Source organism: Camelus bactrianus, chromosome 13, assembly GCF_048773025.1.
Source record: "Camelus bactrianus isolate YW-2024 breed Bactrian camel chromosome 13, ASM4877302v1, whole genome shotgun sequence".
Classification (NCBI taxonomy): Eukaryota; Metazoa; Chordata; class Mammalia; order Artiodactyla; family Camelidae; genus Camelus; species Camelus bactrianus.
In genome coordinates this window covers 25,238,139-25,310,227 of record NC_133551.1, presented here as the reverse complement: position 1 = coordinate 25,310,227, position 72,089 = coordinate 25,238,139, and positions in this window count along the sequence as shown.

Here is a 72,089-nt window from a genome sequence, read left to right as displayed (position 1 = left end):
TAACATGGATGCAGTGTTAAATGAGATAGCAAGACACTTGAGCCTGTGTGTGTTAAAATGCCATCTCTACGTGTGTGTGTGCATGTGAGTTTGTAGGCACTGACTGCCTCAGAGGAGAGAAGGAAGTGGATGGAAAACAGGGATAGGAGAGAGAGAATTTTTACCCTTTTAAATATGGTAGTATGTGGATATACGTATTCAAAATGAACCCAAGGAAAGTAAGTTATAACTATAAGTTATGGTCAAAACTTTTTACAGTTACTTGAGCTACACGTGAAAATACACTGAAGTTAATCCCATGACAGCAAAATTGTTGTCTCACTCTTTACTCATACCCAGCAGCTTGGTCAGTGAACAAGTGACATTTACCTCAAATGACCACACTTACGGGAGGCCTGGCTGTTTATATTATGTTACCCAAACCGAGGCACTGTCTTTTTATTGTATAGTCAATTTTTATTCTGCTTCTAATGCCCGTGATAATACTTACCACCCTATGAGTTACAGATCACTTCTAAATATAAGCATGCAGACCTGGAAATTTGGAACCATTCCATAAACCTGAAAATGGAAATATCTCTGTTTCTTTTCACCATTTTCTTTCTTAAATTATGCCTCTTCACTTTTGTCTGAAGGATTAGCTCCTTCATAAACTCCTTCCTCTCCAATGCAAAAGCATGGTTTAGCCACTTACATTCCAAAAATGACCCGTCTGTCTAGCCACTCTCTCTTAAAGTTAAATTTAACTACATGTGCTACTTAAACATTTCCCCTTCCTTTAGCTGTAAAATCAATTCCAGTCTCACTTCAACCAACCCTAACATTGTTGGAGAAACTGCAACCAGTGCTGGTTCTAAAGGCAGACTTGTTCTGTCCTCACTCTCCTGCACCCTGTAAAGTCATTGGCTTCTCTCCAATCTCCTTTCTTTTGTTGGTTCTGCATACCACTCCTGATTCTCTTTCTGATTCTGCTTATACTATCTCAGGACTTTGCTAGTTCCTTCTTCCTTCTTGCCTCTTAAATATTCATGTTCCCAATTTCCATATTTCCCCTTCTCTTTCCTACTCTATGTATCTTCTGGGTGAACTTCCCTGCTCCCAGTGTTTTTACTACTATATGCATGATCATCAGCCTCGTCGCCTGTAGACCTGTACTTTATATGAAGCACTAGAACTTTCTACCTCAGATTCTCTTAATATAAAGCTGTTCTTGTCTCCATACTTGTTCTTCTTTATTCCATTGCCATTCAACTTGATTGATAAAATTCTGATTTTTCTACCTTCTTAATGTTTCTTAAATCTATCTTTTCTTCTCAAAACCCTGCAGCCATTGTGCAAGGTCAGAATCTTTTCGTCATTTACCTGAACAGTGACCACATACACATTGGTGTCTTTTGCCTTCAAAGAACTGTAAATTGACTTCTCATTTTGCCATTTCTAGTGTTTCCATTCTGTCTTTGTTTTGTCAGCAAATACAACTTACATACATGTGTTTACTCTATTACCTCCTTTCATTAAAAATTTCCTTATCTCTTTATGTTTGTAAGCCTAGGGTCAAAACCCTTACACGTACCTATAAAACCTTTCATAATCTGACTTCAGATTGTCCTACTTGCATTATTCCTGCCTATTTCTTTTTGAGTCCTTGTTTCACTGAAGTTTTAGGTTTTTTTGTTTCTAAATTTATGACTTTGTACAAAAAACTTTTTCCCCCAGCAATGTACTTCTATTTCTTTTCTGACCACTGGAAAATCACCTAAACTTTCAAACTGAGCTCAACTATCAAACCCTTTATGACGCTCTCTTGCTCCAAGCACTCTTAATTATTGTACACAATTTATTAGAATATATATGTATTGTATCAAAATTAGATGATCTGTTACATTATATAGTGTATTTTGAGTGCTGTGTTTGCTTCCCTCACTTTAATGCATGCTCTTCTAACAGCACGTGCTGGATTTTAGCCATCATGTAGTCCCGATGCCAGGCACATAGCTTGCTGCCAGGCACATTAAAGACCCTTTGTAAAGGTTTTTTAAATTGATAACTACATTGTGTTTTATTAGTATTTGAAAAGTACTTCATATTTTGCAATGTAGTTTTACATGTATAATCTTGATTCAATTAATTACTTTATAAAACTTTAAGTTTTATCTCCATTTCACAGAGGGAAAAATTAGGGCTTGAAAAAGATTGTTTCGTATTTTCTTAACAGCAGGCTAGGTTATGCAAATTAACACTACTCATGCTGGAAAGAAATCTAAAAACAATGAATAAAACATTTTTGAAAGCCTTGCACTTTTAAATGAATGAAAGAAATGACTGAACAAGAAGGATTTACCTACCAGAAGCCAAGAGAAAGGAAAAATAAAATATAGAGAGGTAAGAAGCTTGGAAGTGGTTTGCCCTTAAGGGAAATTAGCACCTTCATTTTGACAGACTTACGGAGCCTGAAGAAAGAAAAAATCAAATTCAGACTGAAACAAGGGGGAAGGTCTCACAGTAGACCGTGCTTATGAAAACAGAGTACTAAACTGCTGCTTTCTCAGGGTCACAGTTAATCAGAGTAGAAAAAGTCCTTGTGGAATTACCGTCTGGCACTAATTTCCTGAGTATATTGCCTGCTGCTAATCCCGTGGAGCCTCCAGGGCATTTCAGTCCCTGCACTGGTTTTAAGGTAATCTTGACTTGATAATGATCCCTGTGCCCAGACAGGGCAAACAATCCTCTCTTAAAAAACATGTCTTCAAGGTAGTTCTAAAGTAAGTTTTTGTATTTGTATTTATAGTTGTATTTCTACAGACAGATTTCAAAGAAAATATCCAGCACATGGTCAAAGATATGTAGAGGTACAGGAATCCTAGACTCCAGGATTAAGACTCAATAAAACAAATGAACTATAGAAATAGACCTGCAGGTATTTCAGATATTACAGACGTTGAATGGAAGCAGTAAAAAACAAACAGTCCCTTCCCCAAACTGTGTTTTCTATGTTTAAAGAAAGAAAAATCAGTTTTAAAGGTAGAAATATTGAAGAAGAATTAAACAAAACTTATAGGAATTAGAAAAGATGCAATAGCTGAAATTAAAAATTTGATAGATGGTAGAATTTGTACTATGAGTCATGAAGGAATATCTGGTTCTGGATTTGTCTTTGTATAATAAAAGGAGACGGAAGGAAGGAAGGAAGGAAGGAAGGAAGGAAGGAAGGAAGGGAAAGAGAGAGTGAAGGTGAGAGAGGGATGAACAAAGAAAGACAGAGCTGGAGAGGAAGGAAGGGATATTTGACACAAGCATTTTCAGTCTGAGATCACAGTTCATAGAAATGAAATAAACTTGAATTTGTAAGACAGAGTGAAGGAGAGGACAGAGCTATGCTGTGCAATGACCCCAGAAATTAGCATATTTGTCTGAACAGCTTAAAGAATGCCTTTGGCTCAGGGTTTTTTAAGAGGCCATAATGAAGGTGTTAGATGAGGCTGTAGTCACCTTGAGGTTCTCCTACAAACATGTACTTCCAAGATTTAGGTCCTCACTAGGTATTGCCTGAAGACATCAGTTTCATACCATGTGGACCTCTTCATTGGAAAGCTCTTAAATGACAGTTTGTTTTCCCACAGTGAGGGTTCCAAGACAATAAGGGAAAACTGGAATGGGAGCAAGAGTAAGAGCAAGACAGTAGAAAGAAAATGGAAGTCAGTCTTTTTGCAACCTAATCGTAGGTGTGATATCCCATCACTTTTGCTGTATTATAATCACTAGGTCAAGTCCACACTTAGGGAGAGATGAATGCACAGGATACACAGGGACATGAACACATGGAAGTGGAGATCATTGGGGTTCATTTTATAGATGGTCTTCCTCAGTATGCCCTCTGGTTTCTCAATAATTCACTTCTCTTCTACATGAAAATACATTCACTCCCTCCTGGGTTCCCCAAAGTATGATCCCATCACAGCAGTTCCAGAATCTCTTCATTTAAACCAAATCTACATGTGGATAAAACTCTTCCAGTGTAGTTCTTTAGATATAGCTCCTCACGTTCCTTCTCTTCGTCTTCAGATCTGTGAAACTAGAGAGACAAGTTATGTGTCTCCCACAAACCAACATACAATGTTGGGACAAGCATATGATAACTACTTCAGAGATTGCTGTTCAGAAAGGGGGAAGCTGAGAGCCACAAAGAGTCACTGTCTATAGCAATTCTGAAATCCATCTGGGCAATTGAAGATTCTTGATTAGGTTCAGGACTGAGACTAATTTTCCATGGCTCTCAGCTCTGTTTTCTTGGCTCCTGTTCCACCTCTGGAATTATCCTTCTTTTTTCATGAAAGGTAGCCTGTTTGTTGCTGAATAACTTTTTTCATTCTGTGTTCTTCCAGTAGAATTTTGGAGGTCCAAATGCTTCTTTTCATTTTGTACCATCTCTGTCCCTTTTAGGTCAAACTGCCAGTGTTTCTGCTGCTATAATTCTCTCAAAAATTTTATGGAACATCTATGGCTATCATGGGATTCACATTGTTAGGTAGAAGGCATACTCACTAATCTATCCAAGATCAGCATTTCTCCACCTTGGGCTCTTGCTGAGATACGAGTATCACACATTTAACCTTTCTAGATGTCCTACTGCCTGACTGAGAGAATCTGTAAACTACATTCTTAATCTCTTTATTATGTATTTTGTGTGACTCTATAATATTCTGAGACAATGACTTTGATCTAATGTCTAAAAAAGGTTTTATATTTACCCCTGTGGCACCACCTTTAGAACACTCTGAGAGAGAGAACAAGAGGAGAGAAAATTGGAAATGGAGCTAAATTAGTTGCTGACCAGAGGCTTTACTAAACCCACACTAACAACATTTAAAAAAATCTGGAAAGGATGCATCTGAACCACAAGTAACTAATTGCCTGTGAGGAGGAGAAAAAAGAGATCAAAACTCTTTAAAGGAGGGTTACAAGATTCAAATGCTTAGCAGCGTAACATCCAATCTAACATCCAATCAAAATTAAGTAGTCATGTGAAGAAGAAGGAAAATGTGACCCAATATCAGTAGAAAAGTCAATCATAGACACTGTCAGAAATAAATACTAAAAAGGTGTATATGGTAGAATTAGCAGATAAGGAATTTTAAAAAGCTTTTATATGGCTCAAGTCTCAAATAAAAATTATATGTAATTGAATCAAAATACAACATTTCAAAATATGTAAGATGAAGCTAAAGCAATGGTGAGAGGGAAATTTATAGCACTAAATGCTTCTTTTAGAAAAGATGAATGGGGTGAAGTCAATAAACTATGTTCTTACCTCGGTACTTGGAAAAGAAGACCAAAATGTATCCAAAGGAAGTAGATGAAATGAAAAAATAAAGAACATAAATCAATAAAATTGAAAACAGGAAAACAATACCAAAAATTAATGAAACAAAAAGCTGGTTCTTCAAAAAACTCAATAAAATTGTTAAATCTCTAAGCACAATTGACAGAGATAATAAAAGAGAAGGCACAGAGCAATAGCAACAGGAATGAAACAGAGTATAAGAACAGATCCAGTAGCCATTAATATTGTTAATAAGGAAATACTATAAACAACTTTATACTCGATTCCTAGAAAAATACAAATTACCAAAATTCAGCCAAGATGAAATAGATAATCTGAATAGTACTGTAAATATTAAATATTAAACTTTGAAGTTTCTTAGATAAGAAATTTCAGGCTTAGTTGGTTTCACTGGAGAATTTTGCTTAATGTTCAAATAAAAATTAATGTCAGTTTTATAAAGAACATAAATCAATAAAATTGAAAACAACAAAATAATGCCCAAAGTTAATGAAACAAAAAGCAAAGCAATACATATATTTTAATAAAAGGAACACTTCCCAACTCATTTAATGTGACTTGTATTTTTCTCATACCACAACCAAAGAGAGGAAAAAAATGAGAAGACTACAGATCAATATTTACCATGAAATTACATGCAAAATTCCTCATTGCACTTGCAAGTCACATTGTCACAGTCACTAATGTATACAAAGTATGTATACATGATGACCAAGTGAGCCATGGTGTATACAGCAAATGCTATTAAGGCAAAAAAATATATATATATAATGATTGGATGGAAAGATATAAAAACATGTTTATTCACAGGTGTCATGATTGCATACTTCAGACAACATACAGGACTTAGCAAAAGGATACTGGATTTAATATGTAAATTTTGTACAGTTCCAGAATGCATATTAAACTAATATTAAATATATAAAAGTAAAATGCATTTTATATACTAGCAACAAACAATTTGAAAATAAATTTAAAATCATACAATTTAATTTAGCATCAAAAATTAAATTTTAGGGATAAATTTAACAGTAGTACTATCTGTTTTTCAAAACTCAATGAATTGTACGTTTTAAATGGGGGCATTTTATTTTTGTATGTCAGTAATTTATACCTCAATAAGGTCATAGTATAAAAACCAACCAAAAACCAAAAACAAAAAACCCTCAAATACTGATTGGACAGTTATCTCCTGAATAGTCTACAAGAAAAATTCATTTTAAAAAAAGTGAGTAGTAATCCTAGTTCGAATTCCAAATCACGTTTCCCCTTAACCAATGATTAAATGTTGCACATTTAAATCCTTTAACACTTCTGTATAATTTGTTGCACAGCTTTAGTTTAACAATTGTTATGCAATGCATTGTCGGAGATAGAAAGGATAATCAGACACAAATCTAAAACATCTACAGCCCTGCCTACCTAAGGTATGCTGTTTACATTCTTGTTAAAGAAAAAAAAAAGAGAGAGAGAATGACATGTCTCAACTCCCATCAAAGGTCAGTTTTATTACCTCTTGCCTTTCAAGGACAAACTCATTTAGACTATCTTCTTATTCCTGGGTCATTATTTTCTCTAAAGAGACTATTATAAACAGCATTACAAAAGCAACAACAATCTTCCTTAGGTGGCCCTACAAGACCTATTCAGTTACCACCACACAACTCTTTTCTCTTCAGAGGAAAATTTCTTGATTATTCTATATTTATAGTGTCTATGAACATCTAAATTGTCCATTCATTACAAAACACACTCAAAATAGCTTTTTCTCCTTCCACACAGTAAAAATGCTTATTATTACTACTAATAGCAATGTTCCCTCTGACAGAACTAATGGGCATTTCTCTTTATCCACTTACTGCGTCTTTTATTATCACTCATCACAGCTGACCATCCCTCCCTTGGAATATGCCTTCCTTGAAACAACTGACTTCTGTGTTACAAGCTTTCCTAGTTTTCCCTCTAAGTCTTCCCTGTTGCCTTGTCTCTTCTCTGTCCAGACTCTCAACATTGTGGTACCTGGGGCTCAGCTACTGGGACTTTGCTGTATTTGCTTAATCTCTAGGGAAAAATAAGAGCTATTTAGAAACATTTCTCCATCTGCCTTCCTCACAGAATCATGATAATGAAATGAAGTAATGATGATGATAGTACAGTAGAGGTTCACAGTACTAAAAATGGTTTTACTTAAATCCATGAAAAAACATTCCTGGAAAAGAAGAACAATAGAAAATTTGCATTGCCCCAAGTTTATGAAATACTGTGAATTCCTCGAGCCAGGAAAAATTTGATTTTTTTTCTCACTATGCTTGTAGTTACTTTTCCAGAAAGTTTCAAATCGCTGAAAACTGCCCTGTTATATTTACCATTTTAGAAAAATTTAAGAATAAATTTACTAGTAGTAGATTTTTAAGAGATTTTATTTCAAATCCATTAATACTCATCATAAAACTATTATCTTCTAAATCTATTTGTATACTAAGCTATAGGTACATAACAAAGTATTTTCTTAGAATTTTTAGAGCTCTCTCATTGCATCATATAATTCAGCACTTAATAGAGCCTTTGTTGTACTGCCATTGCTTTCTTTATATATTTTCCTTCCTGCCAAGTTGTATGCTTTTGATAATAATTACACAGTTTTGCTGTCTTCCTTTCCACATATTCTCCCCAACCACTTGCCCTGGCCAAAGTCCATGTAACTCAGTCCTGACAAAACATTAGGCATTCAACAAGTATTTTCTACATTATTACTTGAGGCTGTTTATAAAATAATTTATAATGTGGTAAAAACGGCCCAGAAGGGAGGGGAAAAAAGCAGAAAATCATGGTGAGGTCAAAGCTCTGAGTGAAAGAAGAGGAAATTTATCCTGGAGCATGATGAAAAGAGGAAGAAAGAGAATGAGGGGTGGTTGCTGTCTCTGGGCCAAACCCCAGCCGCAAGTTCTGTTGGAAAGCCTGAATCAGCAGTCTCATGGACCTAAATTAAACATTTTGCTAATATATAATTCTCTTCATTTTATCTAATTTTACTTGGGTATTAAGTAAATCAGATGTGGGCAAACCTTTTGCCAAATTAGTGAATAGCTTTCCAATAACAAGAAAAATGATCATTTGCAATATTCATTGAATCTTGTTAACATGAATTATAGTGAATGAGGACCTGAGCAAGGTTTATTAAAAATTCAAATTTTTAACAATTGTAGCAAGAGTTTGGCTATTGATACGTTGTTGAAGTAAAACAAAAAGGAAACTCTCAACTTTGCAAATTAACTTGGTTAATCACATGCATGAAGGAGAATACAGATACAAATACTTTCTTACATTTAATAAAAGATTTGCAAAGTGATTGAGCCAGTACCTTGGAGCAATTTTTTTTTTTTTTTTTGCATATGGTGTTTCCACCTTAAAACCAAACAATTTAGAGATGCTTGCAATTTGAAAACTATTATTACAAAAATCGGTGACTGCACCAAAATTATCATTATCGTTGTATCTCTGAAAGTTTGAGATATTTTAAGGAAAGGCATATATTTCTTGCAGGTACATGGCCATTATAGATTATTGTATTTTTCTGTTGTGCTCAATTGGATTTGCAACTTCCCAGTCTAGTAAACAACTAATTCTCCCAACACTGTTCTCAGTGAGTTGAAGCCACAGCTCTTGCCTGTTCAGCATCTCTTTTAATTTGTAAGCAGTCCCATAAATCTTTCCTGCTTCTAGGGACATAAAGACTCCTATGATGAAGTGGCTAGCATGGTGGCTTAACAAGCTGAAGGCTAGCTTTTTCCCTTCATGCATCCTAGGGGCCACTGTCTTATTCCTGGCAAAGTAGATCAGATTTTGAATCCCGGCCAGGGTAATTAGCACACTTTAGGATCTCAATACACAAAGCAGAATGGTCAGCATTAGTAAAGATGTCTTGTGAATGTTTTCTGAGTGGTAGAAAGGAAAAAGAAATGGCCAGCTGCAGCAGGTCTTTGGAGTTAAAAGAAAGTGACCCATTAAATACAATTCTTCCTTGGGAAAAGTCATACATATCAACACTCCAAGTTTTGAGGCAATGTTTTTATTATCTGTTTTTCAAATACATTCTGAAAAAATAGGAATAAAGAAAGACCTGAGGTGTCCTTAACGTTCATTCCCGAATTTTTACCAAGAAGGTTACATTCTCTGAAATACAAATATCAAGGAAAATAAGGTTTTCTAGTTCTAGGAAGAAGAACCTTCCTTGGTGGTCATTTAGCTTACCATACTCTGAAAACTCAACATTAAAAACTGTCCTAAAATAGGTTTAGTGATGGAGCTAAAATGGCTGGTTATTTGTTACCAACTTTTCACCAAAGTTGTATTTGTCCAGATTTTGAAGCAGCTTTTTGGAACTTTGGCAACAATGGTGAAATAATTTGAAATTATTTACGAAGACAACATTCAATATTCTATGCGTTCGGGTTTCATGTCATTTCATTAGTTTCCTACCAAAGCTTTCTCCGGAACAGATAAATCAGAGTTGTATGTCATACCTTTTTGAAGAATATACGTCTTTTTTTAGACCAGATTTAGGTTCACAGCAAAACTGAGAAGAGGCTACAGAGATTTCCCATATATATCCTTTTCCCCCATTTATGCACAGCCTCTCTCACTATCAAAATCCCACACTACAGTGTTGCTGTAATAGAGGAACATACCTTGACGTATCATTGTCAGCCTAAGTCTATAGTTTACATTCACTCTTGGTGTTGTGCATTTTATGGGTTTTGACAAATGTAAAATGGCATGTGCCCATCATTATAGTACCATACAAAGTAGTCTCATAGCCGAAAAAAATCCTGTGTGCTCCACCAGTTTATCCCTCCCCACCCCAACCCCTGACACCCACTGGTCTTTTTACTGTCTTCGTCATTTTGCCTTTTCTAGAATCTTATATTTGGAATCATATAGCATGTACCCTTTTCAGATTGACTTATTTCACTTAATAATATACATTTGTTTCTTCTGTGTCTTTTCATGGCTTGTTGGCTTATTTCTTTTTAGCGTTGAATAATAGTCCATGGTCTGAATGCACCACAATGTCTTTATTCATCTGGTGAAAGATACCAAGTTTTGGCAATTATGAATAAAGTTGCAATAAACATTTATGTGCAGGTTTTTATAGGGGCATGAGTTTTGAACTCTTTTGGGTTAATACCAAAGAGTGCAACTGCTGTATTATATGGTGCAGGGGTGTTTAGCTTTGTAAGAAACAGCTAAACTGGCTTCCAGATGCCTGTGCTATTTGGCATTCCCACCAGCGACGAATGAGAGTTCCATATACTTGCTAGCATTTGGCGTTGTCAGTGTTTTGTGTTTTGGCCATGCCTAATATGTTTTGAAAGTGAGTTCCTTCGATCAGCTCATGTCAGAATAACATGTTTGTATTGATTCTATTACATATAACACTATGTAACTTAACACGATATGATACAAGCCTATTGTAGGTAGTACAGCACACAGACGCATACCTGTGCACGTGTGTATGCATGTAGGTGCACTTGCTTGTGGGTGCAGTGCCTTTACATTATAACATTCTTACTTGGATATCTAGCCAAATTAAAAGAAAAAAGAGACAGGTTATAGAGTCATTGCTACAAATGACAAGCGCCTGATTAACACATATTTAAGGTAGAGAAACCTGTACCTCTCTAGTATGGGCTATACATATTTGCATTTGGCAACAGGAGTAACGTACAGTGGAACCAGCTAAGAAAGAATCTCAGAACTGGTGTCTGAGATTAAGTTCTAAATCATGCCCTTTACTTACAGGCCCTTTAGCATAGCTTATTCTTTTTTGAGAAAATACTTGGTAGATGCTACAAATTATTAGTTTGAATGAGGAGAAGAAGGGCAAATCCTCTTGGTATGTTTTTGGCTATTACTATCTATTTCTCATTAACCTCTTGGCCAAGTAGTGGGAGTTACTGATCCGTGTATTAAAGATGAGAAAAATGTCAGTCAGTCCATCAAATTAAAAATATACATCAAAAACTAATTTCTAATGAAAGTCAGAGCAGGTCACACATTAAAAAAAAATTTTAGACTCCTTTTAATGGTTATTTCTCTCATTTTGCTCTTTTATAAAGAGAGGGAAGTTGAAAATCACATGTTAAGGTTAAGGCAAGATAATTATTTGCCTGGGTCATTCCTTTAACTGTGATTCTAGATGAAAATTAAACCCCAATTATGAGGACATATAAAGAATTCATCGAATGATAAAGGTAATAAACTCAAGAACTGGGTAATTTCTTTATCTTCAATTACACTGACTACTTTCATTGAAGCAGTCAGCCACAAATGGTGTGTTTCTGTAGGAAATGTGTGCTACGTACTTTCTCATAGCGCATCTAACAAGAGTAGTCCAATGTACACAATCTCTTTTGCAAAATAACAGTAGTCACCAAAGCCAAAGATGCAATTACTTTGGGTCTAGAGTATTTTACACAAAAGTTAAATGAATTTCCCCAATAATTATGAATGATGTGCTGTAGTAATGCATCTGTGACTTGTAATCTCCTAAACATAAAAAAGAACTATGAAAATAATGTTTAGATTTAGACAAAGATACAAGGTCAAAATTAAAATTTTTTTTCTTTAAAATGTTTGTGACTAACAATGAGATTATTTTATTAATTTAATGATAGTTCCAAAAATAACATGGGTATGTTTATACCTAACAACATTGCATCTCTTTCTAGATATTAAAAATAGATATACATACTCACCCCTAAATATATCTCTACCTTACATTATTGATCACCATATAATTTGCATATGATAATAATGTGGATCTTTTGATTATCTTCTGATTGATCACCAACCTGCATTTTCCTTGTCCTTTTAAGTGTTTATTCCTCAGAAGTTACATATGTCTGCTAAAGAATATTAGGTAGAACTAGTAAGCTTAATAAAGATAATAAACATCAATAAGATTCCAAAGGTGTCCACTATTAAAATTTTGATGAATTTACAAGAGTAAGAAACAGTTGTAGTCTGGTGTCACAGAAATCTGGATTTAAAACCTGATCAAGAGCTTATAAACTCCATTACTTTTGATTAATTTACTTTACCAAATAGATTTGCTTTTATCATCCGCACAGTGGAAATGATAATCAGCAGGTTTTTTCTGTGTGTGAGGACAAAAATGAGAAAATGTAGCTACTGCTATTAACTGTTGTTACTATTATTATTATTACCTGCTTTTGTTATTATTTGTTCAAGATGTAACAGTTAATTTATACCTATCCACTTTCTCTATTTAAAATATTATACTTTTACATACAGTTTTTTTGGTAACTTGTCATTGTCATTTAGTTGTGTACTTGGAACATTTCCCATGCCAGTAGAAGTGGTTTAGCAACATTTTTTGAATGACTCTTTAGTAAGTGGTTCACTGAATAAATGTTCTATCATTTAGTTATTAAATGCATTATTTTGAACATTTATTTCCAGTATCCTTGTTGTTAAATAATACTTGAATAAACATCCTCAAAGCCGACCTTTGTATAAAATCTTAATTTTCTCCAAGGATTATTATATTTGACATGCATATGTATTTATAATTTTAGAGTTATTTCAAAATACCTCCTAGAAACTTTATATCAATTTATATCACATATCCCAGCTATATATGAAAGTACCCAGTATTTCTGTCGTGACAAAATAAAGACAACTGAGGTATGTGGAAGTTTGTCTAACCAGTTGGTAATATGGATATATTTTAAAAGTTTCTTTGGTTTCTTAAGAAAGTGTCATTATTCCCCCAATATAGAATTTAAGAATCTGGATTTAAAATAAACTTTTTTTTTCCTTTGGGTTAAAGAGGAGAAATTAATATGTTTTTGATTTTCTGTTCCAATTTTTTCTTGTACTTTATCTAATATCCTCTGTGAGTTGTTTTGTATCATTCTATGTCTTGTAGCTTTGTTATCATTTCAATTCTTTGAACATTGGTGATGTTCTCTGCTTTTTTCTTCTTTTATAAATAATTAATTTTCAAATGTTTATTCTTTTATTTTTCTTCCAGTTTTATTAAGGTATAATTGCCATACAATACTATCTGAGTTTAAGGTGCACAGCATAATGATTTCAGTTACATACATTGTGAAATGGTTACCACAACAAGTTTAACAAACATCCATAATCTTGTACAGGTACAAAATTAAAAAATTAAAAAAACACTATTTTTCCTTGTCATGATAACTCGGGATTTACTTTCTTAACAGCTTTCATATGTAAATACATCAGAGTAAATTGTATTTGTCATGTTGTACATTCCGTCCCTGGTACTTTTTTATCTTATAACTGAAAATTTGTGCCTTTGACTGCCTTCATCCAGTTTCCCCTCCCCCCACCCCACCTCTGTTGATCACAAATCTGTTCTCTTTTATTATGAATTTGTTTTTGAAATATAATTGACCTACAAAACTACGTTGGTTCCTGCTACAGAACATAGTGATTCAGTATTTCTGTACATTTCAAAATTATCACACTAAATTTAGTTGAAATCTGTCACCATACAAAAATATTTCATAATTAGTGATATTACATAATTATAATTGTTATGATATTCCCCACACCATACGTGTCATACTCATATATTTTGCAACTGGGAATTTATACCTATTAATCTCCCTCACCTATTTTTATGCTTCCCCTAAACCCGTCTCCTTTACCAAACACCTGTTTATTCTCTAAATGACTGTTTCTGTTTTCTTACATTTGTTCATTTATTTTTGTTTTTGCTGTTTTTTAGATTGCATGTATAAGTGAAATTATACAGTATTTGTCTTTCTCTATCTGACTTATTTCATTTAGCATAATCCCCTTTAGGTCCACTCATGTTGTTATAAATGGCCATATTTCATTTTTTATGGCTAATATTCCATTGTATGTATATACTACATCTTCCTTATCAATTCACCTACTGATGGACACTTAGGTTGCTTCCATATCTTGAGTATTGCAAGTAATGCTGTGATGAACACAGGGGTGCATATATCCTTTCAAATTAGTGTTTTCATTTTCTTGGGATAAATACTCAGGAGTGTAATTGCTGTATGGTATGGTAGTTCTATTTTTAATTTTTTGAGAGATATTTGTAGTGTTTTTCTATAGTGGCTCACCCATTTATATTCCCACAATAGTGCACAAGGCTTCCTTTTTCTCCACATCCTTACCAACATTTGTTATTTGTTGTCTTATTGACAATACCCATTCTGACAGGGGTGAGGGGATATCTCCCTGTGGTTTTGTTTTTCATTTCCTTGATGATTTGTGATGTTGAGCGTCTTTTCGTGTGCCTGTTGTCTGTATGTCTTCTTTGGAAAAAATGTCTGTTCAGGTCCTCTGCCCATTTTTTTCATTGTTTTTTTTATTTAAAAAAATTTTTTTTTTATGTTGAGTTGTATGAGTTCTTTTTATGTTTTAGATATTAACCCCTAATAGGATATATCATTTGCAAATACCTTCTCCCATTCACTGGACAACCATTTTGTTTTGTTGCTAGTCTCCTTTACTGTGGAGGAGCTTTTTAGTTTGATGTAGTCCCATTTATTTATTTTTATTTTTGTTACCCTTGCCTGACTTATCCAAAAACTGTCTTATTAAGACTGATGTAAAAGATCATACTGCTTATCTTTTCCTTTAGAAGTTTTATGGTGTCAAGTCTTACATTCAAGTCTTTAATCCATTTTGAGTTTATTTTTTTGTGCATGGTTTGAGAAATTAATCCAGTTTGATTCTTCTGCATGTACCTTTCCAGTTTTCCTGACACCATTCATTGAAGAGTCTGTCTTTTCTCCATTGCATATTCTAGCCTTTGTCATAGGAGGTTCATTTCTGGGATCTGTATTCTGTTCCATTGATCTGTATGTCTGCTTTTGTTCTGGTACCATACTGTTTTGATTATTATAGCTTTGTAGTATAGTTTGAAATCATGGAGCATAATACTTCTGGCTTTGTTCTTCTTTCTCAAAATTGTTTTGATTAGTAAGTGTCTTTTGTGTTTCCATACAAATTTCAGAATTATTTGTTTTAGTTAAAGAGGAGAAATCAGTAGTTATTTTTATTTTTTTGTTCCAATTTTTCTTGCACTCTGCCCTCTGTCATTTATTTGGTTTTGTTCTGTGTCTTGTGGCTTTGTTATTATTTGTCATTATTTCAATACTTTAAACATTAGTGATGACCTCCAAATGCTAAAGTATTAGTTATTTCATGCTTCTTACTGGAAACAAGTTTGTATTGTTTGCTCAGAAGCAGAGAACTGGGGCTATTATAAACATATTCTCATATCTCTCTGAATAGATTTGGTTCTTAGCCTGAATTTTCATACAAAGCCTATATTTGATAATGTTCTGTCAAATCCACAGTGGAGGATTGGCAGATTTGGCCAAGCTGTTGGCTGACTACTATCAGATATATCATGTCATGCATTTGTTCTTTGGGCACATCAGAATTCAGAATATGTATGTGAATTTTTGCCTTCTAGTTAGAAAATTAACTCAAACTTTGCGTAGTTTAGGTATTTGTAAAAACAAGAACATACATGTGGAGAAAGAAAATGAGGTAGTAATTTCACTGCTATTGGTTTGCAAATGCTAAAAAATTACAAATGTGGTAAAGGGACAGGAGAATTAAATCAATGATTGAGGGCAAAAATAGCAAATTTGTAGGCATTCAGTTGAGTTGTTTTACATTGCCACTGTTAATTAACCTTAATTTTTGTAGAAAAATATTATGAATTAGTCAGTCTATTCCTGAGGTGTGTTGTACATCATCTCTTCTTTGGACATTATCTTACCTGTGTTCTAGATCGAATTCCTCCCTGACTGCTCTTAAATCTTATACTGGATTATTCAATCTTTCTTAATCTTAACCTTTTTCCTTATCTACTATCGTTCCAGTAATCATTCAAAAACATATAAATCTTTGCCATCTAAAAAAATGGGAAACATTTTTAAGTTTCACAATATTCCTCTTTATAGATATTATTATCATTACTGTTTTATCTATGAGGACACCAAAATTCAGAGATAGTGAGTGCCTTGTCCCAGGTTGCAGGAAGCATCACTAACATTGGAACTCTGGGCTGTAGGATTGCAGTCAGTGTTCTTTCCAGTATTTCACATGATGCATTGTCTTTCTCAAATGGATTATTGTGCTACCAATCATATGGAATGCCTTGTATTAGGATAGCAAGGAGCTAATTTTTCTAAGAAAGCCTTGAAATTTGCCAAATATTTTAATCTTTTCTTAAAGGAAGAATACCAGCATGGAACTACCTGGTTCAACGAGTCATATTTTTCTGTAATTCAAGTACATTTTCTTAACTAACTTTCCTTGTGAAAAATTGGTGAAGAATTGCACCAGCTGCAATACATTGTGCCTGATTCTTGTGAATTAGCATGAAGACTAGAATTCCCAGAAAATTGATGGTTCGTGGAATTTGCATAATTTCAGTCATATTAAGAACTTCCAGTTATTTAAATATAATTTGTTCCTTTCTGCTATAATACCATGGCTTTTTTTGTGTGTGTGTGAAATGAAGCTAACAGCTGAGGCCTAATTCATTTAAATTCAATTATACATTCAGTGAGCAATTGATAAGTATCTCTTCCATAAAAATGATCCTTTGAGGATGCGTTATCTATGCTAATGTAACCTATTAATGTAGTCACCTTTTATAGACCACTAGACATCCCTCACACGTATTTTCTTCATAGTAAATTAAATAAATGTTTCTAAGCCATCCAGAAAAATGCATTGTTTTGTTTTAGGTTCTAGTTCATTCCAGTACATATAAAATGAGTAGTATTTCCAGTTGTGCACTCTTTTCTGAATTCTCATCAGAAGTTACTTTGTACCTGCGATGTCATCAGTATTAAGGGGTTATAAATTGTCTAGATATGTCCTAATTCTTACTGTTTTCCCTTCAACTGTATTGGAAAGATGTTTCTTCCATATAATGTAAATATTCTACCTGGATTCGGCATCTAATCCCCTCCTCCATCTTACTGACCTCAATGCATCAATTATTCCCTCTCACAGCTGAATTTTCAAACTCTACCTGTGTATTCCTGCTTTCCCTGAAGTGGTTAACCCAAGTTTCTTCATTTGGAGTAACAAATACCCCCAAATCTCAATGTCAACTTTATAGCTCTATCTAGAAACTGCATTTCTGCTTTTTTTTTTTTTTAATGACAGCTTTGGTATTCTTTCTATATATTACTTGAACTTTTTTTTTTTTTTTTTTGCATAATGGTCTGAGTTTGTAACATGCCGTGTACAATTTAGCATGGAGCAGATAAACCAGAAATTTAAATGTAGAATGATGTTGTCTTTGAATAGGTCATTGGCAACAGAGGTACAGAGAAATGGTTAGATTTGGGATATATTTTAGAAAGAAATCAATAGAACTTGGTCATGAATTTATGAGGGATAAGATTAGTAATATAGTAGATAGGTATCAAGGACTACCAATGCACGAGGTGGGTGAAAGTGATCTTTATCGACAAAGGTAATTCTCAGGAGAAATGTTTGATGTAGAAGTGCCAAGAACCCACCTTTGGTCATTACAATTTTAAGATAACTAAGAGAATTCCAAATAGAAATAGATTTTGAGATCAGATGAAAAATCAATTATAAACATGCAGCTTGGCGATGTAGGATTAACATAGTTTTTTAAATTTGGGAAATAGAATGACTTTTTAAGATAGACCATTGTGAATGAGAATAGAACTGGGTCTGTAAGTGGCCCATGAGAACTATCCCAATTGTACTTCATGTTCTAAAGGTAATATTTATGTCAATTTTAGCCCATTTGTATATAACAAATAAATAAAAACCTTTATTTCAAAATGTCAAAATTTATTTGGGCAATTAATATGTTAGGCTAAATATCTTCAGGTCATCCTCTGGCTCTTCCATTTCAATCACAACCACATCTAATCTATCATTCAGTTCTGCCAACACTTCTTTCAAACATGTTTCAACAGTTCTATTGTTATAACCCTTGTTCAGACTACCATTATCCATGTAAGAGTCATAGAAATCCTTTTAACAGAGGGAAAACTCAAATTGCTCCCATACCCAAAGCTCTCAATGATCCCATGACACTTAGGCAAAAATACAGAATCCTCATTAAAGCCTGAAAGATTGCTTCTGTTCCCATTCCTATGTCTCTAACCTCACTTCCCATACTTTTCTTCATTATTCAGTACACTGCAACTGTACTGTACTTTTTAATATTTCTCCAGGCCATTTGCTTTCTCTGGGCATTCATACTTGGCTCATCCATACTTGCCATCCCTCACCCTGTGAAACTCATCTCCCACATAGACCCAATCCTTTCTCTTTAATCCAGTATCTACTCAAATATCAACTTCCTTGTACTTATTTTTGCCCCTCTTACTATGTATACCCTAACTAGGTTTATGGTTTCAAAATTGTTTTATTAAGTTTTAATTTTTTTTTAAGATAAGCTTTTGGGTTGCAGCTTAATTGAGTACTAAGTACAGAGATACTCTGTATACTCTCTGCTCCCAACATGAATAGCCTCACCCGCTATCAACATCACCCACCAGAGTGCTGTGTTTGTTGCAGTTGATAATGACATGCCATAATCACCCAGATTCCATAGTTTACATTAGGGTTCACTCTTGGTGTTATACATTCTATGGGTTTTTTTAAATGTATAGTGACATTTATCCATCATTATAGTATCATATAGAGTATTTTCACTGCTATAAAACTCCTCTATGCTCTTCCGATTCATCTCTCCCTTACCACCCCCCCAGCCCCTGGCAAACGCTGATCTTTTTGAATCTCCATAATTTTGCCTTTTCTGGAATAGAATATAGTTGAAATCATACAGTGTGTAGCCATTTCAGGTTGGCATCTTTCACTTAGTAATATATGTTTAAGTTTTCTCATGTCTTGATGGTTCATTACTTTTTGGTGTTGAATAATACTCCATTGTTTGGATGTACTACAGTTTATTTATCTGTTCACCTAGTGCATAACATCTTTTTTTGTTTTGCTTCCAAGTTTTAGTAATTATGAATAAAGCTGCTATAAGCATCTCTGTGAAGGTTTTTGTATGGATGTAATTTCAGCTCTCTTGAGTAAACATCAAGGAGTGTGGTTGCTGAAATGATTGGAAAATTTAGTTTTATAAGAAACTGTCTTCCAAGTGACTGTATCATTTTGCATTCCCACCAGCAATGAATGAGAGTCCTATTGTTCCACATTCTTACCAATATTTGGTGTGCTCAATGTTCCAGATTTTGGTTATTCTAAAAGTTATGAAATAGTATATTATTGTTGTTTTAATTTGTATTTCCTCAAGACAGGATGTGGAACATCTTTCCATATGATTATTTGCCATCTGTATATCTTCTTTGCTGAGGAGTTTGTTTAGGTCTCTGGCTCATTTTTTAATCAAGTTCATTTTCTTATTGCTGAGTTTTAAGAATTCTTTGTATATTTTGATTAATAGTACTTTATCAGATGTACATTTTGTAAAAATTTTCTTCCAGTCTGTGGCATATCCTTTCGTTTTCTTGACTTTGTCTTTCTTAGAGAGATGTTTTTACTTTTAATGAAGTCTACCTTACCAGTTATTCCTTTCATACATTTTGCCTTTCGTGTTGTATCTAAAAAGTCATTGCCACACGCTAGGTCATCTAGGTTTTTTCCTATGTTAACTTCTAATAGTTTCACGGTTTTAAGTTTTACATTTAGATTTATGATCCATTTTGAGTTAATTTTTCTGAAGGGTGTACAATTTGTGCCTAGATTTATGTTTTTTTGTTTTGTTTTTTGCATGTAGACGTCTGATTTTTTTCAGCACCATGTGTTGAAGGGACTGTCTTTGTTCCATTGTATTGCTTTTGCTGTTTTGTCAAAGATACAGTAGATTATATTTATGTGGGCCTACTTCTGGGTTCTGTATTCTGTTCCCTTAATCTATTTGTTTAATTGTTTATTTATTTTACTTTTTGCCAATACCACATTGTCTTGTACTGTAGCTTTGGAGTAAGTTTTGATGTCAGGTCATGTCAGTTCTTCATCTTCATTTCCTTTAACATTGTCTATTCTAGGTCTTTGCCTTTCTATAGAAACTTAAGAACAAGTTTGTTGATATCCACAAAATAAATTGCTGGGATTTTTTTCAGGGTTGCATTGAATATATAGATCAAATTGAGCAGAACTGACAATTTGGTAATATTGCGACTTCCTATCCATGAAGATGGAATATCTTACCATTTATTTTTTTGATCATCAGAGTTTTATAGTTTTCTTCATGTGGGTATTATATATATTTTAAGTTTATACCTAAATTTTATTTTTTTTGGAGGGTAATGTGAATGGTATTGTATTTTTAATTTCAAATTCCACTTGTCCATTGCTAGTATATAGGAAAGCAACTGACTTCCATATATATTAGCTTTGTATTCTGTACCCTTGCTAGAATCACTTATTAGTTCCCAGGAGTCTTTTTGTCTGATTCTTTCAGAATTTCTATAGAGATTATTATGTCATCTGAGAGTAGAGAGTTTTATTTCTTCCTTCCAAATCTGTATACTTTTTATTTTATTTTATTGTCTTCTTGCATTAGCTAGTAATTCTAATGTAATGCTAAAGAGCAACAATGGGAAAAGACTATGCATTGTTCCTTATCTCAGTAGGAAAGCATCAAATTTCTCACCAATGTAGGATGTTAGCTGTAGGATTTTTGTAGATACTCTTTATCAAGTACACAAAGTTCCTATCTATTCCTAGTTTACTGAGAATTTGTATCATGAATGGGGGTTGGAATTTCTCAAATGATTTTTCTGCATCTGTTGGTTTTTCTTCTATAGCTTGTTGTCATGATGAATTACATTAATTGATTTTTGAGTGTTGAACCAGCCTTGCATACTTGGGATAAATTCCACTTGGTTGTAGTGTGTAAAACTTTTTATATACTGTTTAATTCAATTTGTTAATATTTTGTTGAGGATTTTTGCATACATGTTCATGAGAAATACTGGACTAGAGTTTTTTCTTAATGTCTTTCTCTGGCTTTGGTATTATAGTAACGCTGGTTTTGGAAAATGAGTTGGAAAATGTTTTGTATGCTTTGATTCTCTGAAAGAGATTATAGAGAATTGATACCCTTAGTAGGCTTTCCCTTTTTTCAATAACTATTAACTGTCTCAATATCTACATGTTTCCTTGTTTATTACCTCTGTTTCTCAGTAATGTGATCTTAATGAGATTAAAATTTTGTCTGTTTTGACTACTCTAGCTTTAGTTCCAATACAATATTGTACTGACAGTAGGCACTCAAATATTTTTGAAAAATAAGGAAAAGAGGGTATATATAATAAGTGTACTTATGCACTTAAATTTTAATGCCATTTATTTTCTCAGTCAGTAAGTGTTTATTCATCATCTACCTATACCATTTTTTAAATGAGTCACAAAATGGAGGACCTTCAACTTCCTTAAATCCAGAGTGAGAAAAGTGGTTCAAAACATTCTGTTGATGAATAATCTTGTGATTGTAGAATACTGCTCCCAGCATTACAGATTCTTATCCTGAGACAGGCTTATTTTCAAATGCTAAGAGATGAACGTCTGGGAAAATATTTTTTCTCTTTGTCACAGATGTGTCTGTAATATAACTACACTTAGAATGTTTACTGTCTTTATTGGTCTGTGCCTTCTTTTGCATTAACAAGAATTTTCTGTGACAGAGTTTTGCTCCATTGGATAATTCAGATGCTCATTAAAATACCGTGAGATTTTGCTGAATTCATTGAATACTACTCATGTTTTAATGAGCATTAATGAGCTTTGTGATTGTCCTATGAAGCAAAACTCATATCTCATTAGGTGGATTCCCAAAATGCCTAAAGGTGAGCAGACACAGCTTTAGATATATAAGGTAATTTCATACTTAATTAGTTCTTTATTTGACACCACAAATACACATCCAGAACTATGGCTTGAAATGGCAAACTTGGTTTTTGCTGTGACAAGTCAAATGAATTGGTAGAATTCGCAGGCAGCTTCTGTGAGGAGTTTAAGGCCATTCTCTATTATGTTAATAAATTGGCATGTTATGACATGATTCACAGAAAATAGAGTATAAGGAAGAAGAGTTAAAAGATTCCTAACTTGAACTGACATTGCTTTATACTTTGTATAGAATATAGCATTAGAAATAGCTAGATGCATATATTCAGATGCACATATCAATGGCATTGCTTGTTTTCTATAAGGAGTGATTACCATGTGGCAGGGAATTTATATATAATATTTTTGCTTCTAATAGAAGCTCTGAAAGTTGGAACTAGTATTTTCATGTTATGGATGAGAAAGTTGACTGTGCTGTGTTTAAATTACTTGCTATGTTAGCTAGTCAGTGCCACTGTAACAAAATAGCATGACAAGGCGGCTTAAACAACAAAAGTTTATTTTCTCACAGTTTTGGAGCTGGGATGTCCAAGATTGAGGGTTCAGTTTGCTCTTGAGGGCTCTCTCCTTGGCTTGCAGATGGCTGCCTTTTTGTTATGTCCTCCCATGACCTTGCACTGTGTGAGTACATCCTTGATGTCTCTTCCTTTTCTTATAAGGAAGTCAGTCATATTAGACTAGGGCCCTACCCTCTTTAATTTATTTAACCTCACTTACCCCTTGAAAGGCCCAGTCTTGAAATGCAGTCATATTCCATGGTACTGGAGCTTAGGGCTTCAACATATGAATCTGGGGGAAACAATTTAATTTATAACATTTGCCAAGTACCACAATGGTAATAAGTGGCAATCTGTGATTTGAATTTAGCTCTTTCCTAATTCACAGTCTAGATTCCCATTCTGTATACTCCATAATGTAAATCTGCATAGGATTCAGAGTAATAGATATTAAGCTAAAAACTGTTGATGTATTTGAAGTGTTAAAATGCAGTTCATTGTGCCATTACAACAATGAAGAAAAGTTTCAATTTATCTAATGGTTTTTAAGTTCTCAGTACTTTAAAAAAGATTTTCTTATATAGAAAACAAACTCAAACAGGAATATGCTGATCAATTTCTAGTTATTAATTATAGCTGCATGCAGAACATTAATTTTTAGTAAATATTTGAAGATCATTGTTTTGAATTGGTTTATGTAATATTGCTCTCAACATATATTTTCAAAGATGACACTCTAGTTGCTATTATCACTTGGGACAATTAGGAGGTAGAAAATTTGAAGTAAATTTCTTATTCTTAATAGTTGATATAGTATGGTTTATAAGAATACAGAGAACAGGGATTTCTTTGAATTGGGCTACCCTCAAGGGGCAGGCTTACAGCATATCTGGTTTGTTTAGAAAGGTGGCCTTTTGTAACTCTGGTTAGTAGATCCTGGCTGCACTAGACCTCAATATCATGTTGCTGCATATACATGAAACTCACCCACATGCCAAATTAATAGTGAACATCTGAAAGTTCTGATAAAATTCAGAGGGTTTTGAGTTTTAAGCTCATCAAATATGCGATTATTTATGTAAAGACCTATAAAGTGTCTCTGAACACTGAAAAATCCTTATACTTCTTACAGCATTATAATTAAAATAGGTTTTTAGATTCAAACAGATGTGGGTAGGATCCCCACTCTTATGCTTTCCAAGTCGGTTCCTGAAAGCTTCCACAGTCTCCTATTGTATGGATAATGGAAAAAAAATAACTGCTCATCTAGTAGGATATGAGAATTCAATGATTCATTATTTGTTTATCACCCAGTATGGTTGTGGGAGCATAGTAAATGCCTGGCTTAATCAGTGGTAAACTGACATAGTCATTATGGCAGTTTACAGTTTTCAATTTAACTGTGTAATGATTTACTTAAGGTCTGTCTGTCCTTCTTGAGGCAAATTGCATGGATTTACAGACTGTTGTTTTTTAAAAATCTTTGCATAGTCAACTCTTGGTACAGTACTTGACATACAGAAGCCCCAATATATGGCTGTTGAATAAATGAATGAATTGATTGAGTTGTATTTTTTGCAGGTTATGTTCAATTATATTTGTAAAATTCCAAATTAAGTGCCTTATAGAAGAGGAGGGGGAGAAAAGGGCGCATATCTCACTATTCAATAATAGTTTCTATTGCTTATCAACAGACTGGAAACACTATTGGATAAATGAATGGATGATACTGAGCTGTAAGTATAGCTATGTTGATTCATTACCTTTGATATGTTCAGCTCAAGGAGAGGTAAACTGCAGTTTAAAAATTCTTCTTTCTCATCATCTCTGCCATGCATAATTTTTCTTATATCTTATCCAGCATCTCCAATAATTTGTAGTTAGAGAATCTTCAGGTTGACTTAGACTACCATTGCACGGAAAGCACAACTTCAGAGAAAAACAATAATTCTTTTCAAAGATAGTTTTTAATTAATTCAATAATCATGTGCCAGGCATCTACCAGGCTCTTGGAAAAGATCTGTGAACAATACAAATTCCTCCCCTTGTAGGGTGGCAAAAATAGATGTGAAATATTCACATGCAAATAAAATAGCATGTTTGAAGATGCCAATTAGTATGAAAAAAGAAAAGAAGCAGAAGAGGTCAAAAAGTTCTGGGCTGGGTAAATATTAAACAGAAAGGGTAACTATTTTTAAGAAACTGAGATCTGAGTGAAATTGTTTGGAACTGAGGGAATAAGACAAAGAATGTCTGAAGAAAGGCCATTCCAGGCAGAGAGAGCAGCCACAACAGGTATCAGGTAAAGTCAGCAAGAAGGACAGAGGGACTGGAACAGAGTAAAGGCAAGGTAGAAGTACAAGAGATGAGGTCATGCTGTCAGAGAGATTAAATTTCATAGAAAATTATCTTTGACTTTTTGAAAGCACTGAATATTATAACCTAATTCTATAAGCTAATAAGTGTTGGCTTCCAATTATGTTATGATCTCTTTAGGGCATTCACTATTCCTCACTGTTTTCCCAGTGCATGTCATTGCGTCTGCCGTGGAGTAGCTGACCCCGTGGTACATACAATGGAAGAAAGGATCCATCACTTGGATACTGATTATGTAATTTTTGTACCAAAACCCAAAAATAATTGATTTCTAAAACTGATGCTCTAAAATACCAATATTTTGCTCACTTAATAAGCCCTTTATGTACACTTAGATGGCTATTTCTTTGTCAATATTACAGGAAGTATCTCAGAGGTAGTGTGGATAGAGCAATAGAGAAAAAAAATCCCCATATAGCTCCACACGGAAGTAGGAGGAGAAAGTTAGAGGGATGGAAGGAGAGAGACAGAAAGAGTGAGCAAAAGAGAAGGGTGGGGGAAGGGATTTTGCCAAACTTTAAGTACAATCCCCTTTCGTATTGGCAAGGGGTTGGTTCCCAGAACACACCCAGGATGCCAAAATCCACAGGTCTCAAGGCCCATAGTCAGTCTTCCTTATGCAGCATTGGTGAGTTTGTCTAACTGCGGATCATACCATAGGATCAAAACTTAGGATCTAGGGTTTGTTGAATCCGAGATAGGGAGAGCTGTCTTTGTTCATCTTCATTTAGGTTGATGAAAATGATGTAGCTAAAATCCAATCCAATTTGTTTGGAAGCCTCAATTATCATCCTTTATTTTATTCTCCCAAAGTAAGAGAGAAACGTCTTTATTCATTACTGGAAGTATAACCAATGCCCGTCATGACCGGGTTAAAAAAAAGCTGGTTAGCTGTATATGTATATGTTATTGATCAATTGAAATATTAATCTAATATGTGGGTAGATATTTTTGTTAAATATCTAGTGCCAACTAGACATTTTTATATACATAGTTATCAATAGGAATTATATATGTAAGATGAAGATTCATGAGTGACTTTAAATCAACTTTACACAATATTAGATGTTAAATTTTAGTATAACTGAAGAAACTTTTTCTACGTTAAGATGACTTGAGATATGGTCATTTCAGAGTTTCTTTCTACTCGATTACTTGAGAGATTTCCTCAGATATGAGAATAATATATACATATATATAATTTTTTTTTGCCACAAGTGACTTTTTCCCTTTAAAAAAGAAAAGAAAAATGTATTTATTCATCAAACATTTGTATACATTTATGTATCATAAAGTTGTTATTTCAATATTCATATATCTCTGCATATGAACTTTACAATGTAATTAAACATGTATAATTTACTTAAGATGATAACATTTTCACCTCTGAACTGTGAGTACTATAAGACTAGGAGATTGCTACACTAATTATTCTTATTCTTAAATAGTAAGATAATTACTGCAGCAATATTCTATTCAAAATGAAAATTGGATCCACCCCTCGGCACAATTAAATTAGGAATCGTTTTCTTTCATTTTTGCAAGATGTTCTCCTTTTATCCTTTTTAAATGCATATTTTAACGTTAGAAATAGCAGTTCCATTAACAGGAGACTCCGTGTTAGATAAGAAAGTCATCAATGTGGTTATACTGCCTATGCTAAAATTCTCAGGGTTTTCCGTGCACAAATAATAGTTCCGTTAGAAACTGATTTTGCTGAGTTCGCCCAGCCAAATACAGACACACATTAGGGCATGGAAGTGAGAATAACATCAGTAGGTTGAAAGTTATTAGGACATTCGAAATATGGAATGAACCAAACTATGAAGGTCATCAACATTTTGATGAAAAATTACCATTTTTTTATCAAAGTGCTGCCTTCCAACCCCAGGTTGAAATTAACACTCCCTACCTAGACCCCTACTGGAGGCTGAATGTATGTCTATAAAATACCTTTAACATTTTGCTGCAACTCATTTTTTTGTGTGTGTCCATTTGTCCTTGAGGACAGGAACTACATATTACTCTTTTGGTATCTTCAATTTCAGAAAAATCCCTGGCACACAGAATGCACATCAACTAATAGTTTTATTTCATTAATGAATTAAACTGGATTTTAAAAATTAGTCACTTGTTTCTGTCCCACATAACTCAGTATATGATTAAATAAGGCCTTTTTATTAGACAACATAATTAACATTATTATCCAAAAAGAGAAGCCCTTAAACCTTAGTGGTATGGCAAGCAGGCATGCACAGGTGTGCGCGCGCGTGCACACACACACACACACACACACACACACACACACACCACATGCTCAGGTCAGTCTCGTGGGGCTGAACATCATGGCAACACTCCTTATAGAAATGTCATTATAACACATTTGGCCCCAAAGCTTCTGTGGTAGGAAAACGAAGAAATGGATGAACTCCACTGGTTCCTAACAGCTTTTAGTTACTTCTGCTCCCATTTCTTTGAGATGCACCAATCATAGAATTTCAGCCTGACTGCAAGGGAGACTGATTAAACGCTGAATTGATATTTAGTGAACATACACTGTCTCTGGTACAGTCTTTTCCTCTGAAGGTTTCAGAAGTGTCTCCAAAAGAGATTGCAAGCATCAAGGACAAAATACATCATCTTGTTCCTGAATATCTCCTAGAGTAACAAAGTAAGAGATGTGGTAGGTATTCAACATGGCAGACATTTTAAAACTTTTAAGTATTTTTTTTCCAAACTCTGGTGATCACTGTAAATATCCACTTGCGTATCTGTCTTATAAAAATTAAATGGAGACATTAGGAGTTTCTAATTGGCTGATGTTGTTAAAACCATTGTGCTCCTTTGAGGGGGAAGGAAGAGCTGTGTTAAGATGGGTACTACTGAAGATGTAGTAAATATGAGAGTCTCATTATATGGAAGAAGTCTGTATCCCTGAATCATAGACTTGGAAAGATTCTCACCAAGAATACTTGCATCGTATTAGAACATGAACAAGAAGTAAAAATTTCAGTGTCAAATCCTTGAGCTTTTGGAGTTTATTTGCTTCCCCAGTTGCCATTATCTTAATCCTTATCTTAACCCTTAATCAGATTGTTTTTTGTTTATTTGAGTGATCAAAAATAAATTATATCTTCTAAATATTAAAACTTACTATTTAAAAAAATCTGTATATTCCTTCAAATATCTGTCTCATGGGACTTATGGCATTAAATTTCATTAGGTTTCACTGCTAAATCTTTCATGGAAAGTACAAATATCTAGATATGGGTGATCTAAATGACACTTATTTTTAGTCACAAATTGTGACTCAGTCTGTACTTCTAGGAAATGAATATGTATTTATTTACATTCAACACAACATACACACATACACAGAGGCTTGCACACAACTGATTCTATTCTTCACCATATAGTTAATTGTAAAATGAGTTGAAGGCTCTACTTCAGTTGCATTTGAGTTAATACAGAAGCATTTGTATAGAAGAGCAATTCTCACCCTTTTTCACTGGGACATACCTGTCTGATAAAATTCACATAAATCTCATGTTCCCAATGGTTTTGGCATAACTAAGATAGACTGCTGGTTGTGTGTATTTCCATAGCTGTAATTCTGTTCATGTCCCTTCCTCTCAAGAAAGCATATGAGTCAGCCTGACATTAGAGCAATGGCCTCCTGACATTAGAGATAATTGGGTAAATCACTTACTTTCAATTTTTAAAGTAAATTACTTGAAAGTTAGTTATCTTAACTCAGATTAATAAAAAATTACTTGTGCCTTCTGTAATGAGTAATCCTTAGGCCAGGTTTCAATCTGCTATCTACTAGCAATATAGCCTTCTAGAGCTCAGTGTTCTCATCTGTAAAAATGGGTATAGTAATACTAACAATTTGAGAGATAACCTATATGTTTTGCTTTTTGTGATATCTGTCTCATAGTAACCATTTGGAAAATATTATCTATTGTATCAGTCAGGAATCAATAGCAAGAAATTAAATTAACTTTATCAAGTGAATGGATTTTTATAAAAATCCTCGATTTTATTTTTCTCTAAGTTGCTCTTGGTTTCCATGTCTTTCTTAACTGGAGCATTCACTATTATTCTGACACACAGCAAGGGAAATTAACTAAATTTTCAAAAAGATTGCATTTATAATAAAAAAGAATACTGAGTTAACCTAATGGAGGCAAAAACATGACATTTACTCATATTAGAGAAGATTTCTCTGTTTCAGGTTACTAGGCACAAGTATCATTAATTTGAGTGGGAACTAGCTAATGCACTTAAAAAAGAGAAACCTTATTTTTAAGTTGATTATTTTTCTACTTAGGAAAGCACATTTCTTTATTTTGATAGACATCAGTATTAAAATTATAATATAATCACAGTCATATCTGTGCATACAGGAGAAAAGATTACTGCTCTGCGTTCTAGGTATAGATTTCTGAATTTTATATTGATGAACAAGAACCTGGATGTCTAATATTTCTCTGAGTGGGACTAGATGATTTTTTTCTAACACAGTAATTTTTGTAAGAGTAGGAACAAGAGCGTGGAGAGCATAAGAAGTTAATTTGTCATCCCTCCCTTTTTTGTTGTTAAACATGTGTGACAAGTTAAAAGTATAAATTATGTAATATTCTAATTGTCTATATAAGATTGAAAGGCAAATTATTATTTATAAAATAATGTGCATTAATTAAATTTTGCTTAAAGTTATAGAGATAATTAATAATACAATTACAAGGGACCAAGGGTAATAATGCTCTTATCAGACAAATAGACTTTAAAACAAAGACGGTAAAGAAAGACAAAGAAGCACATTATATAATGATAAAAGGATCAATAAAAGAAGATATTATAATTATTAACATATATGTACTCAATACAGCAACACCTAAATATATAATGAAAATATTAACATATATAGGGAAAAATTGACAATACAATAACAGTATTGGTCTTTAACAGGAGGGATATTTTTACATAAAAGGACAGATAATTCAGATATAAAATCAATAAGGCAATAGCAGCCTTAAATGACACAATAGACTGTTGAACCTAGTTGATACCTATAGGACATTCCATCCAAAAGAGCAGAATACCCACTCTTCAAGTGTGCATGGAAGTTTGTCCAGGATAGATCACATATTATGCCACACAACAAGTATCAACAAATTTAAGAGGATAGAAGTTGTAACAACAATTTTTTCCCAAACACAATGCTGTGACACTAGAAATCAGTTACAGGAAGAAAACTAGGAAAATCCAAACACATGGAGACTAAACAACACGTTACTGAAAAAACAATGGGTCAATGATAAATTAAATATGGAAATCTGAAAATAACTTGAGACAAATGAAAATGGAAACACAACTTCCCAGATCTATGAGAAATAGCGAAAGCAGTTCACAGAGGGAAGTTTATAGTGATACAAGCCTACCTCAAGAAAAAGAAAAATCTCAAATAAACAATTTAACCTTTCATCTAAAGGTCTTAGAATAGAAGGACAAACAAACTTCAAATAGAGTAGAAGGAAGATAGTAATAAAGATCAGAGAAGAAATGAATAACAGAGACTAAAAAGCAATAGAAATAAAGATCAATAAAACGAGAGCTTTTTTCCCCCCAAAAGATTACAAAATTGATAGACAAAATTAGCAAGTCTCTCAAGAAGAAAAGAGAGAGGACCCAAATTTTAAAAAAATAAGAAATAAAAGGGGAGAAATAAAAGCCAATATCACAGAGATACAAAAACTCATAAGAGAATACTATGAACAGTTATGTGCCAACATATTGAACAACCTAGAAAAAATGGACCAATTTCTAGAAATGTACAGCTTTCCATAACTGTCTCCTAAGGCAAAAGAAATGAAAGCAAACATAAACAAATGGGACCTAATTAAACTTAAAAGCTTTTGCATAGCAAAGGAAACCATTGACAAAAAGAAATGGCAACCTACTGAATGGGAGAAAATATTTGCAAATTATGTGATCAATAAGAGGTTAATATCCAAAATCTATAAGCAGCTCATACAACTCAATATGAGAAAATGAACAATCTAATACAAAAATGGATAGAACACCTGAAGAGACTTTTTTTTTCCCAAAGGAAATATACAGATGCTCATCAGGCAAATGAAAAAATTCTCACCATCTCTAATCATCAGGGAAATGCAAATCAAAACCACAATGAGACATAACCTCACACCTGTCAAAATGGCTATCACAGAAAATGTTGATGAATAACAAATATCGGCAAGACTTTAGAGAAAAGGGAATCCTAGTACACTGTTGGTAAGAATTAAATTAGTGCAGCCACTGTGGGAAACATTGTGGGGGTTCTTCAAAAGACTAAAAATAGAACTACCGTAGGATCCAGCAGTTCCACTGCTGGGTATATAGCTGAAGAAATTTGAATACATACATGCACCCCAATGTTAGAGCAGCATTATTTACAATAGCCAAGATATGGAAATGACCTAAATGCCCATCAACAGATAAATGGATAAAGAAGATGTGGTGTGTGTGTGTGTGTATATCTATATATCTATATCTGTCTATCTATCTACAAAATGAAATATTACTCTGTCATGAAAAATAATGAAATTCTCTCATTTGAATTTGAAATTCTCTCATGTGGATGGACCCAGAAAGTATTATGCTTAGTGAAGTAAGTCAGACAGAGAAAGAAAATATTCTATGTTATCACTCATACATGGAATCTAAAAAATAAAACAGATGAATGTATATAGCAAAACAGAAAGAGACTCACAGATACAGACAATAAATTAGGGTTACCAGAGGGGAAAGGGAAATGGGGAGGGCTGAGACAGAGGCATGAGATTAAGAAACACAAACTACTTGGTATAAAATAAATAAGCAGCAAGGATATATTATACACCCAGGGAATTATAGCCATCGTTTTATAATAACTTTAATGGAGTATAATCTTTAGAAATATTGAGTCACTATATTGTACATCTGACACTAATGTAATATTGTAAAACAACTATACACCAATAAAAATAGAAAAAAATACAAGAAATAAATTTTCCAAGTTTCCAAAAAGAAATAAGTTATCACTTACAAAATAAGTATTTAACAGATAACAGATATATCAAGACCAATATTGGGTATAAGAATACAAAGTAGTAGACTTTCACATATTGAAGAAAAATAACTGAATCTAACATTTCATATCCAGTCAAATTAACATTTAACTAAGATAGCAAAGCAATAATCAAATAATATTCTCAGGCTACAATACCTTAGAAGATTAGCCTCACAAAAGCCCACAATAAAACAATCTGAGGAGAACATTCTCAGGGAAAACGACTTTATTTTTGCTTATTTATTTTTTATTTTTAAAATTTTATTTTATTTTTTATTTTATTGAGTTATAGTCAGTTTACAATGTTGTGTCAGCTTCTGGTAGAGCATAATTTTTCAGTCATACATGAGTATACATATATTCATTTTCACATTATTTTTCACCATGAGATACCAGAAGATCTTGTATATATTTCCCTGTGCTATACAGTTAAACTTGTTTATCTATTCTGTGTATATCTGTCAGTATCTAACAAATTTCAAACTCCCAGTCTGTCCCTTCCTACTTCCCCCCACCCCCCAGCAACCACAAGTTAGTATTCTATGTCTATGAGTCTGTTTCTGTTTTATATTTAAGTTCATTTGTCGTTGTCGTCGTCGTCGTCTTCTTCTTCCTCTATTTCCTCGTCTTCTTCCTCCTCTTCTTTTTCTTCCTTCTCCTCTTCCTCCTCTTCTTCTTCTTCTCCTCCTTCTTCTTCTCCTTCTTCTTCTTCCTTCTTCTTCTTCTTTCTTCTTCTTTCTTATTTCTCCTTCTCCTCCTTCTTCTACTTTAGATTCCTCATATGAGCGATCTCATATGGTATTTTTCTTTCTCTTTCTGGCTTACTTCACTTAGAATGACATTCTCCAGGGACATCCATGTTGCTGCAAATGGCATTATGTTGTCATTTTTATGGCTGAATAGTATTCCACTGTATAAATATACCACAACTTCTTTATCCAGTCATCTGTTGATGGACATTTAGGCTGTTTCCATAACTTAGCTATTGTAAATAGTGCTGCTATGAACGTTGGGGTGCTGGTGTCTTTTTGAATTAGGGTTCCTTCTGGATATATGCCCAGGAGTGGGGGAAAACTACTTTAAAAAAAGAAAAAGTAGAGAAGATACTTAAATATGTCAGTTAAATATGATAAAACAACTTGTAAAATTTGTTATCTAAAGCAAAAATAATCAGAAAAGCACCCCCTTGAAATAACAAAAATGTCCACAAAAAAGAAAATGAACCCTATATGTGATAATTGCAAATAAAATTGTATGCAATATCAATATGGTTGACATTGGGCAGGGAAGAATTTAATTGAGGAGAGGGTGTTAAGGAGAAGAAATTGATAGTAATTAGCATATGTGAGTATAAACATATATTTGACTTTTCTTTCAGTCAGTCCTTCTGATTTATAATGACAAACAAACAAAAATTTAAGATTAATTGCCTATTTATACTTCATATAATAAAATGGTATAAAGTATTTCAAATAATTAAAATTTCAAAATATATATTAAAAAGGTTTGGAGTAGTTATACTTCTAAAGTTATTAAAGCTTAAATTTGCCCTAAAACTTTGTGAGACATGCTGTATTTTGTGTGTGTGTTTGTGTGTGTGTTTGTATGTGTGTATGTGTAATGATCTGAGTGGTCTCAATGAAACTGAAAAAGAAAGCATGGATGGAAAAGACAATTGAGGGTCTGTGAGCAAAACCAGGAATATAAAAATAAATGTAGACCAATACTTTAATGTCATATACACATACATCCACACATAAGCACACATCTGCACATGTGCATTATTTATGATCAGGTGTAATGCAAGCCTATGAATGAAACTAAAGATTTTGAGCTTTCCTTTGCCTCTGATGATATTCAGTGAAAAAGGAAAAAAATGACTAAATTATGGCAATTGGAATCAGTTTGGAAATTTGAGAGAGAACCTTCTCCAGCAAACTCAGATAACGTGTGTTTTGAGGTTGGGTATCATTCTGTGGGTCTGTGTGTGAGGGAGACAGGGTGCACATGTGTGTTTAATTTTGCCCTCCATAAATACTAAGGTTCAACATTCAGACTTCTGCTTTGGAGTTACACGTTGCTTTCTGTAATAAACTCATTCACTGAAGTGGACCTTGTCATTTGTTTAAAAACATGTTTAGGAAAAGCTAAATACAAGTATTTTGAATGAAAACATTTCTGCTGTGCTTTTTAAGTAGTCTAAGACAGAACAGTTCGACACAGCTTCTTATGACTTTTCCCAGCTTCTAAAAGACAGGGCTGAACTTCCCCAGAGTTCTCCTTTGTGTTTGAGAAAATAATGAATCAATCAATTAAAAACACTTCAAACACAATCTATGAAATATATCTGTCTATTCTGCAATCAACAATGCTGATCAATAGTTGAGCACTTTTGCTCTTCTTCTGGGCTTTATCGAAAACTATTTTTTCCATGAGAAAGAAAGCAAGGGAATAAAAAGAAACCCAAAATTACAGTGGAAATGTGTAACCTTTCCACAGCAGGAGGGACGTTAACTGTGCAAACAGGTTATTTAAAATGACTCAGAACTGGCTTGCGTCTGTGCCCCTTGGGCTGAGTGCTGATTATTTACAATGCAGGTTTACCCCTGACATGGACCTCTCTGGATGGCCGCTAAGGAAACCCAGGGTTGCTATGACAGTCCTTTTATTAACACCAAAGTGATAATTTCAAGCAAGTGGTCAATTCTGGAACAAAGGACAGGAAGAGTGTTTACTCATAATGTAATGTTCAGACCTTGGTCAGCATAATAAGGACAAGATCGCAGGATGCATTTTATTTGCATATTGTTTTATTAACATTGACATTGGCTAAGCAAATAAAGGCCACATATGGAGCCCCAAAGAAGTCATCACCCCTGCATGAGATGTTTTTGACCTATCTAGCCAGACCCAGGGGTCAGCGAAAAGAGGAGCATGAACACACGCATCTTGGCTAAATTCCAGTGGTGTAATTACCTTCTGCCTACATAAAAATTCTGCCTGCCATTCTCACTGGAGAAGTTAATTTTCCACCTCCCTCCCTAAATGCTCTTGGGTTGTTGAGTGGCTTTCATATTGGACCCCACAGGTGCCTGCCTTTGAGCTGTGAGTGAGTGATCTCTGTAGATAAAACTAGTAAGGTATTTGGAGATCCTTCTGTATGAAAGTTGTAATATAAACATAAAGCAGTGTTCATCTCCCTTGGGAGGTTCAATTAACATGACACGCCAACACTTTCTTGGTAAGGCAGCCTAGTAAATCCACTCTGTTGTCAGGACTTAGTTCCACTTTAAGAGGGAGTTTTAAAGTGTATCTCTGTGCAAATGCCGTATGATACCAATACTTGGCACTTCAAATTGCCTTTGCCTGAGAATGTCAAGATGTTATAGGAACATTGTGCTTTCCTCTGCAGTTTTAGGGTGTAGGAGGTAATTGATGTGATGTAAGCAGTGAATAGGGAACTATTTTAAACTGCTTCTAATAAGGTAAAAATCTCTGGTGCCCAGTCTCTTTACAGTAAACACATGAAAATTCCTTTAATAGTTATCAGCAAATTAAATAACAGTAGAAGCCATTTAATGTATAACCCCTAGGTTTTTATACTGGTGTTGAGATTTTGGATCCAGTTGAATTCTGACAATAGAGCCTAAGATTGGCCTTGCAATCACAAGGATGTCTCTGTTAGGGACAGGGATTTATCATTTATCTAATCTGTATCTTACCACAAGCATGCTGAGATATATTCATCTTCTCTAGGCCTCAGTTATTCTCCTATGAGGATTTCACTGTAGTAATTAAATTAAATATTTATTAAATGTATAATCATAATAAATGCTCAGTATATGCTATATATAGTGACAATTATTATAATTATTGAAATTAATTAATAATAAATTAGTTTCTATTTATTTCCTAAAAGAATTAGATGCATAGATGGCTTCCTTAAATACATAAAATATTAAATAGAATATGAGAAAATACTTAGAAATCTCAAAAAGAAAAGAAGGAAATGATGATATTGATGCAGGAAAACAGATGTGAGGCGTGAGGAGGGCCATGTTCCAGGCTTCGATTGATTCCCTGGGACATGCTACTCCAAGTGTGGGTCCTTGGCTTCACCCAGGAAAGAATTTAAGAGCGAGCCACAGTTGAGTAAAGGCAGATTTATTTAGAGATACATCAAAAGGCAAGAGAAAGGCCATGAGGTGTGGGGTTTGGGTGCTCAGATTAGAGTAAAAGTAGGTACACACTCCATAGACACAGTGCGGGCCGTCTCCAAAGTGGGGGGGGGGGGGCACGAGGTGCCATGTTGCCAGTTTTTATGGGCTTTGTAGCTTCGTATGCTAATAAGTGGAAGGACCAGTGTAACTAGCCTGGGGAAGGGGCTAGGATTCCCAGGAAATTGGCCATTTCCCACTCTTTGACCTTTTGTGTTTGGCCTCGGGCGTGTTCTTCACCATGCTGATATATTACAATGGGCATATAATGAAGCTCAGGGTCTACTAGAAGTCAAATCTGCCATCTTGAGCCTCAAGGCCTACTGGGGATTGAATCTTTCACCATTCTGGTGTCAATTGCTGTGTCGTTCCTTGAATGGTTGTGCCCAGATCCCTTCCTGTCTCATTATCAGAAACCCAGGACTGAGAGTTAAATTTGTTTTGAGTTCTCTAGCAGCAAAGGCTAAAAAATATGGAAGCATAAAAAGTGTAGATAATTTTCATTGTTTGATAAAATAAAAATAGCAGTTCTTTAGCAGAGACAAACATTTTGTGATATTAAGCAGTGGATTGATTTTAAGTTAGCGGTTTAATAAATTTTTAAAAATTAGCATTTTTAATGCAACTATACTGTCGTACCTAACCTAACAAGGGATTTTGACTCTAGGAGACTGATTCTGTCCAAAGGTTCTGTATCAGTGCTGTCCAATAGAAATATAATAAATAGAGTCACATTTGTCATTTAAAATTTTCTAGTAGCTACATTAAAAAGGGTAAAAATAAATAAGTAAAATTGATTTTATATTTTTTGGCCCATTATATTCAAAATGCTAGTATTTCCACATGTAATCAATATAAGAAGTTATTAATGAGATATTTTGCATTTTTTCATACAAAGTCTTTAAAATCTTTTTATGTTTTATATTTACAGTACAACTTCATTTTTGCTAGCCACATTTTAAGTTTTTAGTTATATTTGGAGAGCGTGGTTCTAGGTTACTAGTACTTCCATGTTAGATATCATGGTTCAAAACGAACTTTACATGAACATACATAATATGCAATGATTTAGAAAAGCAAACACAGAAAAGGATGAGCAGGCATGACTGTTGCAGAATTTCATATACACACACTTAGGGAGATATGATCAATGGTCACTATGTACAAACTTGCACTCATTTTCCATTTATCCTTCTATTTAACAAATATTTGAGTACCCAATATATTTCTAAATATGTAGGGGAAATGTTCAACCTTTCCATACTAGGAGGATGATTAAGGAGGCAAACCAGTAGCCTCAAAATACAAATCACTGTGGGAACAGGAGCAAGCAAAATGAAATTCTGGCTTATGAAGTTTAAATCAAGTAGGGACAGACAGACAATATGAAAATAAACAAATATATATTTTTCCAGGTGGTAATAATTGCTATGAAGAAAAAAAGTAAAACTCAGTAATAATGAGATTATTGAATTTCTGAACACTACTTTAGATAGAGCGATCAGTGAAGGCCCCTCTAATGCAAAGTGTGAGCAGAAACCTGTACCAAGGGAGGATGTGGACCAAGAGGATTCAGCAGAAAGAGCATTCTAGAGAGAAAGCCGAGCACAGAGTTTCAGAAGGAAAATCAAGAAGAGTGATAAGCAGATTCAAGGGACAATGGGGAAGCCAGTGCAGTGGGAGAGTTGCTAGAGTGGTGGGACTTGTTAGATGATGTCCGAGAAGAGTTTTGATGTTTCTGAGACACCTGGATGGTCAGTGGAGGGATGTGAGCAGGGAGGTGTCATGATGCCATTTAGGTTTTGAAAGTCCATCTGTCATTGTATGTTTTGGAGAAGAGATAGTACTAGAGGAACAGTGGAAGCAGTGACAGCCCAGTTAAGAGACTACATTGTCTTGGCCCAGACTAGTGAAGATAGTAAATCATTTTGATGAAAATCAAAATCACCGACTAAATACATAAAGACAGTGGCTTTGTTTTACTTTCAGTTAAAACCGTTATTGGATGAACTGCTCTATCAGCAGGGGAAACCTATTCATAGTTTGCAAATTTAGTTTTCTATGTGGTGTTAGGTGCAAATTTCAATACTGAATTCAATACAAATTATTCTTTTATGTCTTTGACATGCAGTATTCTGTCATGATCAGAAGAAAACAATCCAATTGTTTTTGTCTCCTTTCTTGCTCTCTGTCCAGGGGCTTGTGGTCTGGTAAGGAAGACATTCAGAAGCATAGATTAATATAGACAAAATCAGACAGTGGTATGTATTATCCAAAAGGGCAAATCAAAATAAAATAAGGAAATAAACAAGGAGAGGATTAAATTAACTATTCATTCAGTGACTATTGTCAAGGACTGTGTTATGTGTTGGCTACTCAAAGATGACTAAGATTGCAGAGTCTGGAAATGGTTCATGGACAAGGATTTTACCATGAGGGCTTACCCTGGGATATAAAGTCACAGAGTTGGGTAGGCTGCTTGGAATATCTATCCAGGACAATTGCAAGTAGCATAGTCAGAAATAGATTCTGCAACATGGTGGCAGAAGTCAGTAAAAAGTCAAATCCACAGGAACAGTACCAAGTACCAGGTCCAAAGGACAAGAACTAATTCAGAAGTTGTGCGGATCAAGAGCTAATTTAAAGCAGAATATGAGGTTATTCATTAGTTTGGTTAACAGAAGCACATTAGTTAACACAAAGACAGAGAAAATGATGACAGTTTGAATCAGGGGCAGTCCTTAAGGTTTGAAGGAGCTGGACTCCACCTGAAAGATTATGCCTTTGGTATATAACTAGGATTGGCAATGTGGGAGGACACTGATAGAGAGATTTGGATAGAAAGGGATTCCTACCAGAAATAAAATTTGAACACTGGCGTGTATACCTGGGATTGCACGGTGTCATCAGGGAAGAGTAAGTATTCAGCTTGTTTGTTGTACACTAACAAACAAAGCTAAGTTTCCAGTTCATGATGGTGCCCTATGATTGCTTCTGCTTTGTGCTCTCCCTGAGAAACCAGTAAAATGGCTTTGGGATTTTGAATGACGCATGGGTTTAGGACATCAGCAGAAAATGAAGTTTTGGTGAAGCTTTAAACATTTGGAGAAAGACAAGATAGAAAACAATGGCAAAGTAAAGCTTTTAGGGAGACATAGTAGGGAGGCTGGTAGTAATGATACCTCAGACAAGGCTCAAGTTTTCACTTCTTCTGAAGTTGAGGATACTCACTAAAGAACAAATAAGAATGAAATGGGACGTTTCCTCTTCGTCTTATCTGTAGAAACGCATTCCAACCCAATGTGTGTATATGTGTTTTATGAGCTTTCTATTTTTCTCAGCAACCTAGGATGTTTATTCCCCCCCCCCCCAGAATCCAAAGAGACAAAAGAACAATAAAAATTATCCATCATAATCAACTATTAACGAAATTGGAGTTACATAAAAGGTGTGTTGAATTGAATTGGAGACATAATTTCAAAGAAAAATTATTATAGCCCCAACTGGAATATTTATATGTTAAGACACCAGAGGCCTAAAACAAGAGGCCAAATATGCATGATAAGAAGTCATAATATTAAGTTATAATTGAGCTCTGCTAGATGTACAAATAGGCCAGAGGAAAAAAAGAATGATCTTTCTCCTATGTCTAAAAAGGGGAACTAGCCTCATTTCCTCAGTGTAAAATAATTTAACAATCAGGGATATAAACTATATTATTTTCCCTAAATTTTGCTATTATTACATTGTATCTATAGTATATATATATTGATACATTTATCTTTAGTGTTTTTTTTTTCTTCCTTTTGGAATTCTGTTCCTGTGGCACATAAAATGTAATCTAGACTCTACAGTAACAGAGTATTGAACTTGATCCCAGGTTGCATCTGAAAATAGTGATGATGTTATGGAGTATTAGACAGAAGACAGGTACAGGAAGGACATGTCCCTTTTTGCTAGCTATTGGAGTAAGAATATACTGCATATCTTTCATGTGACCTACCTACTACTCTCTTGCCTTCTGTACCCACTTTGGGCCCCTGGAAACTGCCTCAGTGACAGCACTTTCCCTCTCTCTCCCTCTTTAGTTCAGCGAAGGGAGTTCAGTAGGCTATCTGAAGATGGAAGGGGACAGAAATCGGAAGAATAGGTTGGCTGCATTGGCTGAATCCTTTCTCTAGGGAGCCCTTTTACATACAGCTATTTTGTCGGTGTTTTGGTAAATACTCCCTCCACTGCTCCTTAAAGACAGGGTGATAGCTTCCTGCTTTTACTAGGCCTAGGGCAATGCATTATCCCTTATTAAACTCTGCTCACTATTTATAAATTACCCCTTCTCAAAACCTTTAAATTTCCAGGTTGAGTATGATTTATATTTCCTTTTGGGACCCTGGGGATTGTTAAGCGTTTTGAACCTTCACCCCGCAACAGACTAACTCTCCAACAAGACAATGACTATCATCGCTTTTATTCCCTATTGTATTCCCCAAAACAGCACAGCTCCTAACCCAGAGGAGGTACATCATGTTTGCTAAATGACTTAATGGGATAACTTTAGCCCAACAGGGGGATGGGAAAATCTCTAACGACAGCAGAGCAAGTTCTCTAGTTTGCATCATTCCTGAATGGCTGCATCACACCTCATACAATTGTGTTTCTAAGAATCTGGCTAATGAAATGAGCCTAGCGGGTCTCAGGCTAATGAGAAGCACTGTCACAGCCGAGGTGGACCAGACCACACAAACATTCTAAACTGCTTTTTCTTCCTTCTCAGGAGCAGCAGAGCTGGGGACTTGCAGAAGGGCAGATGGTGTCACTCTGCCACACTCTGGAGGCCCCTGTCTCAGTTCCACACCCAGAACATCTGCTTCTCTCCACTTCTCATCAGAGCAACCCTTCCTTCTCCCCAGCCTGGGAGACCAGCACCAGCAGCACTGGCCTCCCTCAGAGCAGGGACGTACTGTCTGCTAATTCAGAGAGATGTCACAGAGAGCTGACAGCCAACTGATTAGTTAGAACTCAGTGGTGTACACACCCTGGGGCAAAGTACCACTGGCCAGCTGACAGATACAAAGGGCCCTCATAAGACAGAAGATATTTGATCTGGGAAGAGATTAGATATGATAAGATAAGATATAAAGAGTTTATACGAACTTGGAGTCAGGCTTGGAATAGTGCATATGTGGTATGACTCTTAAGATTCAGTGAGATAAAAATCCCTGCCTCTCTAGGTGATTTCAGGATAATAGGAGACCAGCACTTCTAAAGGACTTGAACACGGAACTCTACCATATTAACTTAAGACATTAAAAATTCAATTCAATTCTAGGGCCATGCAGGGAAAATATACAAGGATCCTAGAATACTACGTAGTACCAGAAAGTGAGGAAGTGTTCAAAGCACAGAGGATGCAGGCAAGTCAAAGGGACACAGGGACCCAACCTGAAAGAGCTCTCAAAGGCCAAAGCTGAAACAATTCAAGCAACAGAATCAATAATAAATAAATAAAATAGTAGTGGATTATAAGCCAAAGTAAAAAAATAAATATGCATGAACATATGATGATGAATATGTGTTAGTATAAAGGAAAGATTCAATAAATATGTATATGGAGGAGAAAAGAATATACTCCTTATGGAAGAATCCATACAATATATATAGGTATTCCCCTTTTCAGGAAGCAGACCTTATTCCTTCTTCCTTCCTTTGAGGATGGGCTGGACTTCAGTTTTGTAAAGTTCTTTAGCTGTATAGTTTGATTCTTCACCAAGAAGAAAGTGATGGATTTTCTAGAGACTGAAAGCATGTTATTCCTTTTAACTCCAATAACCACACTCTCCCACAGCCCACAGCCTCATATAATTTTGGTTTATACAAATGGTACTTATTACTCTTGTGGTAGCAAGAAACGAATTGATTCAAATGAAGTTTGTTTGTTTTGTTTTATTTTTTTTAAGCCTCTACTGTACAGTTTTTTTTTTCCCAAAGAGGGGAGAACAAACAGTAGTTTTGTGTGTTCCATTGATTTCTATAGACAAAGAAAAATGTACTTAATAGTTCATGTGCTAAGATATATTGACTAAGATTTCATCCTCTGACTTCAGGAGGGTGGAAGGAATGCATCTTTCTGGACACAGAAATGAGAAACCTTTCCTTCCACGACTCGCCGGCTGGTTCAACGCAAATCACGATCTGACTGGGGAGACTCATTGTTCCTAAGGAACCTGTGGAGGCATAATTTTCCTTTTGCTCCCAAAGAACCATAGGGAATGGTTATCACAAATATTGTGCAGCTGAAAGAACAATAAATCAACACGAATTTACTGAATTCCTGCCTTTTTCAAGGCAATTCAGTAGCTACCAGTAGATATTGAGGGAGGAGGAAAAAAGAGTACATGTTTCTAGTGTTACATTATACATTTTAGAGAAAAGGCTAGACAAGTTTTATGAAAAGCAAGTTTCTTTATGAAATATATATATATATATATATATATATAGAAGTGACTAAATTGATTGAGAAGAGAGGTTAAGTGTGAACATACTGTATGATCACTGTGAGCTGGCCTTGATATGAGTTAAGGCCGTGGGACCCAAGGCCACAATCAGAGCCTTGAGATAACTCAAGGCTGTGGGACCCAAGGCCATGACTACAGAGCATGTTTGTAGTATGCAGTAAATAATTGCTCCACGCATGTGTGGATTATATAAGATTTAGAACAAAGAGAATAGAAGTACGCATGTGCTAGAGATATTCTGTAAGCCTAATGAACAAAGAAACTCAGACCGCGCATGTTCTGACAGAAAACCAATAAAAGCAGGACAGGTGAATCATAGGCGCACCTCCCTGTGGCAATAAAGTGTTGTGAACCCCATGGTGTCTCCGGCTGAAGTCCGTCTGGCGGTATGGCAACTCCTCGTGCATTTTTTCGTTTGGGCCGCTCACCTCCTAGAACCCCATGTCAGCCTCCCTCGGCTGACACTCACAAACTTTTATTTTGGTGGATCAGACAAAGTCAGGGGGCTTTGAGGAGTCATCTTGTGTCCCCTGGCTGTTAGGGCAGCTGTGCACAGACTAGAATTAGCAGGCATCGCACCTCCTAATAGGAACTCTGAGAGACTTACTTCTAAGGAAATTTGATTTTAGAAGGTAACACATCAAGTAACAGTTTCAGGAGTTTAACATTATAGCAAGCCTAAGTACAGCAATGAAGACAAAATAGAGTCTGAGGATTCTGATACAACTTCAAAATGACTCAAGTCTGCAGACCATAATTAATAAAGAGGATAAAACAAATCTCTGAACATAAGGTTGAATGCAAGATGGCAAAATGTTGAAAAGATTAAAAATTCACAAAATATCTCATAGACTTGTTTAAGTACTAGTAATCCTTACTTAAGATTATTTATTCCTAAATTGTTTTATTTGATTAAAAACAAATACAAATATGATGTGTAAGTATTTTGTATTTCTCGGAAGCTCTGTACATACTGTTAAACAAAAATTATTTGGGTAAATAGTCACAATTATTCTGAATACTGAAAACATTTATAAGGAAGCAAGATGGATAAATAAAATGACCTTAGCTAAAATCTTGTGGTTCAATCCAAATAAGTTTATCAACAGAAATAGAGAAATTGAGTTTATCATCAGCCTTCAAAAAACGTTACAACTTTCACAGGTGTCTTTTTGAAACATATTTGTCTCCGGGCTTTAATACCTTCCAAGTATTCTTTCTATGGCAAAATCCTGGTTATTTTTCAAGGCTATGCTCCTCTGTTTTGACTCCCTAATGCTTTCCTAACATCCTCTTGCCTCTCCTGGTACAGTTTTTCTACACTCATTCATTTGACATTGTTCTGTTTCCACTTTGCAGTTTATTGTCTGTTATATCTTTTGTTTTACCTAGATTTGAAATTTCTTTTCCTTCAGTGCAAGAGAGGGAATCCCTAATTTCTATAGCAAAAGCCTTGCCTAACAAGTCAAACTGTAATTTGAAATCTGTAATTTGAAATGATTGGCTGGATGTTGCAATGCTGCAGGAAGTAGCATGAGTTGGGCTGTGTCAGTGGCTATTTGCATTCTTATCTGTTTAGCTCATGGACAGGTTTTCTTTAAAGAAAGTGAATGTTATTTTCCAAAGGAAAGAGATGAGCTTGGGAGATGAGCAGGTTAATGGCAGAGACTGCCAGTTAGACACAGAATGAAAGTTCAGTTCTGCTACTCAGTGTATGAATTTCAGTAATTTCCTCATGAAATTGGAAATGAACAGACTTTCTGAGTGTAGCTGGATTCTCTTTAAACCAAATCTCATCGAGCTTATTAATATGAAAGCAAAGATCCTATCTTACTGCAAACTGTAAAGAGAAGCCTAGCCCTTTCCTGTGATGCTGGGAAACCGACATCGGCTATGTCTCATCACGACACATCCCCCAAATCCTGTTAGGGAACAACCGCCTTTTTGAGAGAACTCCCACCCTTTCTGTCTGCTCTCACAGACAGAAACTCTCTTGGTTTTCTTTTATGCGGTTCCTTTTCAAATGGCAGCTCTCTTCTCTGGAACCCTCTAAATTCGCAGTTGGTCCACTCATCTGTGTCTCTCCAATCCATGTGAAGCAGTTTTCCCTTCTCTTGTCTCCAAATTCTCTACTGAGGCTTTACCTCAGCGCTCAACTCCGCAGAACAAAGCTGAATCACGCATCTTGTGAGGTAGCTTGAGGGAAGCAAATGAATTGTCTTCTTTAGCAAGCAGAATGGGACAGTGTGAATGCTTAGACATGTCTGTATCCTGTTACATTTCATCCCTCTTAATTTCTGTTTCCTCATCTAAAATGATAATAATTGAACAGTACATACCTTCTAAGAATGTTATTAGGATTTTCAATATAAAACACTTCGTGATTGTCACATTAAAAGGGATCAATAAATACTAGTTTTGTGGTAGTGTGGTCAGTAGCTTCCATGGATTTAGTGGACACTTCTGATAATTAAGTCATGCCTTTACTTGACCTACTAAGATTGCCCTACTGATAAATTTTAGTAACTTTGTGAAAGCCATTTTTGTTCTTTGTTTAGAGGTTACTTCCATGCTTCTAGGTTCTTGGTTTTTAACTGGACACCTGAACATTTAGCCCAATTTTCTAAGCCAAGTATATAAGCATGATTTCCCAAATGAAATAAACAAATTCAAGGAATCAATTCACTTGTGCCTCCGTTTACAATCTGAATTTTCTTACAATTAAAAGTAATTGTTTTAGCATGAATTAAATACCTCAAACACAAATGACTCCTTTTAGAAGGTATGAGAGCTCTGATATTCATTAGCCCTTATATTTTGGAGGGGTTATTCAATCTCTTATAGTTAATAGACTGAATCATAATTTTCTATCTTAGTATGCCCCCCAACCCTGTGTATATTTAAGTTGGTTACATGGAGAAATGCTTCAATTTATAGATTGCTAGCATGCTTCATTATAACATGTAGTCTAATTTACTAACCTAGATTGTGCATTCATAACAACCAAATTTCTAATCATTTCTGTCAATTGAATCAAAATGGCTAACTCAGTAAATTTTTGTAGGCTCAGTGACCATAGCTTTACACCCTTTGATAAAGAGAGCAAAGATGAAGTGCCGTGCAGCATGTAGAAACCCCCAGAATTAACAGTGCTTTCTCTGCATTGCATGTGTGCCAGGATGAAAAGGCCATATATAAGAATATGAAATAAATAGTTCTATATTTCCTTTTTCTATTTCAGAAGACAGATTTAGTCCAATTTCATGGCTTGTACAGCTTCATGATTATGCTTCATAGATGATATATTCGATCATATTGCAAATACAGTTTCTCTATACTGATAACCTGTAATGAAACATCATTTTCTTCTAAATGAAAAGAACTAAATATATCTTCCATTCTAATTAGTGAAGTACTTTAATAAAGCATGAAATCTATGATCCAGGTATAGAGATTATATAATCTCTACAAAAATAAAAAACTCTATAGTAGAAATTTTCTATAGCCCAATATTTGATTATTTGAAAAACTTCTTGTAGCTCTAAAAAATATAAAACTTGAAATCCTGATTTTATTTTTTCCACTTGTTGTGATATGACATGAACTTGTTTAAGTAAAATATACTAAAAAAGTGAGAAATTACACCTAATGCTAATAAATAAAACAAATGTTGCTCAAATATCTCTTTAAAGAATGAGAACAATTTTGCTATTTTTAAGCAATTGTTCTAGGCAGTATTAAAGTTTTACATATTAAGTGGAAACCCGTAATGTTTAGACACATTTGTTTCAAATAAACCAAAAGCACTAAGACCAATAAGAGGAAATTTTGTTCATTTTGGCTGTGTCATTGATACACATTATACATTAATTATATTTTAATTAAAAATATATATATCAAGGAAACATGAACAATGATCTGAATTCAAGCTTATTTTTATTGCTTAAATCTTAAGTTACCCAGACTTAAAACCCTTATATATTTTGTCTTAAAATCTTTCAGAATTACCTTGAATGGTATCTGAAAAAAGCAAGAAGAAAAGTTTGTCAGTTTTTAGTTGCATGTCAACATCAAATTGTCCATGTAATGATTGAATTTATTAATCTGTTCTCTCACCATAAGTCAATTACTTATCTGCCTTCTGTAAATGATATTCTCCTTCTCTAAAGACTTTAACTCTATGAAAAGTGACCATGCATGACATCGCAACACATTGAATTGTGTATTGCAAAACAAGCAAAGCACTGAAGAGCCCAAGTAATGGACTAAGTAGCATATAAAAACCCATTAACAAGTGTTTCTTGGCACTGGCTCCATGTTGAATAGAGTATTATTCCAATCAACCCTGGACTTTCAGACAACAACTTAGGAAAGGAAATTTTGGCACAGGAAATATGAATGTTATAGTCTCATTTCTGAAAATCAGATTCTGGCCTCTGGTTTGATATCTGAGATAGCATATATCAAAGTGGTGAAGATAATGGGTTTTCAGTTTGATTTATTTGGTTTTGACTCAGTTCTGTGACTTAAGCAACATTGAACGAATTGCCTGAAGTTCTAAGTTTCCTTGTCTGCAATTTAATACACATGTAAAAGCTCAAAAGTAATGCAAGTATTAGTGTTAATATATAAAGCATTTAGTATTAGCAAGTAAGATAGTATACATACAAAAGCTAAAAAGTAAGTAGCTAGTATTTATGTATTACTATGTGTTTATTAAATGTGTATACATTTTTTCCTTCGAATCGCTTTCTTCTAGGTATTTGTTGCAGGTTGCGTTTCCTAGAAGCAGACTCAGAGATCGGAGTTCAGGAATTTTATTAGATAGTACAGTCAGAATCAGCACCTATAGAGGAAAGGGTGGAAACAGGACTGGCATTTGGGCAGGAGTGAAGTCACAAGGTTGCAGTCACCTCCATGGGGAGCTTGGTAGCTGGGATTGCCCTTCAGGGTTGTCTTTCATGGTGGTGAGGGAGCTGGGTCTCCCTACTGTCTTTTCTACCAATCATTGGATATAGAATTCTCCAGGAAGGAGGCATGACCTTGAACAACACAGCTCTCTTCAACCAAGAGCAATTCCCTGAAATGACTTACAGTTGAGCATTGCCTTTAGGCACCATTCCCAGCAGACAGAGTGAATCCTCCTTAAGGGGGATCCAAGCAGCAAATCACAGCATCCATTAAAATAGTGTAATTCCTCATAGGAATTCTGGTGCTTGTTCAAAAACTAAATATGTTTCTCCTGTTTTGTTTGTTTGTTTGTTTAGGGACTATCAAAGGCAGTACCTCTTTTGGAATCAACCAAAGAAAGGTAAGATTGCTTTTAACTGATGTCTCAGAATTCCTGGAATGAACTCTTTGACCATTTGCTATCCTGTTTGCATGTACTGGGCTTGGATGTGGGTTTACAAACATTTTTTAGAACATTTTAGATAGCTGTATGCTGAGTTGTTGATGTTGATGGATCAGCAACACAACTAAAATGGACCTTGTAAAGTAAATGAAAGAAAAGGAAACTTGCAGGTAATTAAAGTAATAAAGTAAAGGAAATAGCATTACTGAGCCTAGAGCAGAAACTTTGCTTAGGTTTTGAGACCGGAGATGGGTCATCTCCATCGTGCGCAGAAAGAATAAAAATGGCTGTTTTTTTTTTTTTACTAACAAGTGGAAATTTAGTTTAACAATAAGGTAGGTTGTGTGTGCACAGGGCCAAATAATGGAACAAACCAAAAACCCTAGTTTAGTTTTTAAATTGATTTGGTTGTAGTGTTTCAGCAACATTAAGAGAAAAGGAATTTGTTGGAAGGATACTTGTTTAAAAAATTCCCCCCACCCCCACATTCCAAGAAGGAGCTGGAAAACCAAGCCACAGGGCGTCTTTCATGGACTCCGTAGAAGGAGTTTGTGATCACCCTCTATCACGAGGACAGCCATTAATGTCATTTAGCGATCATAAATCCTAACATAATATTTCCTACTTTCAAATTTCAGTTCATCAGGAGTGATTGGGACTGTTTCAGATTCAGTAGGTGTCCGTTCCTAGATCAAATAGTTGTAGACAATGGATAACATCATGTCATGTTCCTGTGGAACCTTTTTTGTGGTAAATGGTGTGGAAGGGAGATGGGGTTCCCAGAAAGCCGAGACTCCATCTTAGTCATCATTTGTTAACTAACAAAATAACTGTTGACCAAATTGGAACTGTATTCTGCTTATTTTATGCAAGCAGAGATCAAAGGTGTGTGTGGGTGTGGGTGTGTGGTATAATCTGGAAACAAGTAACCGAGGAGAAGTTCAGATGTATACTAAGATAAATTCTCATCTGTTTGGAATCATTTAAAATATGTTTATTTACTAAATCAAGAAAACTATGTGATATATATGATTATACTGGACCTGAAATGAAAGAAAATTTATTTCCCAAATAAAAGAATAAAGTGTGAATATATATTTGTGTGTATGCACATGTGTGTATGTGTACATATATTCCAGTATATATTTTTAATTACAGAATAACATTGTTTTCAACTATTCAAATTATAATAGAGTTTAGTATGTTTCAGTAATTTAGTTGGTAATGTATCCATATCCTTCGTTATCTTACTGCCTGCCATATTGGGCTAGTAGCTGTGTCAGGTTGATCAAGTATAAATATGGACTTAATTTAGAAATTAGAAGTGCAGGAATTTGGTAGCTGGCTAACGGTGCCAATGAAAATCCGTATCTAAAATATAAATATATTTTTAAAGCAGCTGTTGATCTTTTTAACCTATAGCAAATGCTTAGTCTGACTATAAATCCTAGTCCAAAAATAAATTCACATGTTTCAGTATGCTCTCAATCTATAGAAAAATATATGACAGAATATTTTCTTTAATTAGTAAGTCAATTAGACATTGATATAACACTGTATCACCATTGCAAGTTTTATTGTCACCATTCTGGCATAACAAGCCTGCATGATTCCTTATATGTTGTAACAGTTTTTGGTTTATTATTTGGAATTAATTTCTGAAATAGCTTAGACAGGCTTAAGCAAGCAGCCTGTCGTTTTTCTAAATCTGATAGGATGGAATAATAAGTAACTGAAATATTCTAGGGCTATATTACAGGCTTCAGTGATCACAGGCGTCTATGATTCACTCCCAAAGCAAAGTTTCTCTCCTAATATGTCTGATGTATTACTTTTTATTGGCAATTTTCATATCTGAGTCGGTGACCCTGTCATTTGTTTTTATTGTTATTGTTTCCTTTTTGTGGCGAAGATAAAGAAAACCAGTTCAGGCCCTCTGGTTGTTTATGTGTGCAGCTGGTTACTAGCGCTGCCGCCCTCCTTTGCTGGGTTCCTTTCTTGCCAACCTTTTCTTGGATACCTGATTTCCGAGCAGATGCTCTTTTTAATCTTCATCTCATGTTAATTTAAAATATTTATTCATCAAATGTTTCCAGTCTACAGTAAACTAGGAACTGGTTTTTATGTTGCGTTCATAGTATTCATTGGATTGTTGTCTTATAATTTATATGTCTGCCTCCTTCAAAGGATTGTTAGCGCAAAGAGGACACACCTTGTGATTTTGTCATCGGTACAGAACCAGAGTCTAAGCACTGAACTTAACGTGTTCTAAACACCCAATAAGTTTTGACTGAAGAAATAAGCAATGGCAGAACATGACTGCAGAATTGGAATCTTAGCAGATAGAAATTCAAGAAATTAAGACAGCAGAGAATGGAATGGGTACTATACTGTTGGCTTGGAGAAGATGACATAAAAAAGAAAGTTATCATTTTGGGGACCCAAGGTCTACCTATTCTTTCTCTGTCTCTTTAGATGAGTCTGACCAGACTGTGCATTATGACACACAGAACAATTAAAGTCACTGGAGGTCAGCATTCTCTGTCTTTTTAATTCTTCAAGAATGTCCATCCACATTCATATTTGACCTAATATGTCTTGCTCTTTTTTCATGGTTCTCTCTGTTCTCCTCACTCTGAGCTCTTAATTCTATAGCTTATTCAAGCCTAGCTCCTTATCTGGTAATGACTTTGATATCTTTTATTCAGCTTCCTGAATTGATTTCTCATCCTCCTACACCCAGTCTATTCTAGCTTTCCTTGTGTTTTTTTCTTCATTCTTTTAGTTTTAGCAAATGCACAACTCAAGTAAAAGATTGTCTCTGAGTAGCCACTTCACGTCTCTAGATTTATTTTCATACTGGAAGGCCAGGGAGAGGGCTCCGATGATCGTATGTAACTGTGCTATTGGTATATTTAAAGCCTGGGGACTGCATTCCTGTGAAACGGATCCCATATGTGTTTCTTTTTCTCCAGAACCCTGGTATGTATGGTCCGTACTGATGAACAGTCCCTAACATTTTTGTGTCAAATCAGTAAGATAAAAGTCTTCAAAAGTACAGGAAGGATCAAAAAAGATGATGAATAAGAACCATACTTTTAGGCAAATCTCGTCAGTTTAATCCTCACAATAAAAGTTAAAGACAAATGTTATTGACAATTTTATAGCCAAAAAAAAAAAAAAAAAGTGGTACAGAGAAGTCAGTCCATTTATTTAAAATTACACAGCCGTAAAGGGGAGGATCAGGGTTCAAAGTTAGGCCTTTTGACTCTGGAGTTTATACTTTTTCCTCTAAATCACTACTTGTTTGAAGGACTTTGAAAAAAATGATACTGAATTATAGTAGACCCGGCAATAACACTTTGTTTCATGCTGTGTCAAATGACTACCTTTGTGATTTATAAAACAACATGACATAACTGTCATATAGTCATTTTAAAATATTTTTAAAGTCACCACAAAATTGCTTTTCATAATTTTCATTGTGAATAATGGCAAAGACATTAACTCTTGAAGTGTTAAATTATATGTATACCCATGCTGTGTGTATATTCGTGTAAAATCTATTTTATGTAAAATAGATAACACACAGATCTAATACATTTCAAATGCTGTTGTTTTTGCTAGATTAAACTGTCATCTGTTCTAATAACACGAAACTCTTACTCCACTGCAGTATCACAAACAGCTACACTGTTTTTCTGACAAGCTATATTTTTATTTTATGCCACATTTTTGAAACTTCAAAAATTGATACCAGTTCTTTTCAAGACAATGTGTTCAACATTTTTTTTTTTTTTTGGTAGCATGAGTAGAAGAATTCCAGGTGATAGGTTTTATCTCTACTAACAACTCAGAAGCTTGCAGAATTCCTTGAAAGTTATGCAGACATGTTAGATTTCAGTCAAAAATTGTCTTATGAATGCATTCATAGTTTGGAAGTATATTTTCTTGCTTATAATTCAGGTTTTTAAATATTGTAATTGCTGCTTTGAGTCTTTTGAAAAAAGTCTCTTATGTTTATGTATGCATGAATACATACAGGTGCACATATAGGTAATTACACTGTGTTTTATTCTGGGCAAAGTAGGGTTTGCAGTTCATTTTATGGAGACTTTACTTTTTTTTTTTAACTTTCTACTTTTCAATTTGGCTGTTTAGATTAAAAATCATCACTGCCTTTACTTTTGTTACTCAGTATATGCCTATGTTAGATTAATAATCCAAATGCAAACTGAAAAGGTACTGAATTATGAACATAAGTAGAGACTACATGAAATTAAAAATGGATAGTTAACAAAAATATACATTACTTTTCATTAACATCTCTAAGTGTATTAAACAAATGTGTAATCATCTATTTATTTGTATGTATGCATATATATGTACATACACACGTATCTACATATATATACAATAACTATGAAGAATGCTAATATTTATCAAGCAATTACCATGTGACTGATACAAACACAGATTGTGAGGAGTCAGAAGTTTATGTAATTTGGAAAATCAGAAAGAAAAAAATACAAAGTAAAAAATATAAAGTATGGAAGTGAATATTTACTTAGAATAAGAAATTAAACCATTACTAGTTACATAACTTAAAAATACCAAACCAATACATAAAAGGTGCCAAATTCAGAAAAATAATATTAAAATATCTCTAAAATTTGATCTTTTGTACTTTTATATTATTTGATCATCTCTTTATTAAACAATGATTTTGTCATTAATTTTTTAAATAGAATAAAAAGATAATTCAGTCTTTCTACTAGGTTGGTAGTTTTTTTTTTTTTTTTTTTGACTAATAGTTTCAAAACAATTCTCTTAGCCTCACAATCTGTCTGAGGTGATGCCGTGTAACTTTTTGGATTATTGTTAAATTTAAGAAAACTTTTATCAAGTTTCTTTCATATATTATAAGACAAGAGTATTTCAGGTATTCTTTTGAAGTGACTCATCTTCAATACTTTGAATTGACAATACTCATTAAACAATTTGTCATTCATGTCTCCTCACCGCAGTGGCTTATTATGAATATGTTATTTTTGTCAATATCAGTATTTTGTGTCAAATCAGTAAAAATTTAAATCTTTTCCAATGTGGAAAATCTTTGTTAATTAGATGATTAAATTATTCAAGTCTACATTACTTCTATTCAAAATGTATCTTCCACTTAATGAATTGCTGACATTAGAATGATCTAAAAAATTACATTTCACTCCATTGTTAGAATAATTTCTACTGACTTTATATAACATATGCAGAATTTTTTTTATTGTATAGGTCATTTATAATTGTATATCATGTTTTATCAAATGTACTTTTGACAGGAGAAAAAAATCTATTTAGCATCTGAAAACCTGAGTTCTTTGCTTAGAATTGTACATGTTTGGTGATTGGAAAAATTAACCCACTGATTTGCTTTTGGTTTTGGATGTTTCAGTTCTCATTTTCCCCTCATTCTCTACATGTCTGTGTTGCATTCAGAGAACATTTTCCATATTAAGACTCAATCTTGTCCCTGCTTCTTTAGGACAAAATTCTGGGTTAGTTTTCAGAGTGAGCAGTAGCAGGAGTCTTCTGGGAAGCCACTTCTACATTTTCGTGACTAACACATCTGCCGTGACTTTTGTGACTAACAATATCTGACAATACAGAAAACGACTACAGACCACAGAAGTATGTCCCTGGGACTCAGACACAGTACAACCCAACCCAACATCTCCCAATGGTGGTTGTCACTTCCATGCTGTCATAGAGAAGAGAAAGTATGAGGAATGAGGAGACTGAATGGGAAGTCTCTGGTCTTCATTAATTATAGGTAAACTTCTTTTGTTTCAAAATTTCCAAAAATCATAACCATTGGAACACGTTGCCAAGGCGTCTTTAAGGGACTTGATGTGTACTAATTTTCATGATAACGTTACCTCTGGTGCTTTTTCGTATAAATTATTTGACCCAAGAATGATACCTGTATTTCAGGTATAAATGATTTTAGTCTCTAAAATGAGAGGAGAAAACTGAGAAAGGGATGAAAAACTGTCTGAGGATTACAGCCAGAACCTAGGCAACTTGACTCCTAAGTTCACTGTCCTGTCTTTTTCTTTTTATTTGGATAGAAAAGATAACTTTAGAAGACATCAGCGCCTGTGATTGATCTTGCTTCTGATCAGCTAACCCCGTGATAGTGTTAAGCTTCATTTAGATTTGTATTCTCTTTACTCACATAAAAACTGAACGGTGTGTAAGGCCTGAGCTTGGCCTTATTCTAAGGCAACCCTTTTTATCTTTAACAGGAATAACAACGAGAAGAGTGGCAGACACAAAGCTAATTCAATGAATATCATGATCAACATTAAGATACGTTTTGGTATAAAGCAATATAAATAAAGGAATTATAGCTACTTGCATCAACACACATAAACCTACTGAAGATAATATTCATCATTAAAAGGAAATTGCAGAAGTGTGTACACAGTATGATTCTTTTTATATAAAGTTCAAAATATACAGTGTGTGGGTTTCTGTGTGTGTGTGTGTGGTGTGTGTACATGTGAAGAAAACAAGAAATGAAAATGATAATCACAAAATTCAGGGTAGTAGTTACCTTAGATGGTATGGGTGGTGGGGTTAGGGGAACAGAATCATAGAAGGGCACAAAGGGAACCCCAGAGTTATTGGTAGTAGAACACACTGGTAGAACACATTTTATTGTTCTTTGTTATGCCTTTGAAATATATTTAAATATCTTAGCTATTAAATATTTAATGAAAACAATCAACACATTTCAATGCGATCTGAAATAACTGGGTAGGCGGTGAAATAGTTTCAGGATGGGAAGGACCAAGCCAAAAACATGTCGACGGGAGTTGAAGGACTGGGTTAAAGCTGGAGGCTTGAAAACAAAGTATTCAGGCTGGACATTGTTATTCTGGGGATGGCCTAATGGAAAAGCACATCTAAATGTAGGTCAGAATTTATGAGTGTGGACTCATTGAAAAGGCCAAGTGAGGTAAAAACATCCATGGCCAGTGTCCCAGTTGAGTCAAAGATCCTCAGTGCTGAGTGAAATAAGAAGGGCTCTATGATTAGAGCGTCGGAGTGGCAAGTGTTTGAGGGCAATCTAGGGAGCGAGAGGGTTGATGCTGCCGTGTTTGTTAGCATTGCAGCCTTTTCCAGCAGATGTATGTCAGACATTTACTGTTGGCCAGAGATTGGGCCAGGCCCTGTACTGCGATATTGAGGAAACAGCCACGTGGATACTGTGATTTCAAAAGCACGACCTCTTGCCCTTCAGGGAACATGCTTCATAAGAGATGGAGAATAAGATAAAAACCCAGTTTCTGAAATACTGGGGCAGATAAAAGAAATCCAATTTGGCAAAATTGAGTTGTAGTCTAGAGATCCCAATTATAGAGGAGTCACTATTAATAACAGCAATTGCGGATTAGGAATTTAAGCTAGAATTGTTATTTATTGGTGAAGTAGAGAGAGAAGATTAAAGAAAGAAACAATAGCAAGGAGATAATTAAAGAAGGGAAACCTCAGTATTGAGTTTATAAACAGAAGAAGAGATGATTTTTGTCTGGGGTTAAAATGCAGTAGAGTGAGTTGCCATGTAAGCCGTGTAGGAATGAGGCGGTTTTCTTTGATAAGAGTAGCTGGACTACTTACGTATTTTGTGTGTAGCAGTGAGGGTGGGGGCGGGGGAGCTGAGAGAGTGTTACAACAGTGAATTGAAACCGTCTTGTTTTAAATAATGTAAAACTTTGACTTTAAGTTAAGAAAAGTTAACTTTATAGGTGTCATAAGTGAAGAGATCAACTTAGCAATTTTTCATGTAAAATGACCTTGATATTTTAAATGGACCACAAGTTAAAACCAGAATTTTATTCATAAGACAATGAAATCAGGTCCACAGCGCCAGTAGTCACGTCTGCCTCTGCGATGCCATAGGTTATTCTTTCCTTACGACTATTCTTATAGGAGCTTTTTTGTTTACATTTGTTGGTGCACCAAATGTTCATCTTATTCAGTAGTGTGTGAGGCCATTATAATAATCTAGCACAGTTTCTGGTACATAATTTTGCTAATATTTCTTTGCACTTCCCTGTGCACTCTTCTTTCTCTGTCTGGCTCTGTGCCCAAGGGGGCTGATCTTTACAGATTGTGTCAGTGAACATTCTGCTTCTGGCTTCTAGTTGCATTTAACTAATAAGAGGTATCAACAGGAGATGAGAAGGCGTGAAGGTAGATGGACAGGTCATTCAATTTCTTAACTTCCTCCAACTGCGCCGCTTTGGTCTCTACCACAATCCACAGCTCCTGCCAAACAACCCTCTCCTAAAACTAACACTGAGCTCACTGGGTAATGGTAACCACTCCCTCCTCTTGCCCCTTCAGGCCCAAGGGAGGTAAGAGCTCTCTGCTGCAAGTCCCAGAGGGCTTCACGGACTCTTGTTGGTTACCCAGAAAGCTGCCCACACTTTGTAACAGTCCCCTTTAAACTCTCCTCAATTACTCTTTTGACAGTGACATCTAAGTCTTTCCAGGGGCCTATTTGTTACGCAAAATAACTACAAGTTATTATTTGAACGAAGCTCACTTTTAAGACTAAATGAAATTATTTGCCTTGGTTGACCCACCCCTGAGGTAGTTTGGTTCTGGAGGTTGATTTCCATAGGAAAGATGTATAGTGTGGTAGGTGGGGGAATGGACCCCAGACCCCCTGACTGACACACCGAAAGCACAGACAAAACTTTACTTGTTTAACTTTATATTTCCCTTGATAAAAGGCAAAATATTTTAATGACTGTAATTATCCAGTGATCAAATAGCAACCCTCTAAGCTAATGCACACCCTTTCACCGGAAATGTTCAAGCAAAGGCCTGAGGACCATTGTCAGGGCTGTCTGAGGAGCAGAGCAGTCCCATGCTAGCTACAAGGTGAACTTCCTGAGTTCCCAGATCTCTTATTACTCTGAGTTGTTTCTATTTCAAGGGGCCGTTTGCAGGTTCTCCTGTAACACAGTACAGAAGTGTGTGCACGTGCTCCTAATAAACCTAATCTTGACGTTTTACCATTGGAGCCTTTTAAGCATAAACTCCAACTCCTGGGTTACGCATTTGCAAAGTGAGAGATAGTGCAGTACCTCGTTCTTTTCCATACCATTTTTATTCTTAAAAGTTTTGTAGAATATATCAGTATTAGTATATAGAAACCAAGAGGTGGAAGATACTTGGAAATTTGCAGGTATTGAAGGAAAAGGGAGAGGGAAAAACCTAATGTTTTTGTCATATTGTAACAAAGTCAGTGGTTTCATATCTTGGTTTTCAATATTTATCAGATTAATAGTGATGTTCTAAAATTTGGATTTTAATTATGTTTAACTTTTTCTTTTCTTTAAAATATGGACTCATTTGGCCTTGTAACTAACTCTTTAAACTCCAAATACCAAATCCAAGAAACATAGAATTCAACATATCTTTGAACAAGTATATTTCTAACCTAATGATTTAGGAAGGAATCTTGCCTTCTCTTGCTGTCAAAAGCAGCATTCCTTTTTCTGGGTTTAGGCGGTGAACTTATGCAAGAATTCAATATCACCTAAATCACTGGGGCATGCTGCCATCAAGTTGAAAATCATATTTTGTACAATGGTGTTTTCTTTCAAAAAAATGAGAAAACAGTGAACTTACCTTACATTATGGGGAGAGTACTGAGAAATGCTATCAAGCAAAAAGATCAGGATCTGTCTAGTTGCAGTTATAAAACCTATCAACCTCTTAGACATCCTCGGTGTCAAAAATGAGGGCATGTAGACAGCTTTACTTCTAGAGATAGGGTGAATCTTTTCACTGGATGGCTCCCTTTGCCTTCATGAAATCCAGGTCTGAGGTGTCTGGAATTGCAACCTTATAAAACTAAAGTATCTCTTTCATTACTTAACTCAGAATCCCTGACAGTCTTATGTGACATGTTCTCTGTGAGTGCTAATTTATGATTGGTGTTCTGATGGAAAGCTGTCAGGTGGCCTTCTTTCTCTCCAATTCCTCTGCATTGATTTATTGGTAGGAAGGAGATGCAATTGCAGTGGCAACTTTTTTTCCATTTAGGCTTCTCAGGTATAGTGCACACAATTTCCAATGATTAAACAGAATGCAGTTGACAGACTGCTGGCTGGCAAGCTTTCATTACTGAATCATGAAGAGGAGATGACACAATTTTTAATGGCATTGACTTTTTCTTTCTTGGATATTTAGTTCACAAATGAGTAACATTTTGGCAGCTCCACCCTTTTCCCTACTTGGATATATAAAAAATCTTCTGATTTGTCACCCCAAATGTCAAACCTTGATTGTCAGCTTTAGTTTCAGAGTGATGGACGATCAAAATGAGAGGTCCATTACAAGTTAGGTGTGTTCAGAGAGATGTACAGGCAAAATTTTAAGTACTTACTCAAACTCCACCTGATATTTGTTGGGAATAAATTTTGTGTTGTTATTTTTACAGAAGAAAGTGAGTCAGACAGATTTTAACACATGGATAACAAAGGTGGGATTAGTAATAGACCTTATGTCTAGCCCTGTTCCTGAGTCCATTTGTGTTTCTGCCTAAGTGCTTTCACTTACTGGCAGAGCCAACAAAGGTCTTGGCCTAAGATGGGGAGAGGCAGAATTTAGGGGCACATGTCTATGGCAATTCAATTTGTTTGACTCGAGTCTACTTAATGAAATATGAACCAAGATCATGGGAATTGAATTCAAGGAAAGTGATTCCCTGAGTTTCTGTTGCTGCCTTGATCTTCAGTGCTTAACAAGATTACACAATAAAATTTTAGATATCTAACTCTGAGTAGTTTGGTTTGAAAATTAGAGTTAATGTTTTTGATGCCTTGCAGCTGCCAAATGATCTTCTCAGGCGCCTAGTTACCCACAGAGATTTTAGGCAAGTAGGCCTTATTCTTTTTTTTTTTTTTTTTTGCATCAGGGTAGGAATATTGAAAGGCCACTGAAAAATATATTTTTAAATGTACACATTTTAGGAATTATAATTCGACACTGTAATTCAGCTCAGACTTTCTAGGCATCTGACATAGCAGGTTCTCTGCTAGGTATGGAAACAGAGGATAACAACTTTAACCAGGTACATAGTTTGTTTTTTTTTTTTTCTCTTAAGGAAGGCATTAGTATTTGTAGTGTAAAAGAGAGTGCTGTCCGTTTTATAATAAATTCACAACCCAAATGCTTATTATCAAAGAAGAGAAACATTATTTCCACATATCCACACACCAACTCTCTCAAACCCATTTTTTTTTTTTTTCTGTGAGTATCAAGGAAAATTCCACAGAGAAAATAGACTTGAGCTGAACCTTAGAAAAATAAGAACAGTCCTGACTTGGACAGTAAAGTGATTTTAACCTATGGGAAGGTGACCAGGTTGCAGTGATTGACCGGATTACTCCAACAGTAATATGCATGTGGATGGGTTTGTATGAGACAAATTTCTCCACGTCAGTCCATCCAAAGAGACATGTGGTTAGCACTGAAGATATTTTATCCAGAGGACTTAGTCATCTAAGTATTTAGTGGACAAAGCCCTGCCCTTTACAGAGTACTCCAGGCCAAATAAATATAATTTTGTTCAATAGAAGTGGTATTTATCATTTCAACTCTAGTAAATGGGCATATGAACAATATCTTAACTGAAAAAACAGGGTCTGGCTTCATGTTTCTAGGTCACATATTTTTAGAAAAAAAAGGAGGAATTATTTTAAAGGTTAACACATCTGTTTCTTATATTGGATTAATAGTGAATTCTTTTGAAACATGCTAGGATTGTAGCTGGGAAGAAGAAAGCCATATTAAATCTAAGGTGTGGCATGTTTATAATCCTTTTTTGGTTTCCTAGCCCCTGGTTAAGCTAGTCAGACAGAAATACTGTGGGCAAAAGAAGTTAACTTAGAACCAAACTGATGGTTAGGCAAGTGTCCTTTCCATGATGCCCTTGTACCTGTCTTAACATTAGCCTAGTTGGAATGGATACCTTTAGAGCAATCAGAAGTGCTCAACACCAGCCAAGTCATGCAAATAGACACCGACCAAAACAGTTTAAATGCAAAGATGATCCCTAAGCCAGCAACCATAACAGTCACTGTAATAAGCACCAAATTACTCAGGAGAAATAGTTGTTAACATATTAATCCTGCATTAATTCTCCTATTAGGTGTTTATTTAAACTTGAAGCTGGCATTCACCTCAAGTTGAGGTCAGAGAAAGCTTGAAGAAGTTGCCCAAATGACTCCAGACTGAGAATGGAGAATTGGAATAAGGATATTAAGGAATGCAATAATGTTGCATACTACTGGCTCAATTAAAAAAAAAAACTGTCACCTAAATTAAAGTTAAATACAGAGTAATTTATATGAAGGAGTATTAGTTTAGACAGCATTTGTTTTGAACCTGCTGCCAACATTTCCCACCCTGGATAAAATTCTTCAAATGTGGCTACTTAGGGAAGTCTTGGAGAAGAAATATTAGGTCCTAATGCATCTGGGAAGAATAACTTGAGAGCAGCCTTACTGAGTTATACACAGAAGTTAGATGTGAAAGAGGAGACAGAGACAGATGGAGAAACAGAGACATACGGAAAGAGACAGAGGGTGGGAGAGAGAGAGAGAGAGAGAGAGAGAGACAGTCATGAGGCATGCAGGGGCCTCATTGTGAGAAGAAAGTCACAAAGGAGGCTGAGAAGCATCACAGAGCAGAGACCAAGCAGCATGGACCCCACCAATGTGGGGCGGCCATCCTCAAGGACTTGATGAGTGCCAGGTGCCCTGTCCCTTACCATGAGTGTCACTTGAACCAAATCCCACATCCTGAGAAAAGGTGGGCAGAAGACAAGTTTTGAACTGGACATTTTTTAAACTGAAATGTCCAATAAATGATAGAAATGGCTGACTCTTTCCAGAATTTAGTATTTGACATAGAACTTGAGCTCTATAAAAATAAAGTTTCATTTTTTGCATAACTAAATTTCTGTGGGGTGTTTATGCTTTCTAATCCTTTTCCTGGGATCCCTGATCCACATCGGCTTAGGGAGAAAATGCCGTTACCTAGTAGCATTTCTCATAATTGAAGAAACCCCAGTTCCTGTACTTTGATTGAAGACAACTGAACCTACAGACATTCACAGGAGGAAGTAAACATTCATTCATACCTGCTTATATGAATTAAGTATTTATTTATATCTACTTATTGCTACCAAGTGTTAGGTATTACCATGTTTTAGCACCATTTTTGTATAAGGGTTGATTCTGACTTTATTTTAGGATTTGTTTTCAGGGTATTTATTTTGTAATGACACTGTTTTTCACTTATAATTGATTCAACAATATATTTCCGCTCAGCCTTTCTAGCATTTATGATGTACAGATTCTCTGCTAGCATTTAATAGGTGCTAGAAATTATACCAAGTACAAAGGATACGAGGATGAAATGTTTCCTTCTAAATGAGTTTCCATTCTAAAATATGCTTCATTTATAATGAAAACGCTATGAATTATAAGTGAGTTGATGGACAGAGAGGTAGAAAGAGATTACAAGGGCCTCTGTATATTGGGACAGTAGGCAAAGGTCTGCTATGTCTTGCCTTTTTTCTCTGCTACCACTAAATAGATCCTTGGCATTCATCTCTGGAATTATGGTCTTTTGAATAAAATCTCTGCTCTCAAAACAACTCATCCTGAGCTTGGTCTTCTTGAATGCCACAGTGACTTCCAACTAGAGGAGAATAATGTATGTATAAAACAATTAAAGATTAGCTACATATTAACTAGTTAATTTCAGTGAAGATTGTTTTGATTTTTAATCAGTAGACCTGAATTCTAATTCCCTACAAGTCAAGTGTAGTAGGCAGATTTCTAAAGAAATCTGCTGAATTTCTATCCCCAGTTATTCAATCAACTACTATAAAGGGACTTTGCAAGCGATAATAAAAATCTTAATTCAGTTGAACTTAAAATACAGATATTCTCTTTGTAAGCCTGACTGCATTGGGTGAGTCCTTTCAAAACAGAGAGTTCTTTCTGGCTGGTGGCAAAAAGGAAGTCAAAGAGACTTGAAGCATGAGAAGGTTTCAAATGTGCCACGGTCAGTTTTGAAAATGGAAGAGGCCACATGCCAAAGAATGTAGCAATGTTAGAAACCTAGAGCAGCCTCACGCTCACAAGTAGTAAGGAAACAAGCACCTTAGTTCTACAACCATAAGGAACTGAAGTCTACCCACAGCTTCAATGAGTGGTGCAGAATCCACTTCTGCACCAGAGCCTTCAGATAAGATGCCAGGCCAACCAATAGCTTGAGACCAGAACGAAAGAATCTCTCCATAGCGTGCCTGGCTTCTGACCTACAGAAGTTTGAGAAGTTTGAGTTTTAAGCCACTAAGTTTGTGGAAGTTTGTTACATATCAGTGGGAAAGTAATATCCCTGGAAACCTTATTCAATTAAGTCAGCAGTGTTGAGAGTGTTTCCTCATCAACAAAATGGAGGGAATTATCATATATACAGGTTTACTGTGATACCGGAATAGGTGAGGTAAAAATGCTTAGTAGGAAGTAAAATCTAAAACAAGGATTACTGTAATTATTTAACAGACCAGCAGGACATAAATAGATGTAGTCAGAGTCTAGTTCTGGGTATAGCTGTTGCTAGTTTTCACACTGAATAATCCTATATTCCATTCTGTTCTTGTTCTGGGGTCCTGTTTTGCAGTCCCATAAGATTCCCATATGTCTCTTCTAGCCTTCCGATTGGAGTTGCTATTTCTTTAAGTGCCTAACAAGTGTTTATGTTAAAAATTTTAAACTCCTTTTTGCTTTCTTCTTGTAAAAAATTTTGATACTGGTTTTTTCCATTTCTATTTCTGTTCAGATAGTTCATGAACAGCCCTGGTTTTCTATATCTTCAGAAGAAAAATCAGGCTTATGCAACCCTTAATAAACCAAGTCACCACAATACCTTTTATATTTATGCAATGGGATAGGCCAATTCTTCTTATATCTACACATAGAAAACTACAGTTTTCACAGCTGACTTTGCAGAAGCTGACTCTTCTCTACAGGTGGACATTAAAACTTTTCAAGGGTTTCTGTGGGTAGGGTAAAAAAAACAATGAGAGACAGATGATGATTATGTTACCAGAAGGACTGTATATTCAAATTGGTATCTTGACCCCATGTGTATAGTACACTTGGCAGTCTTGGCAATGATTTTTTCCTGATATTATTTTATAAATATTATATGTCTCACACAGCCACACATGTTTTATTATTATAAATATTGAATCAACTTGTTTTAGTATAATATTGGAAAATTAGAAAGTTGTAAACATATGGATAAAACTGGATTGAGCCAAAAGTGTTGATCCTGTTCCTTGAGATGAGATGAGATGAAATGAAATGATTCTCAGTGCAGATCCCATTCAGGACAGTCAACTGTCTTTATTCTTGTCCATCAAGTTATTCTACACATTTCTATTATTTCTGGCACTATGAAACTAATTCCATTAATCCAAAAGTATTTTTGAAATGATGTGTGCTGAACTTAATATCCCCAAATGAATAAGATATCTGTTTCCAAATTAAACATTGGGAATACCCTCTAGGGAGTAAGGAGCAAATGTTGGACCATGTGTGTTTTCTCTGGTTAAATTAATCTTGTGTCTGTAGCTTTGAACAATATCTAAATGATAACAAAATATCTGAGTGCTTTTAGAATGTTAAATCTTAGCCAACAAATTCCTATGCATTTCCAAATGTCTCCCTGTATTTTCAGAAACTTTGTCTGACGAGACAGAGGCACATCTTCAAAAACCCTGTGACCTACAGGACTGCTAGACCTTTGAGAGATTGTAAAGTTGTACTACAAAGAAGCAGAGACATATCAAGAATGCATAGACAGCTGGTCTGCACTATTTGCCAATTACTGTGTCTGAGATTGCAGTCTGGCCTTCACGTACAGCTTTGCTGTGCCTGATATTATCTTTGATAGTGTGACAATTTCGAAAAAGTTGGCCTAATAGTCAATTAAATTTCCAACTGTGAGAACTCATTGATTTGACGAACTTATATCATCGAGCTTGTTCTCTGATTTATTTCACAGTTTCTCGCTGATTTGCAATCATTAATTCCATTTATTATTGAATTCTCTCTGGCTGCAGACTCAGTTCTCCAATTTGGAGGCGGCTACTGACCCATAAAACCTAGGACCCAGGATTATCTTGGTCGACATTAAGTGGGGATGCATGATTATGAGGAAAAAAATCTGTGAACACAAGAGACGGTAGTAGAGACATTCCTCTTTGAACATTCACATAGTTCAGTGGAAAAAGGGTATAGTCATCATTTTCTTGGCATCATGACACAATATATTTTTTGTACTTCTGAAACTATGTGGTGATTAGTATTTTTTACTATTGTTTCAGTAAGTTTTCTTCTATCTGTGTTTTTCTGCTGCTGTTTATACAGAAGAAGCAAAGCATATGCAAATAATATTCAAAGTATCAATTGCTGATGACCCTGAAATTGTGGAAGACAATACTACATTTGATTATTCCAGCATTTCAGCTGCACTGACTGCTGTGGACCAATGCAGAGGAAATATGAGCTCAAGAATTCTTCAATTACTATCCATATTTCATACTATTTGGAATGTACATGGTGGGTTAATTACACCAATGAGGGAAGGAGAATGCTTTTTATCTCCTTGTGTTGTCCCTCCCTAGCTGAGTGGCTGTTTATATTTTAATTTGAATGAATGAGCACTTTTCACACTAGAGAAGATTTAACATTACACAGGAAAATCGCATATAATAAGAAACCATAAAAGGACTCTCCTTGACCATCACTGATACCATATAGGACATACCAACCATGGGTGGTTTCATAGGCTGCTTGTTCACCTCATTTCTTTGTTGAAAATTCATTGTCTGTGGGGTAAAATGCCAATTTCTTTTAATGGCATTAAAACTCTTTCATAAGCTAGTACAAACCTACCATATTTCTTTTTCCAGGATCATATCAGTCACTTCTGTACTTGCTACATCCAAATGCCTCATTTACTTTGGACTGTCTTCCCAATGCCTTTGTTAATGGTGTTCCTCTGAGCTGTGCTTTCTACCCATCTTTTGCCTATTTCTTTACGTGATGGTCTGAAACTATTTCAGAATAAAGCCTAAATGCTACTACCCATCTGAAGCCTTCTCTAATGCCTCAAGACAGATTTTTCTGGGTGATCCCATCACTTCTACAGATATCCATCATTGATATCATTCTGTATGTTTAGGATTGTCTATTTTTCTGGCTCATTTGTTAGAAGAAAATATCTTTTTAGGTCAGGAACTACGTTTTATTCATTTTGTATACTTATCCTTATTAATTATTGTGCAAACAAACCCTTTCTAGCAATAAGACGTAAGATCCAAAGGTAAAAAGGCATGAGTAATACAGGGCTTTATTTCTCTTGCCAAGTAAATATAGTCCAGCTGGCCAGGTGGCTGTACTGTGAAGTCAGTAAGTGACCCAGGATTTTTTTCATTGCTTTATTCTGCTTGCTTTGTGGCTATGGTTCTTACTTACATGGCTGAAGGTGGCTCCTGCTTTCTTTACTTTCTGAAGAAAGGGGAAAAAAGACAGTCCTGGGAAGAAAGCTTTTCTAGAGATGAGATAGAAGTTGCACACAATATACACACAATAATTGATGCTCACACCTTCTGATTTAGATTTGGTCTCAGGGCTGTACTCAGCCACAAGATAGGCTAGGAAATGCTGGTCAGGTGGTCAGGCGCCAAACAAAATCCTGATTGGGGGCATGGATATTACTGATATAAGGAAGGACAGGATATTGGATACAAGTGAATAATTAGTAGTCTTTCCCGATATACCCACATAGAGATTTGGCATATAATAGGAAGTTAATGACTATTGTTGAGTACGAGGTCAATGATTATTGTTGAAAAAGTGATTGAACAAATGAGTGAATAGAATTACATACAGAAATTAGCATAAAAGGGAAACTATTATCTAGATATTTAAATGAATATTAAGCATTGAGCAGATTCTGTACTTTAGGATTTGCAATATTTCATGTGAACACAATTATTAGTGTAATTCATTTCAATGAGACTCATTTTTTATCTGCCAAAACCTTATTTGCCAAAACAATAAGATCTCTCAAAATCAAAAGTATTAGAAAAACTAATTTTGTATTTATGTTACAAAATTAGTGACCTAATTTAGACACTGTGTCGAGCATTTCATAGCACTGTAGGTATTTTGCGTTCAGTATTTTGAATGTCATCTTAATTAACTTCAGTGGAAGCAGAATTTCTCTATAGACAAAGTGAAGGTGAGAGATGCTGCAAAAATCTAGAGATTTCTCAAATCCAACTAATGAACAAGTAATTTGTTTTCCCCTTCTGAGAATAAAGAATGCTTATATGACCTTAGTTATTCATTAATTACATATATATCAGTTATAGTTACTTAAGCGTTTATAAATCCACTCATATTATAGTATTAATAATAAGATTTTGTCCTGATTCGACGTACTCTAAAAATATCTTCCTTCCTTGATAGAGTCAAGTGGGGAAGTAAATGTAGATAATCAGATATGTTTACTTTTAAAATGATTTATTATTAAATAAGAATCAAAACAAATCTGATTTACAATGTCTGTAAACACTAGATGGAGCCCTACTACTAATACCAGTGCTAATACTAATGTACTACATATGTATATGCATGTGTGTGTGTTTGAAAACACATATGCACACTTAGGAAGGAACCTATTCTACACATATTTTGAAAGTCAGAGTGCAAATGTGGACCTGGGATGATGCAGCATTATTAATTAAGCACCATTTCTTGTTAAAGATTACATTAACAACAGTCTTAGCTTTGTTTCTATACTACTCTCCCCCTCCTCAAATTCATAATTGCTTATATTTTGAAAACACAAGAGTATACTAGTAAGAAAGGGTAACTTTTCTTTAAATCCCTGGATTATTTTGTTGTTCAAAATGACCTGTGTATTTTTGAGACATTGCCGGGACACTTAAGATGTTGGTAAAACACAGTAGTATCCAGTAAGTAAAGAATTTTCATTTATACGCAAAGAAGCTGATAAAATAGGCAAAATGCCTATATATTTTGTTACTTAAGACATAATTTAGAACCAACCAACAAGCTCCAATATTAACCTACATAAAATTCCGGGATGGAAATTTAATGCCTCACTTTTTTTTTTTTTTCATTTTCATGGCACAGTAGTTAGTGTTTTTCCCCTAACAAGATATTAAATGGTTCTGAACAAAAATTTACTTCTTTTTTTTCCTTTAGTTATTTTCTCAGTGTTATGTTTCTTTATTTACCTACTCAAATAGAAGAATACTCGGACAATTTTGGTTGTAGACTCAACTATGGATTATCTATTCAAAAAAGAGAAGACATTTCCTTTGGTTGTCACCCATTAGCTAGTCTTTCCTTTTTATATCGTAACCGATTTTTGCTAAATTCCTGAGTGTCCAGATACAGATTAAATTTTCCAAACTTCTTTATCTAGATAGACCATGTGCCTGAATTATTTTCATGATGTGTGTGTGATGTGTGCAACTTCCATGCTGGACCTTAAAGGAAAGTTGTTTGCCCTGCCTTTTCCTAGTCATTCTGCCTGATGGCTTCAATGCACATATGGCAGGCTGGAGCCAGAGCAGAGTCCTTTAGCGGCGGAACATGGTATAATAAAAAGAACCTGTGATCCTGACACCATGAATTCACCCTACTTAGCTTGGTTTGCTTTTAACCAGATGATAACCTCGGAGAGAAATAAAATACTATCTCCTTTAAGCCACTTTTATTTCAGTTTTCTTTGTAACACCTCAATCAATATCCTAATTATTATTTATTCTTTTGTTTTAGAAACAGTTCTTTAGCAATTTGGTTCTATTTTGTGGCAACTTTCATTTCAAAACAAAACCAGAATACATTCAGTGTTTATTATTTACTTTCCTAAGTCCATAGAACAAAGGTAGAAGGAACAGAGAATGCTTACTTGGTTGTCTCTTTAAAAAGTACATCTAAGCCTATTGCAGAATAAAAGGAATGCATTTCTTATCTATTTTTAAATTCTATTAAATTTAATTATTTAAAAAAAAATCATTCTCACAACAGCCTTTTTATCCTAGACAGCGCTTGAGGCGCTTTCCTGTAGTCCAGAAATCGATGGAGAGAGCATCTTCCCTATTTCTGTTTGTCTTGTGTACGTGCTTGTGTGTGTGTATATATGTGTGTATGTGTTTCAGCTTGAAGAGGGAGGCTGAGATAAATCTTGCTGCCTACTAAACTGCCGGAAAAAAATATGGCCTAATCAAAGGAATATGCTATTTAAATCTCTCCTGCAAGTTTTCTTAGACCAGTTTTAGTTTTAACATGTGTGTTGGCAGAAACTCTAGAACTACATGATTTTGAGTTTCAGATGATGCATCCTCAAGATTCACTGAACAATTATCTGGTACTTACTGTATACGAGGTGCTTTGCTAGGCTTCATCACAGGTGTTTCCCTGTATAATAATATGTGCAATGGACCTTGGGAACTTGGGGTTAATTCTGTGAGAGGAATACAGCTAATGGAATGTTCTGTGACTAATTAACAACTCCTCCCTTTTTACATCTCCTGCAAATATTTATTAAATACCTTCTACATGACAGACTTGTAGAATCCAGGGAGTAGCAATGGAAAAGGAGGGTGTACGCAGGGTTATCAGTCACTTGGTTCACTGGTACTGTTTGTTTACATGCAGCATTCTTTCTGATTAACTGGTTGTTAACTATTTTTTAATATTGTCTCTGCCATTGAAAACATTAGAATTAACGTATAAGAAACTGTTTGGCTTCATATTTTCCATATTGACTACTTGACTGTATCATGATATATTAAGTCATTTAACCATTGAAGAAACGTTTAGTTATGGATTATTTTTTATAAACAAAGTTTATGGTATTCCAAGATGAACAGGAGTGATTCTGATGTTTTGCTGTTAGGACCACTACCACTGACGCGCTACTCACATATTTACTAGTGCGAAACTCTGTAGTCCTCAAATGACTTCTCAATATGGACTTTACATAAAATCAAAACATCTAACCATGGCCTGTAAGACTAGTATGACCCAGTCTCTGCTTTCCTCTCCTAACTCATCTTTCTTAACCCTTCCTACTGTTTTAATACTTTCAAGCCATAGTTGCCTGTCTCAGTGTTTTTGTACATGCTGTGATGTTACTTTGGAATGTTCTTCCTCTAACTTTTTACATGGTTGCCTCATCCTCATCATTAAGTTTTAAATTAGATGTTAGCTCCTTGGAGAGAATTCTGTGCATAATACTAAATGCAATAGCATCCTCCCTTCTCCAAGTCATCACTTAATCTTTTTCACTTCACTCAGCAGTTCCAGAAATTGTCTTTTTTTTGGTGTACTTATTCATTAATTTATTTATATGTTTCTTGTTTATGTCTATCATCGAGTGCATATATTTTTCTAGGAAGTGATTTTGTCTGTCGTTGCTATATCAGAGTCTTAAAGAATGCCTAGGAGATACTCTACCTATGTGTTAATGGACCTACTAACTAACATTTGAGTGTTTACTCTTCCAATAGGTAGGTACTGAGATATATACTTTACATGAATCCTTAACATGTAATTTTCTTAACAATCACATTAATATGCTAATATTATTAATACCAACCTAATATTTTCAATAAAAATACTGAGGCATAGAAAGGTAAACAAAGGTAGTATAGTGTGTAGCCAAGACTGTCTGACTGCTAAATCTAGCTCTTTTCCAATACCCCATTTACGTGGAGCTACCTTAACAAAACATGTGACCTAGTTGGGCATTAAAAAGATAAAAAGAAAGAGAAATATTTGCTTGTATATATTTGTAGGAGTTTAGGGATATTTTTGCTATAATTTTATAATATGACAATTTCATTCAATGTAATTCTCTATTTAACATTATATGCCTGTTGGTCATATCCTCCTGTCTACAAAATCAATTATTAATTTGTGAAAATGTTTCGAGAGAGTAGAAAGTAGAACGAGGTGTGAAGTACTGTTATTATTCTAATATTTATTATTTAGAACATTCTTCGTATTTTGAAGATGAATTCCAGTCATTAATTATTCCCTGTCAAGTTGCCTTGGTTACAATTACTCATAGTAACTGAAGCTGTCGGATGCTGCAGGCAGAGCATGAAGAATAGTGGGTCAGATTAACACTGATTTACATGGAATGAAAATGTAGTCATCTTCCAATTTAAAGCTCCTTCCAGATTTTCCTAAAATGATTTTGTTAGAAACATATGGTATAAATAAAATGCATGTTAGGATAATTTCCTTATTAAAAATATTCACTTCAAATTGGTGCCACTTTATTCTACAGTAGAACATCTTGCATTTCATAAATAATCTCATTCAGCCACATACTCTGATACTTTGTACTTCACAAGCATTACAATGGACCTCAATTAGTGTGTTTTTGCTTAGTAAGTAAATATTCAGAACGTAGTGTATAAATGACAATACTACATAATTCCACGAGAGAAACCTGAGTACGCAGTGCTAGTAAATTATACCTAACTTGGAGAATGAGTTAATTTTTCTCTCACTCAAGGCTGTGGGGTACAAAACATTTAAAAATCCCTAACATCTATCAAAAAACCATGCTTGTACATCCAGAAGGACATGAAACTATGGAAAAATCCATGATAATACTGTTCATTTCTATGTATGTTGAGAAGCTTTGACTTGTATTATTTTTTCTCCTTAAGTCTTGGTATATTAAAGAAATGCAAGACAACTGGCTTACAAGTGTTAGGTTAGTTTCCAGTCACCAGCATTACAGAGGAACAGCATTCTATCTACATTATTTTTTAAGGGATTATTTTAATTTTATATCTAGGATGTATTTCTTTTTGTGTCATCGCTCATGTCTTTCAATTCTAATAGTGCACCAACTTCATAAGATGGTCATAAAAATGAAGTAATCCTGAGTACCGTATTATAAAGAATTTTCTCAATAGGGAAGTACATATATACTGTAATAATATTGTTTGAAAACATGCTTCAGAAAAATTTTAGATACCAGGATAAAGAGATTTTAATGTCATGAGAGCTCAATCAGTGTTCCTTGACAAAAGTCATAGAGAAGATATTTAAATGGAAAGTTCTATCATACTTACCCAACTGTATAGATGTGTGAAAATTTAAGAAGACAAAATTATAACCTCTTACTCCAGAGACAATTCCCTGGGTGCCTGGACTGGAAGATGACTTGAGCAGGATGCTGAAAGGACTATTTTTCATTCTGATAGTCTGATTGGCTTGTTACTGAGAACAGTCTTGTTCAGAGTCCTTACAACTTGTTTCTTGTGAACTTTTGCCTAAAAATATGCAATCATTGATGAAAAAAATACACTTCTTAAAGTGAAGAGTCATGACAAAAGTACTGAAAATGACAGCAAAATGGGCTGAGGGAGATCATGGCACAACATGTTCCAGTGCATCCTTAAACGGGGTGGAAGAGTCATTGACCGATTCAAATTCACGTGGAAA